We start from the raw sequence: 54,372 nt of genomic DNA, 5'->3' as shown, positions 1-54,372 counted from the left end.
CTGGGAAATAAATAAACAGGTAAATAAAATCCGTGTTAAACTGATATCTGATCTTAAAGTCAGTTTAAGTTTGTTAATATAGACATATCTTCAGAGTCATCAATATTAAGCATAATTCTTTTACTGTAACTGGGTTGCCTGAAAGTCACTAAATTCATGTTATAACACTTTTTAGCAAGACAATTGGCTTGGTATAGGATAAAAGTTTTGAATGAATACTTTAGAAATAATTATGTTTTAGCTTTTCCAGGTTTTAAGAGTTGAGGATTCTACTTGAAATATATAGGTAAAGCTACTAGAAATAATACCAGAAGCATTTTAGTACACAACAGGAAAGTGGGATGTGTGTTTTCAGTAAAGAAGATAGGAGGAATAAAATCACTCTTCAGTAAGAGAAGTGCTCCCTGTTGCTTCTCTTCAACAACTCTTTCCGTAACTTTGAAACATCTTAAAAGATTCACTTAGGTTTAAGGAAGCACATCTCAGAGATAGAGAACTCGCTCAATATGCCCTCTTACCACCTGCTCCCATCACTCCGTCACTCCACGGAACTGCACCTCCAGGGCCAGGGGCAGGTGGACATTCTTGACGGCTTGCTGTGTTGTTTTTTTCAGCAGATCTGAGCCTCCTCAATTCTCTAGGATGTTGTGTCAGGATGTTCACCAATTTGGTCAGAAGCTGGTCCGCAGGCGGCAGCTGGAGCCCAGGGAGGAGTCTGAGGCTGGCAGGACCCACTGTCTGAACACCATGGACCTGACAGCCTTGGGTGTGAGCGGTACCCTGGGAGCCGGCGTGTACATCGTGGTTGGAGAGGTGGCTGTGTACGAAGCGGGACCAGCGATCGTCCTCTGCTTCTTGCTGGCTGGCCTGTCTACTCTTTTGTCCGGGCTCTGCTATGCGGAGTTGGTGGCCCGGGTACCACGCTCCGGTTCTGCCTATCGCTACAGCTACGTCACCGTGGGAGAACTGTGCGCCTTCATCATTGGCTGGAACCTCATCCTTTCCTTTGTTGTCGGTGAGATGGTGGGGTGGGGGAAGGCGTGGGGCTTAAGATCAGGAAATTCAGAGCTGGTATTGGAGTCATCACTGATTCATGACAACTTCGTTAATCCACATTGTGGGGGGACGTGGGTAACTGTGGCCGGAAACCCTATAACTGTATTCTAGTTAGGTCAGTTCTGCTCTCCTTAAATGACTGAACCAAGAACTGAGCAGGAAAAGGAACTGAAAGGAGTGGGTGATAAGGAGGCATGTCCCCCAGCCCCCAGGCCCTTCTCCTCACGATATTGAAGTCTCTGGTCTGCTGTTTCCTTTGTGGGCTTTTTGTTTACAATTCGACTTAAATTTTCACCCTCATCTCCCGGTCCTCTAGGTTCTACTTCCCTGTTACAGTTTTTGGCCTCATATTAATCTCCTCCTAACATATTAAATAGTTGACCTGTTTTGTGAATCTTCTGGGTCTACTCTGAGTGCCAAGTCGCTTGAATAACGTCCAACTCTTTGTGACCCCATGGACTGTAGCCTACCAGGCTCTGTCCATGGGATTCTCCAGGCAAGAACACTGGAGTGGGTTGCCATTTCCTACCACTGAGGATCTTCCCAACCCAGGGATTGAACCTGCATTTCTTATGTCTCCTACATTGGCAGGCGGGTTCTTTACCATTAGCGCTGCTTGGGAAGGGTATACTCTGTCCACTCCATAAAAGGGAACTTCCTAAGATTAGGTATTTTGTCTGTTTTTCCCCCCAGTACATCCCATGGTACATGATAGGGGTTCAATTTCTCTTTGTCAGTGAGTGTTCTCTTGCTGTTGCAGGCACTGCCAGTGAGGCCAGGGCCTGGAGCATTGCCTTTGACAGCCTCATTGGTAACCACATCTCTCAGGCGTTCCAGGGAACTTTCTCTCCGTATATGCCCTACTTCCTGGCCAGGCATCCAGACTTTTTTGCCCTGGTCCTGGTGCTGCTGCTCACAGGTGAGACGGGGTTTAGAGATAGAACGGGAAGAGTTGGGTGTGGAGGGGGAGCTGGGGTGAAGAAGGCTTGGAGTTCCAGAATGATGGGATAATTCAGTTTAGTCGCTCAGTCGTGTCCGACTCTTTGCGACCCCATGAAACGCAGCACGCCAGGCCTCCCTGTTCATCACCAGCTCCCAGAGTTTACCCAAACTCACGTCCATTGAGTCGGTGATGCCATCCAACCATCATCCCCTTCTCCTCCTGCTCTCAATCTTTCCCAGAATCAGGGTCTTTTCAAATGAGTCAGCTCTTTGCATCAGGTAGGACTGGAATGAACTGTCTGAGATAAGAGAGACAAGAAGCCAAGATACAAACCATTGTTTTCCACCCTTGGCACTACTGACATTCTGGGTGGAATCATTATTCGATGTGAGGGAGCTGTCTTATTCATTGTAAATTTTCTTTTCAGTCATTGTCAGCTGTTGATTAGAACCCTTGGTCTTTACTTACTAGATAACAACAATGCCCACCACCCAAATTATGACAATCAGAATGCCTCAAAATATTGCCAAGAGTCTCTTCAGAGACAAAATCATCCCCACCTGATAATCATTTACTTTAGGCCTACAAGTTTCTTCCTTGTACTGAGACTGAAGATATTTGTTTATTTGAGCAGAAATTCACACAAAATAAAATTAAACATTTTACCATATCCCCCCAGATTTTTTGAGATATAATTGAGATTGTTATTGTTGTTCTGTTGCTAAATTATGTCCAACTCTTTGCAACCCCATGAACTGCAGTATGCCAGGCTTCCCTGTCCTTCACTATCTCCCCAAGTTTGCTCAAACTCATGTCCATTGAGTTGATGATGCCATCCAACCATCTTATTCTCTGTCATCCCCTTCTCCTCCTGCCTTCAGTCTTCCCCAGCATTAGCATCTTTTCCAATAAGTTGGTTCTTCATATCAGGTGGCCAAAGTATTGGAGCTTCAGCTTCAAAATCAGTCCTTCCAATGAATATTCAGGGTTGATTTCCTTTAGGATTGACTGGCTTGATCTCGTTGCTGTCCAGGGAGCTCTCAAGAGTCTTCTCAAACACCACAGTTTGAAAGCATCAATTCTTCAGTGCTTAGGCTTCTTTACAGTTCAACTCTCACTTTCATACATAACTACTGGAAAAACCGCAACTTTGACTATAAAGACCTTTGTTGGCAAAGTGATGTCTCTGCTTTTTAAGGTGCTATCTAGATTTGTCATAGCTTGTCTTAATTGATATAAATATTATATAATTTTAAGATGCATAAAGTGATGTTGATCAATGTGTTTATTGTGAGATGATTGCCACAATAAGAAATTAACCGTCTTAAAGTGTACCATTCAGTGGCACTTAGTACATTCACAATGTTGTGCAACCAAACAGCTCCAAACATCTTCATCGCAACAGAAGGAAACCCTGTACCCACTGAGCAGTCACTGTCTGCCTTTCACCCACCTGTAAACCCCAGCCTATGACAACCACCAGTTTTCTTTGTGTGTCTATGGATTTAGTTATTTTGGATGTTTTATATTCCACCTTTCCACAGGACTACTGGTTCTGGGACTTCATGAATCAGTCATGCTTAACAAAGTGTTCGCAGGCTTGAACCTTTCTATTCTCATCTTCATCATCGTCTCTGGCTTCATTAAGGGAGACCTACACAACTGGAACCTCAAAAAACAGGACTACACGTTGAACACATCTGAATCCACTGACACCCCTAGGTTAGGAGAGTACTCTTGGCTGTAGTAATACCTGTGTATGTGATGTGCACAGCTGGGAACATGCTGGGGACCAAAGATATTGGGGCTGATGAATCCAAGGGTGGAGTCATGGAATCCAGGAGTGGTGATATTAACTGAGGATACCAGTAGAGATGGCTGAATTCATCTCACTCATGTTCTTCCTCATTCATTCTCTCATCTCAGCTTGGGTCCTCTGGGTGCTGGAGGGTTTACACCTTTTGGCATTGAAGGGATTCTCCATGGAATAGCAACATGCGTCTATGCCTTTGATGGCTTTGATGTCATTGCTACTACAGGTAACGTGGTCATTGTGTGTCTTATCAAGGGTCTGGGCAGTTTGGGCTGCCTTTGGGCATAGGGGTTGGAAGAAGTTTAGACTGCATTTGGAGATGAAAGGTAATTGGATTTTGTGCTTTCATTCCCGTGTGTTTACTGACCTAATACTCCACCCATCTTGCAGGGGTAGAAGCCAGAAATCCTCAGCGTTCCATCCCCATCAGCATCGTGATCACCATCTTGATCTGCTTTTTGGTGTATGTTGGTGGCTCAGCAGCACTCACCCTCATGGTGCCCTACTACCAGATTCATCCTGAGAGCCTCCTGCCACAGGCTTTCCTCGATGTTGGGTGGGGCCCCCTAAGATACGTCCTAGCTGCTGTCACCATCTGTGCTCTTTCATCCAGGTCAGTGTCAAAGCTTTCTCTCCACCCTCTGTCAGATTATCAGACATCGTAGCCTCGAATTCAGAAACAAAAGAGAATGACAGCTTACCCCATGTAGACTGGGGAGCAGAAACCCCAGTCTCTCCTGCCTCCCCCCTTCCTCCCACGTGTCCACGTTCTCTCCCAGCCTCCTGGGCACCATGTTCCCTATGCCTCGTGTGATCTACACAATGGCAGAGGATGGGCTCCTTTTCAGGAGACTTGCCCAAATCCATGCCCGCACACGAACCTCCATCTGGACCATCTTGGCTTCTGGAAGTCTTGCAGGTGAATAAACAAAACGTCTTTGATCAACTTTCTTAACTTGCATGTTTCCACGGTCTCACTCTCTCCCCCCACTTGGTTTGTGCCCTGACTTTAGCGGTCATGGCGTTACTCTTTGAGCTCACTGATCTTGCGGACCTCATGTCAATTGGAATCCTGCTCGCCTACTCCTTGGTGGCCTTTTCTGTGCTTGTCCTCAGGTGAGACCTCATGACACGTTGACTGGGGGTCTTTGACTGGTGGGGATTGATGCGGAGATGATCCTCTTCTGCCTTCATGCTGCCTTAAAAATGACCAACGATCGTTAATTTGGGAAAGAGGTGGAATCGTCTGGGTGATGTTGGATGAGTAAGGGATACTATGAATACTGCCTTAATATTTCTAATTCAGGTATCAACCAGAGCAGACTTTAAGCCAGAATGAGACAGGAGAAGAGGAAACAGATATTTCTCAGTTGGAAGCAAGACCTTTACAATCTGTACCTGAAGCAGAAAATTCAAGGATTCTGAAGACTCTGTGGTTCCCTACCAGCACCATCCCCACTCGGACATCTGGGTGGATTGTCTATGGCTGTGCCTTCCTGCTTGGTGAGCAGTGGGGTTTCTCTTTGGTTGTATTCTAAATTTGACAGTATGGGGAGGGCACTTTGTTTTGGCCAGTTGAGGAGGAATCGTGGAGATATGATGGCCCTTCCTGAGGGGGGCAGTTTTGAGATGGGTGTGACTCAAGGTCCTGACGTCTTTGTCTTCTGGAGTCCAGCCTGTTCTCCTCCACCTTGACCCATGCAGTTCTCCTGTTGATGGTCCTGAGCCTGATCCTGGCCCTGTTGACCAGCCGTATATTCTCTGGACTCTCAGTGTGTATGACAGTGGTCATGCTGCTGCTGCTGCTCATCACTGGGGTCACGGCCATCATCTGGAGGCAGCCCCAGAACCCCTCTCCTCTTCACTGCAAGGTAGGTGACCTTATGTGTCCACGCTCTCCACCTTGAGGAATGAAGGCTGCCTGCTCTGACATCTAAACGCTGTAGACTGGAACAGGAGTTGCTCCTGGAAGGGAAGTTGCTAAAACCAATTGACCCTTTCCCGATCCACGCTCAGCACTTTACACACACAGTCTCAGTAGACACTGAACACACAGCCTGTGTTGAACTGGAGTCTTCCTGTCCACGTGGAGTGGGGTCTCCCTTTCAGATGTCTGGGGTGTGTTCAGGGATGAACTGACTTTGCCCGCAGGTCCTTTGTTGGCCCATCTTCCCACTGGTGAGCATCTTTGTGAACTTTTACTTGATGATGCAGATGAACACGAGGACCTGGGTGCAGTTTGGCATCTGGATGGGGATTGGTGAGTGACTTTCTTCGAAACTGAGGCCCCTTGAGTGACTGAACTCAAGTGTCTTCCTACTACCTCTCCCCTAAACTGTCAGACGTGACAGTAGGCATAGGACAGCTACTGGGCTTTCGTAAGTGAGGAGAGCTCCTACTTTCCGTTCTCACTGTCTCATCTCCCTACTAGGGTCTGCCGTATACTTTGGATATGGGATCCAACACAGCCTGGGGGAGAACAATGAGCAACAGCCGCCGGCCTCCAACCCCCAAATGCTTGATGGAAACATCCCTGGTGATGAATCGTCTTAACCCCAGGACATAGATGCTGTGTGGAATCCCTCCAGACTCAGAGGTATCTTCCAGTTCAAGTGGCACTTTGAGCCTCTATGGAGCCTGAAGGTGAAATGCATTTACAACCATGTGCTTATTGCCAGCAGATAAAATGACTTCACTGTTGAATAATTTTGAAGTAAGCTTTTCAAAGCAACATATATATACAGAAAAGCACATGCTTCACAAGTGAGCCTCAAGGTGAATTGCCACAAAGAAAGTACAACAAAATAACCATCAACCAGAGAAAGTACTAAAATATTAACGGGTATATAAGAAGCACCTTCTTGTGTCTATTTCCACTGAAAACACAGAGGTTGTGACCTGGGAAGGAAATGTAGGTCAGTATATTTTCTGTCCAGGGTTATACTTTAAACATTAGGACAAAAATAGGTTGGAAGTAAAAGGAAGGGAGCAAACACACTGTACAAACAGTAACACATGCTAGGGCAGCTATCTTATTATAGAACAAAGTAGAGTTGAAGAAAAAGAGAATAACAGATAAAGTGGATCATTGAGTAATGATAAAGGGAAATGCTCATGTTAATCTCTTCCCCCAGCTTATTGAGATGTAGTGTAACATCGTCCAAATGATCATTTCTCTTTACTCTTCTGTGGTAGAACGTTAGAGATACACAACAGAGTTGATGAGAAAAAGTTCTTAATTGCGAAAACAACAACAAGGACACCGGCCTTGCTAGAGGAAGGGGAGTGGGATGGGAGGTAATAATTGGTTGATGAACGCTTACAGTTGGGTGAAGCTAAAAGATGGAAAATGAACCTGGAGAAACAAGATGAAAAGTGGTTGCTGCAGAACAGAATGCTTGAAACTGGGATCCTGGACTTTAATGACGTTGGTGATAATGATATAGAGGGTTGTTTGTGGGAATGAACAACTGAAGTAGAGTAAAAGGGGGATGGAAGTCAAGAAACTAAACAGCAAAATTATCAGATGGATTAAAGAATAAATGGAGGACGATTAACAGAATTAGAGATATCACTATCTTGTGAGTCTAACGAAATTACTGGCTTAGAAATTAATGGGGACTGAAACTGTCAGGTGAAACTTTGATGGAAGAGGCTGACGTCACCTGGTTGCCATTCTTCCCTCACTGATGTGGGACACCCAGGCATTGTGCTGCCCGGTGTGCTGTGATAAGCAGCACAGAACGCTTCCTGGAGCATAGCCTTGATGACAAACTGAATCAGCATATAATCAAGCCTCTAGAGCAACTCCCAGCTCACAGAAGATATAAAGGATAGATTCACATTTCAACTGAAGATGCAATCAGCCCAAACCAGAATGTGGGTAATTCTCCAGGAAAGAAAACGGTGCATTTTCATAACTATTAAATGGAATGGGGAATTCCCTGGTGGTCTAGTCATTAGGACTCCATTTTTCCACTGCAGGGTGTGTGGGTTCTGTCCCAAATGGGGCAACTAAGATCCCACAAGCTGCACAGTGCAACCCATAAAATAAATGATGTGACCCAAATTGGAGATTCATTCATTAATCAAATATGATTACCCATACAGGTATACACTGGAAATATTGCTCGTTGGGTCCAGGTGACCCAGTAAAAAAAATTGGCAATAAAAGGAGTCATACACAAATGTTTTAGTTTCCCCATGCATAGAAAAGTCATGTTTAAAAAAAAGTCATGTTATATTCTACTCAGTGTGCAATAGCATTTTGTTTAAAAAAAAGTACACACCTTGATTTAAAAATATTTTTTCTAAAATATGGTAAACATCAACTGACAACACAGTGGCCACAAATCAATTTGTAAAAAATGCAGTATTTGTAAAATGTAAAGCAAGTGTGTACATGTGAATATATCTGTACATAGTAAGATATGTATATGTCTAATTAAATGCATAAAATATGTATATAAGATATATGTATTAAAATATATTTTTAAATGTTCACAGTCTCTATGAAATTCACTGCATTTAGGTGTCTTGTATTTTTATTTGCTAAATCTCTCCTCCTCTTGGTCTCTTTGTATGCCCTCCGTGTTCTAATCACCTCTTCTTATGAGGATATCAGTCATATTGAGTTAGGGCCAACCCTAATGACCTCATTTAAATTTAATTACCTCTTTTAGGCCCTCTCACCAAATACAGTCACATTCTGTGGTCCTGGGAGTTAGGGTTTCAACAGAGGAATTTGAGAACAGGGAAATGCATTCAACTCACAACACTTTTGACCACCATTTTCTCCCCAGCAGCTGAAACAGTATCTGAAATGCAGAAAATGTTCAATTATATTTGATGAGATATATAATAAAAGAATCACATGTACATGTAATATTTTTTGTGCCCTGAAACAGAGAAAATTTTATTTTGCAGATGATATCAAGGGGAATGAACAGTATTCACTTGAAAAAAAATATTTTGTGAAACTAATTGAAATGGAAAATGAGAGCTTAAAGCTATGTTTAATCTATGAGCTTTGGTTTTTCCGGTAGTCTTGTATGAATGTGAGAGCTGGACCATAAAGAAGGCTGAGCACCAAAGAATTGAACTTTGGTGGTTTTGAACTGTGGTGCTGGAGAAGACTCTTGAGAGTCCCTTGGCCAGCAAGAAATTCAAACCAGTCAATCCTAAAGAAAATAATTCATTGGAATATTCATTGGAAGGGCTGATACTGAAGCTGAAGCTACAATACTTTGGCCACCTGATGCGAAGAACTGACTCATTGGAAAAGACCCTGATGCTGGGAAAGATTGAGGGCAGGAGTAGGAAGAGGTGGCAGAGTATGAAATGGTTAGACAGCATCACCGACTCAGTGGACAGGAGTTTGAGCAAACTCCAGGAGACAGTGAAGGACAGGGAAGCCTGGCATGCTGCAGTCCATGGAGTTGCAAAGAGTTGGATATGACTTCATGGATGAATGTAACAGCAACAAACTCCTAATTGGTGCTGAACTGGGCTTAGGGGTTCCCCACAATTGAGTGTCTCAGGTCACAAGCAGACTGTGCAAGGCCAAGTCGTGTAAATAAAACTGGGAGGGAGGAGGATTGACAGCTGGATCCCTAGTTTTACAGCCCCTCCTTTTCAGGGTTCTTGATGATCAAATGAATCTGTGTCCACAGAGGCAATCAAGAAAGAATCTACCATAGGGATAGAAAAAAATTTAATTTGAACCAAACTGAGGGCTATTGTTGGGAAGGCAACCTCTCAGAGAGCTCTGAGGAACTACTTTACTGAAGCATGGTTTCCAGCATCCTCTTACACCTCATCCAAACAAAGCTCATACATCAACACGACAGGGGGCATTCCTTCAAGGTTTCAAGAGAAACAGGCTTAGTACATAGACAGCGAGATAGCAGGACCCTGGTGTCCAGGAAGGGAACCTTATCTTGGAGGGAGTGTTACCGTGGACACCATGAAAAGGGAGTTACTCATTCTTATCTTCAAAACAGACTCTCTTTACCTCAATGGTTAAAGCAGATGAGCTGTGAGGGCTGGACAGGCTCTCTTAGTTCACACACAGTTCAAGCTGAACCATAAGAAAAAATGACTTTATACCTCAGTATGTGAATATTTCTCCATCACAAGCAGACAAAAATCTATATGATTCAGCCATTCTACTTCTGAAAGAGAAAGTGTTAGTCACTCACTCATGTCTGACTCTTTGCAACCCCATGGACTATAGCCCACCAGGCTCCTATGTCCCTGGAATTCTCCAGGCAAGAATACTAGAGTGGGTAGCCATTCCCTTCTCCAGGGGATCTTCCTGACCCAGGGATCGAACCTGGGTATTCCCACATGGCAGACAGATTCCTTACTGTCTGAGCCACCAGGGAAGCTCACTCTACGTCCAAGGCTATACCAAAAGAATTGAAAGCACACTCGGAAATAGGTATTTGTACACTCATTTTCATAGCAGCATTATTCACAAAACTAAAACATGAAAGCAATCCAAGTGTCCATTGACCAACATATGAATAAGCCAATGTGGTAGCTACATTGTTATTATCATTAAAAAGAGAAGGAATTCCAACACATGCTACAACATGAAAGAACTTGGTGGACATTTTACTAAGCTGAATTAACCTGACAGGAAATGACAAATATTCTGATTCGACTTAAATGAAGTATCTGGAGTGGTCAGATTCATAGCCACAGAGAGGAGGAGGGTAACTGCCAGGAAGTGGGAAAGGAGAAAGGGGGAATTGTTGCTGAATGGGAACCGAGTTGAACTTTTGTGAGATGAAAACAGTCCTGGAGTTTGGTTGCACAAAACGCGAATGTACTTGACACAAAATGCGAATGTATTTAAGATGACTAGACACTTAAAAATGGTTAAAATGGTCAATTTTATGTTATAGGTATTTTGCCACAATAAAAAAATAGCCCTCTCAGAACCTCCTCCTGAGGTAACCACATAAGTGTCAAGGGCTGATAGCAACACTGCTCCCTGCTCGCCCAGCCCCATCTCCACCCCAACAACCCAGGGGTTCAGGACTGTATTCTGTGCTCGGGACTCCCCGCTTCAGTTCTTGGAAATGTCTCAGCTCCAGCCCTGCAGGACTTAACCTCAGCCTTCCTGACTGACCCAGGGCTCCAGGCTCTGCTCCAAGGATCCAGTAAGTCTCGGGTCACCCTCTTCTGTAGGAGACTGGGCGCTGAGCTCACATCCTCCCAGAGAGACCTCTGCAACTCCAGAGTGCAGGGGGTCAGCCTGGCTCCTGACTGAGGGAGGAGAGACCCATTTTCTACACGAAAACAGAAGGAACTGAGAACTCAGTTTCGGTTTGTGTGTGTGAAGAGGTTGTGTGGGGGAGATTGCATTAGTGTCTGGAGTCTCTAGATGTGTTTGTTGAGTGGTGTTCAAACAATAAATATTACACTTACATAGAGTTTATGATATGTGGACCCCTGGATTCAGTCTCCTCTATACTGTGGGATCTCTGTGTTTTCTGGTTCTCCATCTGGGACTTGAACATTTGCAGATTCCTTGGGAAGACTGTGGTGATTTATATTAAATCACCTGGGGTTTATTACACCCAGCAAGTCTGTGAAGCCAGCTCTATTATTTATTATTCGGCAGCAATTTTCTAAAATGGTGGTAAAATACACATAACATAAAATTTGCTATCCAAACCTTGTTTAAGTGTACAGTTCCATACTATTAAGTCTATTGGCTGTCAAAACTGCTTGCCACTCAAAAGTTAACAGTGAATAGTCGAGAGGATAAGTTGGTAGAAAGGAGAGTTTGCTTTATTGTGGCAGCTGACAACTGGAGTAGGGGGACAGGGTGGGGAGAGAGTCCAAAGACTGACTCGCCAACTGATCATCAGTGGGCAAGGGTTTTAAAGGCAAGTAAGGGTGTATACATGGAGGAAGGGGGATACGTACAGAAACAGCACAGTCAGCTCTGACCAACATCCTGCAATTGGTTACGGGGTGGCCCGACCAGCATGTTTTGAGTACAGTTAATCTTTCATCCCGGGGTTGATTCGTTCCCATTTTTTGAGAACAGGTCTCAGAATTTTGGCAGGTTATGTCATGGCTACAGTCTGGTCATCCTGTAGTTAACGTCTCCACCCTGGGCTTTCAGTACCTGTAAGACAGCTCGCAGGATATGGCTCAGAATATTATCTATAGACCTTGAGAAGGAACTAAAGGTCCTTGACTTTGCTTAGTGACTAAACTATTATTATTTTGTCCTCTTTGTTTACTTTCCTTGGTTTCTGCATTTTCTCACTTCTCTGTTATCCTGTGGCTGAAATTGTTCTACAGACAAAAGGCAGGTAGAGGAATAGGGGATGGGGGGGGGGGGGAGAAGGACCATAGGATTCTGATCTATTTTTTTATTTACATTGCTATGCAGCAAATCTCCATAGCTCTTTTCATCTTGTAAAACTGAAACTGTGCCCCTGTTTAACACCCCATTTCCCCCTTCACCCCAGTCCCTGGAGAACCATGATTCAGAACTTTTTATCTCTATAATTTGATAACTCCATGTAATTAATGGAAGTGAAATCATATAATATTTGTATTCTTGTTACTGGCTTGTGTTACTTAGCATAGTGTCCTTAAGGTTCTCCATGTTGCAGCTTGTGTCAGAATTTCTTGATTTTTTAAGGCTGAATACTATTCCACTGTAGTACAGGCTACATTGCATGTATCTATTTCTTCATGAATGGACATTGGGACTGCTTCCATCTTTCAGCTATTGTAAATAACGTTGCTGTGAATGTGGGTATACAAGTTTCTCTCTGAGACCTTAATCTCAGTTCCCTTGGGTGTATACCCATAACTGAAATTAGCTGGATCATATGGTAATTCCACTTTTAATCTTCTGAGGAACCACCATACTTTATCTACAGCAACTGCAGTGTTTTACATTCATACTCACAGCGCACAAGGTTTTAGTAGCAAGCATTTGAACAGAAAGAAACATAGGTCCAGAGAAATATATGATTTGTTCAAAGGCATAAGGGTGATCATGGAGCCAATATTCTGATCAGTTGCCTGGCTCTTTGAATGCTTGCTCTTAACCAAAATGATAAACTTGGACTTCGGAGTCTCAGGGGTGGAAGTCCTGCAGAGCTGTGTAGTGAGGAGACATTTCATGATCCAAAGGAGCAGGAAACAGAGTCCTGTCATTTCTGATTCAGAATGAAGGTTAGTCCCCCCCATCCCTTCCCTGCAGGCATTTGGGAGACCACTCAGGTTTGATGCTTTAACTGAGCTGGGATAGAGTCTGTGCCTCCTACAGATTACATCTCCTTCTGCCCCAGAGCAGAGATCCTATTCCATTTCCCTCTGCAAGTAATGGAACAGAAATCAACCAGGTTTCAGAATCCTTGGTGAAGAAATGTATGGAGTCTGAGCACTCTGATCAGCAAGTTCCTAAAACGGTCACCTCACTCAGATTGAGAAAGGGAGTAAACAATGATAATACTATTCACTGTTTTATACAGGAAAAGAGACAAAGATTGTACATAGTTTGTGCAAAATAAGACAAGCTAATATGTAGTATAGTTGGATTTGAACCAACAGAGCTGGTTGATTTCAATCCAAAGATCAGCCTCTTCATCCACTCAACTCATGCCAATCAAGCAGCTGCTGTGTCAGGTCCTTCGTTGGTGTCGGAGCCAGCCGACGAGTCAACGTAGGCACGGACGGGACGCGGGATTCTTCGGCGCAGAAAGAGACAAACACAGAGACACAGAGAGACACAGACACAGCGGGGCGTTGAGAGGATCACTGCAACCTGTAATGCCAGTGATGCCTGTTTATTTTTACACACAGGATTTTATACCCTTATACCATCATCAAAAATCACCTAAGTAACATGCATCAGAAATCACCTTAGTAACATAAATCCATCAATCAAGATCCCATGATTATCTTATGATTTGTATCTCAAAACTCAGGTAACACCTAGGCAACACAAAGCTATCAATTAAGATCTTATGACTCCGTATCTTAGGACTCAGGTCGTATCTCTGGACTCAGGTCATAAAAGCCATCTGTCCTGCGTCAGATGCGCTCTAGAAGGCTGCAAGAAGTTTCCCTAATAAACAACAAGAGGTGGCGGGACAGAGAACTATGTCTGGACTTGACCCTTGAGTTAACAAAGGCAGCCCCAGCTCTCAGAGCAGAGCCTGCTTGCCAGGTTGCCCTGGAATTAACCCTTGAGTTAACAAGGCAGTTCTTCAAGGCACGTCCTGCTCGCAGGTTGCCCCCCGCAGTTGGAAACTTTTGCTTCTGTGGGGCAGGAAGCTTTTCTTTCCAGGTTCTTTGCCCAGTCTAATAATTAAGTCAGCAAAAGTCAGATGAACAAGTTTAATTTGCTATGTACTGGAGTCCAATAAAAACTCTAAGCCACAGTGACAGTCAGGCAGTTGAGGCTTATACACTCCCTTGAGCTAAGGAGAAGGGAGTAGGGATCTGGGGCTTCAAGGAGAAGAGAACCCACAGGAAAGATGAGAAGAGCAAATGCTTGGTGAACAAAAATTTGCTGTGCCATGCAGACAATAGTCTTTCTGAGATAAAAATTTATCTCTAGTAATAACTCTCCTCCTAAACTACATTATTTTGAGCAGTTAAGGTTCGGGGAGGGGGGCAAGAAGCTTCTGAGTCTGTTGGGTCTTCATTGCCTTCAGCTCAAAACTATCCATCTTCCAAAGGGGCACAATTGCGAGGGAGACATAATCCACTCTACCTCATTTCTCTTTAAACAACCTTTCCAGTAACTTTTTAAAAACTTAATTAATTAATGGCTGCACTGGGTCTTTATTGTGAGCAGGCTTTCTCTACTTGCGGCAAGCAGGGGCTACTCTTTACTTCTGGTGCGTGGGCTTCTCATTGCCGTGGCTCCTCTTGTTGTGGAGCACAGGTTCAGCAGTCATGGTGCCCTGGTTTAGTTGCCCCTCAGCATGTGGAATCTTCCTGGGCCAGGGATTGAACCCGTGTCCCCTGTGTTGGCAGGTAGATTCTTAAACACTGTGCCACCAGGGGAGTACCTTCCAGTAGCTTTGAAACACGTTAAAAGACTTCTTTATGTTTGAAGAAACCAATGGAGAACTTGCCCAAAATGTCCTTTCACCATCTGCCCCCCATCACTCCATTGCTCCATGGAATTGGCCTCCCAGGGCCAAGGGCCAATGGACATTCTTCACGGCTTGGCGTCTTCCTTTCTCAGCAGATCACAGCTCCTCAACTCTATCTAGGATGCGGTGTCAGGATCCCCGCCAGTGTGGTCAGAAGCTGGTCCGCAGGCAGCCACTGAAGCCCAGCGAGGTGTCTGAGAGTCCTGTGGTCCATCATCTGAACATCTTCCACCTGGTGGTCTTGGGTGTGGGGAGCACCCTGGGGGTTGGCGTGTACATCGTGGTTGGAGAAGTGGCCCTGTTCATCGCTGGACCAGCGATCATCATCTCCTTCTTGGTGGTTGCCCTGTCTTCTGTGTTGTCTGGACTCTGCTATGCCGAGATTGGGACACGGATATTGTGGACCGGTTCTGTGTATCGCTACAGCTACATCAGCGTGGGAGAGCTGTGGGCCTTCATCGCTGGCTGGAACCTCATCCTGTCCTATATCGTTGGTGAGATGATGGCTGGAGAGGTGTGGGGCTTGAGACCAGGAATTTGGAGTGGGGATTTGGTCTTCAGTCATTCTTGAGCACTTTGTCATCCACTTAGTGAGGGGAGGAGAGTAACAGTGTCAGGAAAACTCCACAACTTCATTCTACTAAGCTCTCTCTCTCCCTTTCTTCCTCCAGAGGAAAGCAAACTGTGGGGAGTGGGTGAGAAGGAAGCATGCTCCATAGGCTCATCCCCTCACCGTATTGAAGTCTCTGCTCAGCTATTGACTTCATGGAGTTTCCGTTAGCCCTGGATTTAAATTTTTAGTCCTTTATCTCCCAGACCTCTTCTTCCCTCTTCCCTGTTTTCTTGCATAACATTGATGTCTCACTATAATATGAAACTGTTGACATATTTTGGAATCACCTGGGTCTACTCTGCCCACCTCATGAAAAGAAACTCTTTGAGATTTGGTGTTTTGTATTTTTCCTCCCCAAAATAAATGCCATGGTGCACGAAAGGATTCAATTCATGTGACCAATGATTGTTCCTTCTTCTGCTCCTGCAGCCAGCGCAAGTGTGGCCAAGGCCTGGAGCTCCACCTTTGACAGCCTGATTGGGAACCACATCTCTCAGGCATTACAGAAAAGTTTTTTTCAGTACATGCCCGACTACCTGGCCACGTACCCAGACTTTGTCGCCCTGGCCGTGGTGCTGCTGTTCACAGGTGAGGCAGGGGTCAGAGTTAGCATGAGAAGAGTGGGGTGTGGAGGGGGAATTGAGGTGGGAAAGGCTTGGGGTGGCAGAATAATGGGGTATTAGGACTGAGAAGAAGGGTCTCGGGTATGGCTTCCCTGGTGACTCGGTGGTAAAGAAACTGTCTGCCTATACAGGAGTTGCATGTTCAATCCCTAGGTGGGGAAGATCCTCTGGAGGAGGACATGGCAACCCACTCCAGTATTCTTGCCTGGAAAACCCCACGGACAGAGAAGCCTGGTGGTCTATGGTCTATGGTATCACTCAGAGTCAGACACAACTCAGCAACTGAGCACACACACACAATCCATCCTCCAAGAAGGGTCTGGATGTGAGAGAGAGGAAGGCAAGACATAGACTGTGGTTTCCCATCCTTGGCAGTACTGACCTCCTAGGCTGGAATATCCTTTGGTGTTGGGGGCTGTGTTGTCCGTTGTTATTGTTGTTCAGTCGCTAAGTCATGTTCAAGTCTTGGTGACCCCATGGACTGCAATACACCAGGCTCCTCTGTCCTCCACTATCTCCTGGAGTTTTGCTCAAACTCGTGTTCATTGAGTCAGTGATGCTATCTAACCATCTCATCCTCTGCCACCATTTTCTCCCTCTACCTTCAATCTTTCCCAGCATCAGGATCTTTTCCAAAGAGTTGGCTCTTTGAACTGTAGGGTTTTCTTAATTTTTATCATTGTCAAATAAGTAGCATTCCAGGCTTTCCCCACTAGACACCAGTTATGCCTGTCTCCCAAACTGTGACAATCCAATATTTGTCTCCAGACATTGGCAAATGTCCCTTGGGGTGCAAAATCAACCCCAGCTTGGAATCATTTACTTGGACAAGTTCCTTCTGCTGTTTTAAGACTAAAGATGTGATTTTAGTTGGGAGACAGCTCACATAGCATAAAACTAACAATTTTACTATTTTTCCTCAATTTTATTGAGATATAATTGACATACAACACTGTATAAGGTTAAGATGTTCAATGTGTATATTGCAAGATGATGGCCACAATAAGAAATTAACCACCTTAAAGTATACAATTCTGTGACACTTAGTACGTTCGCAACATTGCACAACCATCACCTCCATGTAGCTCCAAACATGTCTATCACAACAAAGGAAACCCTGCACCCACTGAGCAGTCACTTTCCATCCATCTGCCCCCCTCCCACAGCCCCCAGCCCCTGTTAACCACCAGTCTGTGTTCTGTCTCTATAGATTTGGTTATTTTGAATATCTCATATTCCATCTTTCCCACAGGGGCCCTTGCTCTGGGAGCTCATGAGTCACTTCTGGTTACCAGAGTGTTCACAGGCATCAATGTCTTGGTTATCATCTTCATCATCCTCTCTGGCTTCTTTAAGGGAGACCTACACAACTGGAAGCTCACAGAACAGGACTACAAGCTGAACACATCTGGATCTGGGGACATTTCTAGGTTAGGGTGGTACCCTTGACCTTAGTAATGCATGGACTGAAGGGTGCACAGTTGGGACTAAGAGACCAGGGCTGATGGATCCAAATGATGGGGGTCTGGAGCCCAGGACTTGTGATATTAACCAAGGAATCCAGTAGAGATGGCTGAACACACCTCACCCATGTTCTTCCTCATTCCTTCTCTCATCATAGCTTGGGTCCTCTGGGTTTTGGAGGATTTGTGCCATTTGGCCTTGATGGAATTCTCCGCGGAGCAGCGACATGTTTCTATGCACTTGTTGGTTTTGATGTCATTGTCACTAAAGGTAACATGGTCATTGTGTGTCCCATCAGGGGTTTAAGGACAGATTGGGCTGCCCCTTGGGCACAGGGGTGGGTAGAAGGTTAGGCTTATTTTCATGGTACAAGAAGGAGAGGGATTTTGTGCTTTCACCCCAGTGTGCTTTCCTGACATGGTACCTCCATCACTGTTGCAGGGGAAGAAGCCCTAAACCCTCGTCATTCCATCCCCTGGAGCATCTTGATCACGATCTTCATCTGCTTTCTGGCGTACTCTGGTGTCTCAGCAGCACTCACCCTCATGGTGCCCTACTACCTGATTCACCCTGAGAGCCCCTTGCCGCAGGCTTTTCTCTATATTGGGTGGGACGTTGCCAGATATGTCGTGGCTGTTACCACCCTCTGTGCTCTTACGTCCAGGTCGGTATCATGGTTTTCTCCCTGTCTACGGTCAGATGCTCAGGTATCCCAACACTTTGGGGTTGAGAGACAAGAGATAGACACCTTACACCTTGTAGACCAGGGAGCAGATGCTCAGTCTGCCCTCATGTTCCTATTTTCCCTTCCAGACTCCAGAGCATTTTCTTCCCCATACCCACAGTGATCAGGGATATGGCAGGTGATGGGCTCCTTTTCCAGGGACTTGCCAATGTCTTTGCTTGCACAAGAACCCCCATCATGGCCATCATGTCTTCTGGAAATCTTGCAGGTGAATAACAAACCAACTCCTTCTTTGATCAATTTCTTTAGCTTGAGTACTTCCTCTGGTTTCTCACCCCCTCCACCATCTCCCCCTCCACCATTTTGTTTTGCCTTCATCCTAGGGCTCCTGGCATTGCTCTTCAATTTCAGTGACCTTCTGAACCTCATGTCAATTGGGAATCTGCTTGTTTACTCCCTGGTGTCTTTCTCTGTGCTTGTCCTCAGGTGAGACTCCACTTTGGTCTGGGGTCTTGGACTCATGGGGATTGATGGGGCGGTAACCATCTTGTGCCTTCATGCTGCTTTCTCTATGTCCTTCTCTGCTTAAGGTAGGACAGATGTGGAATAGTCTGTGTGATGTTGGATGAGTATGGGCCACTCTTAGCATAATACCTCTAATTCAGGTACCAACCAGAACAAAATTTAAGCAAGAAGGAAGAAATTGATATTTCAGAATGTGAAGCAAGTCTTTTAGAACCTGTACCTGAAGCAGGAACCTCAAACATCCTGAAGACTCTGTGGTATCCTATCAACACCATCCCCACCCAGAAGTCTGGCCAGATTATCTATGGATGCACCTTACTGCTTGGTGAGCATTGGGATTTCTCTTTGGTCATATTCTGATATTGATGGGAAGAGTGGGAGTGTATATATTGTCAGTTGAGGAGTCTTGGAGATACGATGACCCTTCCTGATGGGGGCATCCTGGGGAGGGGTGTGACCCGAGGCCCTGACATCTTTGTCTTCCGGGTCCAGCCTGTTCTTCTCCTCCTTGACCCCTGCAGTTCTCCTGCTGACCATCCTGAGCCTGATCCTGGCCCAGTGGCCCAGCCAGGTGTTCTCTGGAGACCCCGTGCTCACAGCCGTGGCTGTGCTGCTGCTGCTGCTCATTACTGGGGTCATGGTCATCATCTGGAGGCAGCCCCAGGACCCCTCTCCTCTTCACTTCAAGGTAGGTGACCTCATGTGCCCAAAGTGTCCACCTTGAGTGAATGAGGTTTGCATGCTTTGAGATTTAAACTTCCTCTGCTGTCCCAGAGAAGAGGAGAAGTTGCTTAAACAAACAGACCCTTCCCTGATCCACACTCAGTGCTTTACACACACAATCTCAGAAGGCACTGAACACACAGCCTGAAAAGGACTAGAGTCATCTCACCCATGTGGAGCAGGGTCTCCCTCTCAGACGTCTGGGCTGTGTCCAGGGATGAACTGACTCTGCCCACAGGTCCCTGCCCTGCCTGTCCTCCCACTGGTGAGCATCTTTGTGAACGTTTACCTGATGATGCTGATAACCCATAGGACTTGGACCCAGTTTGGTGTCTGGAATGCAATTGGTAAGTGACTTTTTGGGATAAAGAGACCTCTTGAGTGGCTGAACCCAACCATCTTCCTACCATTTCTTCCCTATATTGTGTCAGACACCATAATAGGAGCCCATTTTGCATTTGTAAGTGAGGAGAAGCCCTAATTTTCCTTCTCATTGTCTCATTTCTCTACTAGGATTTGTCATATACTTTGGATATGGGATCCGACACAGCTTGACAGGGAACAATCATCAACAGCCACCAGCCTCCACCCCCCAGACTCTTGACAAAAACATCCCTGGTGTTGAGTCATCTTAACCACAGGAAGTAGATGCTGTGTGGAATCCCTCCAGGCACTGGAGGATCTGCTGGTTTAAGGGGCACTGTGAGCCTCTATCAGAGAAGGCAATGGCACCCCACTCCAGTACTCTTGCCTGGACAATCCCGTGGATGGAGGAGCCTGGTAGGCTGCGGTCCATGGGGTCGCTAAGAGTCGGACACGAGTGAGCGACTTCACTTTCACTTTTCACTTTCATGCTTTGGAGAAGGAAATGGCAACCCACTCCAGTGTTCTTGCCTGGAGAATCCCAGGGACGGGGGAGCCTGGTGGGCTGCCGTCTATGGGGTCGCACAGAGTCGGACACGACTGAAGCGACTTAGCAGCAGCAGCAGCAGTGAGCCTCTATGGACTGTGAAGGTGGATGCACTTAGAGCCCTGTATTTATTGTTCATGGAGAAAGTGACTGTAAAGTTGTATAAATTTTCAATAAACTTTTTAAAGTTTAGAAAAGTGCAGCAAGATGAATTTTCACAAAGAAATTACAATGTAAGCAGCAACCAGAAGAAGAAATAAAATTCTAACCTGCACATAAGAGCTCCTCCTCCTGCCTCTTTCTACTAAAAACACAAGAGATTCTCACATGGGAAGGAAACTCAGGTAACAATATATGTGTCCAGTACTGCACTTGAAATATTAGGACAAAATATATTGGAAGTAAAACGAAAAGAACAGATACACTGTGCAAACAGTAACACGAGAAAGCTAGCATAGCTGCATCAATATCAGACCAAGCTGACCTTAAGGAAAAGAGAGTAATAACAGATAAAGTGGATCCTTTCATAATGACAAAGGGATATGCTCATCCGTGCCTTTCCTCCAGCCTTGATATAGTGTCAGTAGTGAAAATAATCATTTTTCTTGACTTTTCTGTCTCAGACTCTTACAGCTGCACCGTAGAGTTGATTAGGAAAAATTCTTAATTGGGAAAAAAAATCTGCATTGCCAGAGGTGGGTCAAGGGGGTGGGGAGTAAGGGTTTGTTGATAAATGTTGGGGGGAACTGAAAAATAGGGAGTGAAACTGAAAAGACAAGTTTAAGCTGTTGCAGGACAGAATGCTTGAAATGGAGATTGTGAACAATGAAGACAGTGGTTATAACGAAGTAGAGGATTGGTCGTGAGATTGAGCAACTGAAATAGAGTGAAGGAGGGATGAAAGTCAAGAAACTGAGCATCAGGCTTCCCTGGTAGCTCAGTGGTAAAGAATCTGCCTGCCAATGCAGGAGACACAGGTTTGATCCCTGGTCTCACAAGATCCCACATGCCATGGAGCAGTTGAGGCCACAAGCCACAACTACTGAAGCCTGCATGCCCTAGAACCTGAGCTCTGAAGCAAGAGAAACCACTGCAATGAGAAGCCTGTGCACTGCAACTACAGAAAAGCCTACTCATCAACGAAGACCCAGAACAGTCATAAAGAAATAAATTAAATAATTTTTTAAAAAGAAATGGAGTAGAAAACTTATGAGATGAATTAAAACTAGATAGAAGAGGGGACTTTGCCAGTGGTCCAGTGGTTAAGAATCCACCTTCCAATGCAGAGGACAAGGGTTTGATTTCTGGTCAGGGCACTAAGATCCCATATTCCATGGAGCAACTGAGCCTGCCCACCACAACTAGAGAAAAGCCTGCCTACCACAGGAAGACTCTTCACACCACAGTGAAGAATCCCAGGTGCCACAACTGAGACCCGGCACAGCTAAATAAAAAAACAACAAGTATTTTTTTTTTTAAAGTAGGTGGAGGAGGATGAACAGAATTAGGAAAAATCACCAAATTGAGAGCTGTGATGAAATTAGAGGCATAGGACCCAAGTAATGGAGACTGAAACTGTTGGGTAAAACTTTGATGGAAGAGGTTGACATCACCTGATCAACATTCTTCCCTTACTTCTGTGGGCTTCCCGGTAGCTCAACTGATAATCCACCTGCAATGCAGGAGACCCCAGTTCGAGTCCTGGGTTGGGAAGTTCCCCTGAAGAAGGGATAGGCTACTCACTCCAGTATTCTTGGGCTTCCCTTGTGGCTCAGCTGGTAAAGAATCTGCCTGCAGTGCAGAAGACCTGGGTTTGATCCCTGAGTTGGGAAGATCCCCTGGAGAAGGGAAAGGCTACCCACTTCAGCATTCTGACCTAAAGAAGTCCATGGACTCTATAGCCCGTGAATTTGAGAGTTGGACTATAAAGAAAGCTGAGCGCCGAAGAATTGATGCTTTTGAACTGTGGTGTTGGAGAAGACTCTTGAGAGTGCCTCGGACTGCAAGGAGATAAAACCAGTCCATCCTAAAGGAAATCAGTCCTGAATATTCATTGGAAGGACTGATGCTGAAGCTGAAACTCCAATACTCTGGCCACTTGATGCAAAGACCTGAATCCTTGGGAAAGACCCTGATCCTGGGAAAGATTGAAGGCAGGAGGAGAACGGGATGACAGAGGATGAGATGGCTGGATGGCATCACTGACTCGATGGACATGAATTTGAGCAAGCTCCAGGAGATGGTGAAGGACAGACACAACTAAGCATGCATGTAACACATAATGAAAGAATCCCATGTACATAAAAAGCTCTTACAGATCAACATTCCTTCTGGGCAGAAGAAATGATTAGACATTTTTCCAAGGAGGAAATGCAGATAGCCAACAGGCACATGCTCTGTTGAAGCACGGTTTCCAGCACAGCCTTATACCTCATCCAAACAAAGCTCACACATCAACATGACGGGGTGCATTCCTTCAAGGTTTCAGAAGAGAGAGACTTCGTACAGAGACAGCAAGACAGCAGTTCCCTGGTGTCTGGTAAGGGAACCTTATCTCGCAAGGAGTGTTAACATGGAGGCCATGAAAAGGGGGTTATTCATCCTTATCTTCGAAACAGACGTTCTTTACCTCAATGGTTAAAGCAGATGAGCTGTGAGGGCTGGACAGGCGGTCTTAGTTCGCACACAGTTCAGGCCGAACCATGGATGAGCCAAAATAATTTCTCCATTCCTCAATATGTGAACATCTTCTCTATCACAAGCAGATAAAAAACTTAAAACCATATAATCCAGCAATTCCACCTCTGAATCTATACCCAGAAGAAGTTGAAAGCGTACTCTGGAAGAGATATTTTTACACTCATGTTCATAACAGCATTATTCACAATGGTTAAAACATGAAAGCAACCCAAGTGTCCATTGGCCAGTAAATGGATGAGCCAATGTGGTATGTACCCATAATAGAGTGTTATTCAGCACTTAGCTCAGATGGTAAAGAATCCGCCTGCCAATGCAGGAGACCTGGGTTCGATCCCTGGGTTGGGAAGATCTCCCTGGAGAAGGCAATGGCAACCCACTCCAGTATTCTTGCCTGGAGAATCCCATGCACAGACTATAGGCTTGCAAAGAGTCAGACATGACTGAATGACTAACAGACACAGAACTTCCCTAGTGGCACAGTGGACAAGAATCCTCCTGCCAATGCAGGGGACACGGGTCTGATCCCTGGTCCAGGAAAATTCCTCATGCTGTGGGGCAATCTCAGGTCATGAGCGGCAACCACTGAAGCCCGTGCACCACAACAAGAGAAGCCACTGCAGTGAGAAGTCCGTGACGGCAACTAGAGAGTAGACCCACTCGCTGCAACTAGAGAAAGCCCGTGTGCAGCAGCAACCCCCAAAATAAACCAATTATTTTTTTTAAATGGTAAAAATGTACATGGATCTAGTAGACATTGTACTAAATAAAATAACCGTGACAGGAAAGAACAGATATTGACTGCTTCCACTTAGATGAAGCGCCTGTAGTGGTCAGATTCATAGAGACAGAAAGAGGAACGGTGATTGCCAGGAACTGGGAAAGGAGAAAGGGAGAATTGTTTAATGGGAATGGAGTTTCAGTTTTGCCAGACGAAAAGCGCTCTGGAGTTTGGTTGCACAAAATGTGAATGTACTTAATGCAACTGAACTAGACTCTTAAAACAATTAAAATGGTAAATAATATGTTATGAGTACTTTACCACAATTGAAAAAAAAAAAAAACCTCTCAGAACCACATCCTGAGGGTAACCACATAAGTGTCAAGAGCTGATAGCAACACTGTTCCGCACCCACCCAACCCCATCTGCACCCCACATCCCAGGGGTAAAGGCTGTCTTCTGTGCTCAGGACTCCCCGCTTCGGTTCTTGGAGATGTCTCAGCTCCAGCCCCGCACAGCTTAACCTCGGCCTCCCTGACTGACCCAGGGCTCCAGGCTCTGCTCCAAGGATCCAGTAAGTCTCGGGTCACCCTCTTCTGTAGGAGACTGGGCGCTGAGTTCACATCCTCCCAAAGAGACCTCTGCAACCCCAGAGTGCGGGGGGTCAGCCCGGCTCCTGCCTGAGGGTGGAGAGACCCATTTTACAGATGAAAGCTGGGAGCTGTTGTGTTTGTGTGAGAATCGGTTGGGATTTAATCAGTTCCTGGAGATTCTAAGACTTCTTTTTTAAAATTTATTTTTAACTAGAGGATAATTGCTTCATAATGTTGTGTTGGTTTCTGCCATCTAACAACATGAATCAATCATGAGTATACATATGTCTCCTCCCTCCTAAACATCCCTCCCACGTACCCCCATCCCACCCCCTAGGTCATCACAGAGCACCCGGTTGAGCCCCCTGTGCTATAGAGCAGGTTCCCACTAGCTACCCATCTTACACATGGTGGTGTACATACGTCTATACTGTGCTCTCAATTTGTTCCACTTTCTCCTTCCCCTGCTGTGTCCACAAGTCTGTCCTCTATGTCTGTGCCTCTGTTCCTTCCCTGCAAATACGTTCATCAGTACCATTTTTCTATATTCCATATATATGTGTGTTAACATATGACATTTGTTTTCTCTTCCTGACTTACTTCACTCAGTATTAACAGGCTCCAGTTTCATCCACCTCAGTTTAAATGAACTAAGACACTTTTCTGACTGGTGCGCAAACAATATCAAAGATTCCCCTTGTACAGGGTTTATGGTGTGTGGACCACTGATGTCAGCCCCCTGTGAGGTGATGATCACCGTGTCTACAGGTTTCTCCTCTATGGGTGCCCAGGTGGCTGTAAGGGACTTGAGCATCCATGGATTTTGGTATCTGGGAGGAGGGCTGTATGGTGATTTATATTAAGTCACCATTGGATTTGTTAACCCAGCAACTCTGTGAAGCTGGCTCTATTATGTATTATTGGCAGTAATTTTAAAATATGGTGGTAAATTACATATGGTGTAAAATTTGCCATCTTAACCATTTTTAAGTGTAACGTTCAGTAATGGTAAGCATATTTACCTTATCGTGAAATCAGCCCCCAGGACTCTTCTCATCTTATAAAACTGAAACTATTTTATATTCATCGTATTTGAACAAGAGGAAACGGAGGTCCAGAGAAGTAAATGACTTCTCCAAAGACACAGGTGATGGTGAAGCCAAGATTCTCATCAGAGTTTTCTGGCTCTTTGAATGCTTGTTCTTGTAGCCAAAACTCAGCCTCTCTTCACTGATGCCCAACAGACGCTTGGAGACAGAGCTCTGGGTGAGGTAGAAAAGAGACGAGTTTATTGCTTTGCTCGGCAAAGGGAGCCACAGTGGTCTAGCACCCTTAGTACTGTGTCTTGCCCTGGACCGGTCAGTGAGGAGTCATAGTGTTCAAGGAGCTGGCTGTGATCAGCTCATGGGCACTCTTCCGACGGGTTGGTGGTGAGGCAACTGGAAGTCAGCATCATCAGCTTTCTGCTTCCAACCAGTCTGGGGTCTCTGTGCTTGTGGGCAGCATACAGCCAACATCTTCCACCTGCTGAGGGTTTCAGTATCTGCAAAACACCTCGAAGGACATGACTCAGAGTATTACTGTAATTCTTGAGGAAGAGCTTTGACTTTAACAGTGAAAGTGTTATTACTTTGTCTTGCTTGACTATTTTCATTCTGCATTTTCTCACTTCTCTGTTAAATTTATTCTTTGACTGATGTTTTTCTACAGATAAAAGGCAGGTGGAGGACATGGATGGCGGTCTATTCTGGGAAAGCCTCACAGGGTCCTGCTTAGTTACACTCTTAATCCAAAACGCTAAACTTGGACTTTAGAATATCACAGACAGAAGCCTGCAGATGGTAACTCATGGTCACTGGGTCAGCCTCACTCTGCAGAGCCGTGTCGTGAGGAGACATTCCGTGCCCCAAAGGAGAGGACACAGAGTCGTCTCATTTCTTTTTGCTTCTTTCCACTCTGAATAAATATGTGCTTTTATTCAATTGCTCTCAAATATTTCACGTTTCCTGGACATTTCTCTTTCTTTATTATTTTTTTTATCAGAATTTAGTTGATTTACAATGTTGTATGAGTTTCATGTGTACAGAAAGTGATTCAATGATACATATATCCATTCCTTATCAGATTCTTTTCCCATCTAGGTTATCATAGAATATTGAGTAGAGTTCCCTGTGCTATACAGCAGGTCTTTGTTGATTATATATTTTGTATATATACAAGTGTGTATATGTTCAGCCCAATCTCCTAATTTATCCCTCCTCCCTACCTTTCCCCTTTGGTAACCACAAGCTTTTTTCCTATGTTTCTGTTCTGCAAACAAGTTCATTTATATTATTTTTCAAATTCCACATAAAAGTGATATCATATAATATTAGTCTTTCTCCATCTGACTTCACTTAGTATAATCACCTCACATAATATATGTATATAGATGTGTGCACATACATACATATTCATATATGCCTATCACATTTTATTCATCCATTCATCTGTTGATGGATACTTAGGTTGCCTCCATGCCTTGGGTATTATAAATACTGTGACTGTGGACATTCAGTGCCATACAGCCAATGTTTTATAGTGTTGTTATTCAGTCAATAACTCGTGTCTGACTCTTTGCAGCTCCACGGACTGCAGCACACCAGGCTCCCTTGTCCTCCAGTATCTCCCAGAATTTGCTCAAATTCATGTTCATTGAGTTGGTGATGTTATCTAACCATCTCATCCACTGCCACCCCCTTCTCCTTTGGTCTTCAATCTTTCCCAATATTTTATAATAACTATAAATGGCATAAGACCTTTAAAATTTACATCTGAAATTTAAAAATATTGTACATTAACTATACCTCAATTAAAATAAAATTTTACAAAACCTTCGGGGGTGTTCCCTGGTGGCCTTTTGGTTACAATTCCAGGCTTTCACTGCCATGGCCCAGGTTCAAGCCCTGCTCAGGGAACTAAGGTCCTGCAAGCCATGAGCCTGGCAAACAAAAAGAAAGAAAGGGAAAAACTCTCATGATTCTTACCCACCCAAGTCATAACAATTAAGCAGTTACTGTGTGCCAGGCCCAGTGCTGGATGGACATGCTTAATGGTTTGGTGTCTTGTTTTCTCAGCAGATCAGAGATCCACAACTCCATCTAGGATGCGATGTCAGGATCTCCGTCAGTGCGGTCAGAAGCTGGTCCGCAGGCGGCCGCTCAAGCCCAGGGAGGGGTCTGAGGGCCGCATGTCCCGTTGTCTGAACACCCTCGACCTGGTGGCGTTGGGTGTGGGCATCACCCTGGGAGCTGGCGTGTACATCCTGCCTGGAGAAGTGACCAGGAACAAAGCTGGACCAGCGATCGTCCTCTCCTTCCTGGTGGCCGCCCTGTCTTCTGTGCTGTCTGGGCTCTGCTACGCCGAGTTTGCGGCCCGAGCACCTGGGTCCGGTTCTGCGTATCTCTACAGCTACGTCACCGTGGGAGAACTGTGCGCCTTTGTCACTGGCTGGAACCTCTTACTGTCCTACGCCATCAGTGAGATGATGGGGAGGGAAAGGTGTGGGAATTAAGATGAGGAAACTAGGAGGGGGGATTGGGATCCTCAACGCATTCATGAGAACTTCATTATCCACTTGGCGAGGAAGTGGGTAATAGTGGCAGGAAAAAGGCACAACTTCATTGTACCCAGGTCTATTCTTTCCTTCAACGGTGGACTAGGAACCCAGAGTAAAGGGAACTGTAGGGAGTGAGTGGGTGAGAGGGACGCATGACCCACAAGCTCATCCCTTCATCATATTGAAGCCTTTGCTCAGCTGTTGGCTTCGTAGTTTTCTTCACACTGCAGCTTAAAATTTCAATTATTACCTTCCAGCCCTCCTGGTCCCAATTTCCTGTTATCTTTTCTTGCAAAACACTGATCTCCTAACACACTGAGCAGATGACCTGTTTTGTGAATTAGCTGTATCCTCTCTCCCCATCCCGTGAAAAGAAACTCTTTGAGATTAATTACTTTGTCTGCTCCCCTCCAGGACATACATCCCATGGCACATGGTAGGGGTTCAAATAAAGTTTGTTGGTGAATCTTTCTTCTTTTGCACCTGCAGCCATCGCAAGTGTAGCCAGAGCCTGGAGCTCCACCTTCGACAGCCTGATTGGGAACCACATGTCTCAGGCGTTAAGGGGAACTTTCCCACTGCACGCACCCTCTTTCCTGGCCAAGTATCCTGACTTTCTTGCCCTGGGTGTGGTGCTGGTGATGATGGGTGAGATGGGGTCAAAGATGGGATGGGAAGAGAGGAGAGTGGGAGGGGATATGGGGTGGGAAAAGAGTTAGGGTGGCAGAATGGTGAGGGAATTAGTACTGGAAAGCATTTGTGACATGATAGACAGGAAAGCAAGACATAGACCGTAGTTTCCCACCCTTGGCACTACTGACATTCTCGGTAGGAACATTCTTTAGACTGAGGGACTGTCTTGTGCCTTGTAGTTTTTTTTTTAAATCATTGTCCGACGATTGAGTGTCCTTTATTTATGAGACAATTGTGAAGCCCATATCCAAAACTGTAACAACTGGAATGTCTCTAGACATCCCCAAAATTCCCTTGGGAGATAAAATTTCCCCAGCTCAGAATCATTGATTTCAAATGACAACTTTCTTCCTCTACACTGAGATCAAACTTTTTTTTTTCAATTGAGAGGACATTCATCTAGCCTCAAATTAACCATTTCACAATTGTTCCCAGCTTTATTGAGACATAATTGACAGACAACATTGTATAAGTTTAAGGTGGACACTATGGTGATTTGATTGTTGTGTGTGTCATGTGATACTGGCCACAAGAAGAAATTAACTATCTTAAAGTGTATAATTCAGTGGCACTTAGTACATTCACAATGTTGTACAACGATCACTTCCATCTAGTGCCAAACAGGGGCATCACCCCTAAAGGAAACCCTGTACCCACTGATCACTCACTGTCCATCTTGCCCACTCCCACCCTCCACAACCCTCAACCCCCAGCAACCACTGGTCTGCTTTCTGTGTCTATGGATTTGGTTATCTTGAATGTCTCATATTCCGTCTCTCCCACAGGAATACTGGTTCTAGGAGCCCGAGAGTCAGCACTGGTTAACAAATGGCTCACAGGCATTAACGTTTTGGTTCTCAGCTTTATCATCATCTCTGGCTTCATTAAGGGAGACCTGCGCAACTGGCAGCTCACAGAACAGGACTACACGTTGGCTGCAGCTGGATCCAATGACTCCTCTAGGTTAGGAGGGTGCCCTTGTCCACAGTAATGCATGTCAGATGGGATGGAGCTGAGAATAAGGTGGGGATAAAGAGACCTGGGGTGATGGATCTAAGTGATGGGGGTCCTGGAGGCCAGGACTTGTGGTGTGAAGGGAGGAGTCTAGTAGGGATGGATGGACTCACCTCTCCCATGTTCTTCCTCATTCCTTCTCGCATCATAGCTTGGGCCCTCCGGGTTCTGGAGGGTTTGCACCTTTTGGCTTTGATGGGATTTTCCAGGGAGCAGCAACGTGCTTCTTCGGGTTTGCTGGGTTTGATGCCATCGCCGCTACAGGTAACACGGTCATTGTGCTTCCCATCAGGGGTTTGGGCACAGGTTGGGCCGCCCTCAGACATAGGGATTGGGAGAAGATTAGCCTGCTTTTGAACATGGAGGAGGGAATCTGATTTTGTACTTTTACCCTGGCATGTTTACTGACCCAGTACTTCCTCCCATCCTGCAGGGGGAGAAGCCCAGGATCCCCAGCGGTCTATCCCCTTCAGCATCGTGGTCTCACTCTTGATCTGCTTTTTGGTGTATTTTGGTGTCTCAGCGGCACTCACCCTCATGGTGCCCTACTACCAGATTCATCCTGAGAGCCCCTTGCCGCAGGCTCTTCTCCATGTTGGGTGGGGCCCTGCCAGATATGTGGTGGTTGTTGGCACCTTCTGTGCGCTTTTATCCAGGTGAGTGTCAAAGTTTTCTCTCCATCTACCGTTAGATGTTCAGGTATCCCATCCCGTGTTATTTGAGAGACAAGATGAAGAGACATCCTGCTCCACCTCAGGTAGACTAGGGAGGAGAAACTTCGGTCTGTCCTACTTCTCCATGTTCTCACCTGTGCTTCCATCTTCTCTTCCAGCCTCCTGGGTACCATGTTCTCCATGTCTCGAGTGACGTACGCGATGGCAGATGACAGGCTCCTTTTCCAAGGACTTTCCCAGATCCATCCCCGCACACGCACTCCCGTGATGGCCATCTTGGCTTCCGGAACTCTTGCAGGTGAATGAACAAAACTCGTTCCTTCTTTGATCAACATCCTTAACTTGTACTTTTCCAGTGGTTTCTCATTCTCTCCCCATACCTTGTTTGTACCCTCATCCTAGGGGTCACAGCATTACTCTTAGAGTTCAGTAACCTTGTGGACCTCATGGCAATTGGGACCCTGCTTGCTTACTCCTTCGTGGTGATTTCTGTTCTCGTCCTCAGGTGAGACTCTGCTACACCTTGACCTGGTGGGGATTGATGGCGGAGGTGATCATCTTCTATATTCATGCCACTTTCTAAGTGATCCACTAGGCTTAAGGCAGGAAAAAAGTTGGTGGGACCATCTATGTTGGGAGACTACGGGCTGAGGTTTTTAGGTTGGTGCAAACGTAATTACAGTTTCAAATCGTGAATTCTAAATGGAGTTTAAAATTGTCATGGAGAAGGATTGGGCCCTTTCTGTTGACCAAAGCCAGCTGCAGGCATTGCAGTTTTCAGTGCATCTCATTGATTTGCTGAGCACACTTCTCAGATGTAATGGTTTCACCAGGATTCAGAAAGCTGTAGTGGATCACACTGGCAGCAGACCACCAAAGAGTGACCATAATCTTTCTTTTGATGCAAGTGCTTTGGAACTTCTTCTCAGTCCAACCACTGAGCTGGTCATCACCAGCTGTCATATAAAATCCACTTTTCATCACATGTCACAATCCGATCAAGAAATGGTTCATTGTTGTTGTTGCACAGAATAGAGAAGATGAAACTTCAAAATGACAATTAAAAAAAAAATTTCAGTCAGCTCATGAGGCACCCACTTATCAAGCTTTTTCACCTTTTCAATTTTCTTCAAATGCTGAATGACCATAGAATGGTCAGTATTGAGTTCTTCAGCAATGTCTCATGTAGTTGGAATAGTATCAGTTTTGACGATGGCTCTCCACTGGTCGTTGTCAATTTCCAATGGCCGGTCTCAATTGGTCGTTGTCAATTTCCAATGGCCGGCCTCCGAGCCCCTCTTCTTCAGGTCTCTCATCTCCTTTGCAAAATTTCTTGGACCACCACTGCGTTGTACATTCAATAGCAGTTCCTGGGCCAAACGTGTTGTTGATTTTGCAAGTTGTCTCTGCTGCTTTATGACCTATTTTGAACTCAAATAGAAAATCACTCAAATTTGCTTTTTGTCTAACTTCATTTCCATAGTTTAAAATAAATATAAAATAAACAGCAAGTGATGTTATTAGCAAAAAAAACCCCATAATGCTCATTAAAATGTTGTACAATATAGCCACATTTATTTAGAATATATTCCAATGTCAAATGGTAAATTTCAACAATGTAAAAACATGATTACTTTTATTCCAATGTAATAATATAGCTTTAATACCTCTAATTCAGGTACCAACCAGACCAGAATTTAAGCAAGAAGGAGAAAACAGAAAATGAAATTGAGATTTCTGAACGTGAAGCAAGTCCTTTGGAATCTGTACCTGAAGCAAGAATCTCAAGGATTCTAAAGAGTCTGTGTGACCCTGTTAGCACCAACCCCACCCGGAAATCTGGCCAAATTGTCTATGGATGTGCCTTACTGATTGGTGAGCAGTGGGATTTCTCTTCGATCATATTCTGAAATTGGCAAGATAGAGTGGGAGCCTGTGTCTTTGGCTGTTGAGGTGTCTCGTAGATATGATGGACTTTCCTGATATGGGCAGCCTGGGGAGGGGTGTGACCCAAGGTCCTGGCATCTTGGTCTTCTGGAGTCCAGCCTGTTCTCCTCCTTGACCCTTGCAGTTCTCCTGCTGATGATCCTGACCATGATACTGGCTCAGGGGTCCAGATATGTGTTCTCTGGAGACCCCGTGTACACAACAGTGGCTGTGCTGCTGCTGCTGCTCATCATTGGGGTCATGGTCATCATCTGGAGGCAGCCCCAGGACCCCTCTCCTCTTACATTCAGGGTATGTGACCTTATGTGCCCAAAGTGTCCACCTTGAGTGAAGGAGGTCTGTGTGCTTTAGGTCTAAACATCCTTTGCTGGACCAGGGAAGAAGGGGAGTTGCTAAAACCAATGAACCTTTCCCTGATCCACACTTAGTCTTTTATGCACCCAATCTAAGTAGACACTGAGCACACAGCTGGAATTGGACTGGAGTCTTCCCACCCCAGTAGGGTCTCCCTCTCAGATGTCTGGGGTGTGTTCAGGGATGAACTGACTCGGCCCACAGGTCCCTGCTCTGCCTGTCCTCCCACTGGTGAGCATGTTTGTGAATGTTTACTTGATGATGCAGATGACCTCTGGGATCTGGGTCCAACTTGGCATCTGGAATGTGATTGGTGAGTGGTTTTCTGTGAAAAAGAGGGCTCTTTGTTAATGTTTATCTATTTGGTCGCATTGGGTCTTAGCTGCAGCTCGAGGGCTCTTGTTGTGGTCTGTGGGCTTCTCTCTAGTTGTGACACACAGACTCCAGAGCTGTGGGCTCAGTAGTCACAGGTAACTGCTGAGTTTTGACATGTGGTCTCAGTGCAGGCTTAGTTGCTCCAAGGCAGGTGGGATCTTAGTTCCCAGACCAGGAATTGAACTCGAATCCTCTGTACTGGTGGGCAGATTCTTAACCATGGAACCACCAGGGAAGTGCCCTAAAGAGGGCTGTTGAGTGACTGAACCCAATCCTCTTCCTACTGTCCCTCCCCCGACATTGTGTCAGATGCCATAACAGGAAACCCACTGGGCATTTGTAAGTGAGGAGAGAGCCTACTTTCCCTTCTCATTGTCTCATTCCCCTCCTAGGATTTGCCATATACTTTGGATATGGGATCCGACACAGCCTGGAGGAGAACAATGGGCAACAGCCGCCAGCCTCCACCTTTCAGGCTCTTGATGAAAACATCCCTGGTACTGAGTCATCTTAACCAGAGGAAGTAAATGCTGTGTGAAATCCTTCCAGGCACTGGAGGATCTGAAGGTTCAACAGACACTGTGAGCCTCTATGGAATTGAAGCTGATAGGCATTTAAAGCCTGTATTTATTGCCAGCAGACAAAACGACTTTTATGTTGTAAAATTCTTAAGTAAACTTTTCAAAGCATGATATACATACAGAAAAGCACATGCTTCATAAGTGTGCACCAAGATGAATTTTCACAAAGTACAACAATACTTTGTGTACTTCACAAAGTACAGCCACCAGAGGAAGAAATAAAATATTAACCTGGCACATGAGAAACAAGCTCTTGTGCCAGAAGTTTGCCACTTCTGGAAGGAAACATGGGTAGCTGTATATTGTGTTCAGAGTTGCACTTTAAATATTAGGACATAGCTATGTTGGACATAAAAGGAAGGAAACAGATAAATTGTGCAAACAGTAACATAAGAAAGCTAGGAGAGATATGGTAATATCAAAGTAGATTTTGAGAAAAAGTGAAATAGTAACAGATGAAGTGGATCATTTCATAATGGTAAAGAGAAATGATCATTTTAATTCTTTTTTCCAACTTTATTGAGATATCATGTAAGAAGGTATAAATGATTACTTTTCTGTCAAAGACCCTTAGACTTACACAATAGAGCTGATTAGAACAAGCTTTTAATTGAAACAAACAAAACAAAACACCCACATTGCTAGAGGAAGGGCAATAAGATGGGAAGTAATGGTTGATTGATAAATGGTTACAGTTGAGTGGAACTAAAACAAAGTTAAATTGCAGAGACAAGATTAAAAAGTTATTGCATGAGACAGGGTGCTCAGGGCTGGTGCACTGGGATGACCCAGAGGGATGGGATGGGGAGGGAGGTGGGAGGGGGTTTCAGGATGGGGAACACATGTACACCCATGGCTGATTCATGCCAATGGATGGCAAAAACCACTACAATATTGTAAAGTAATTAGCCTCCAATTAAAATAAATAAATTTTAAAAAGTTATTGCTGCAGAACAGAATGATTGAAATGGAGATTTTGGACACTGAAGATGTTGATAATAATGAAGTATTGTTTGTGAGAATTAACAACTGCAGTACAGTGAAGGGGATATGGTGGTCAAGAAAATGTATAGCAAAATTATTAGGTGAATTAAAAAGTAGATGGAGGAGACCTAACAGAACTGGAAAAATCACTATCTTGCAAGTTCTACTAAAATTACCAGCTTAGGAAACAATGGAGACTGAAACTGTCAGGTGAAACTTTGATGGAAGAGGTTGACATCACCTGACTCTTGATCTTCCCTTATTGTGGAACAACCAGATATAATGTGCTTTCCATTGTGCTGTAATGGCAAAACAGACTACCACCCATAGTCTTGATGAAAAGTTGATCAGAATATAATCAATCTCCAGATCAAATGCTAGATCATAGCAAACATGAGGGATAGCTTCCAATTTCAACTGAAAACACAATTAGCCAAACCCAGAATGTGGGCCATTCTCCAGGAAAGAAAAATTGTGCACTTTCTGTAATAATTAAATGATACGACCCTACAGGCAGGCCTCAGAGACATTACTGGTTTGATTTCAGACCACCACAGTAAAGAGAATTGGCATTAAGGAGAGACACACAATTTATTGGTTTCCCAGTGCACGTAAAACTTATGTTCACACTACACTGCAATGTATTCAGTGTGCTATATAGCTGCTTCTGCTGCTATATAGCATTCTGTCCTAAATAAATGTACATACCTTAATTTAAAAGAACTTTATTGCTAAAAAATGTGAATTATCATCTGATAACCCAGGGTTGCCATGAATCTTCAACTGGAAAAAAGTGCAACATCTGTGAAGCACTATAAAAGAACGTATACTTGTACGTGTGTATGTATGTATATATATTTAAATGTGTATGTGTATAATTAATATGCATAAAATATGTACATATGATATATGTATTATAATATGTGTTAAGGTTCATTGTTGATCTAAATACAGTGTATCTAATTGTCTTGTAATTTAATCTAAGATCCTCTTAGTATAAGAAGTATGGGCTTCCCTGATGGCTAAGATGGTAATGTTGGGGCAGTTTGTAATTTCCTCAGTTCTGTCTCGTCGCAACAAAAATTGAAATAACCGACAGACCAGTGTCACAGTCCCATGTAAATTTCAACGGACAGACCAGTGTTACAGCACCACGTAATTTCCTCAGGTGGACCAGTGTTACAGCTCCGTGTTACAGCTCAGTTTCATTTAGAAAGCAAAAGGAAATACATCCTCAAGGTGTGAGGGCAGACTGACCCAAAAGATGTGAAGAGAAGAGAAGCCCCTGGCTCAATTTTGGCTTCTCTTTTTATGCATTTGTCTCATCCCCCTGGGCCTGCCCTATGTAAACTGGGCTAGCCAGGAGTGCTGTTTGTTCTACCTGAGGTTCTCACTCCGGTCCTCGGACCTTTCTTTGTTCTATTTTTGCAGGCTTTTCCCTTCTTTGTCTTTTAGCCACTGCCATTCTGGACTCCTTTTTCTTATTCTAACTACCTAACATTCCCCCCTCAAGAGACAGGAGGCCCAATTCTTTGGGAATAGGGGCATCAAGTTCTTTCTGGCTACTTCCTGCTGAACTGGGATGGCTAGGGGCATTGGGCCTCCCCCTCTTTCTAGTCTCAAGCCTCAGAGTCCTTATAGTGATGTCCATCTATAGGTGAGTGATATTTTCCATGGTTGGCTGTAGTTTTATATATCCTTGTTGAACTGGCACAGCATCTTGTAGCTTGTTGACCCGGGCAGAGACAAAATGGGTTAGACAATTGATAATACATGGAGAAATCATAAGCAGCATGAATATGGTGATAACAGGGATTAGTAGGGGCATTAGCCAACTCCAAATTTCCCATCACCAGGAGGATCCCCCAAAGAGAGTTTGTAACCATGCCGAGAACTCTCCAGCTCATTCTTTGAGATCCTGTAGGGTCTGAATGTTTTTCTTGAGGACTGTGAGACTTTCTTTAACTTAGCTGGAGGTATCTACCCAGAAACAACATGTCTCATTCAAGATGGCTTGAATTGTGTGAGTAAAACATACTGGTTTGCTGAGCCATTATTGGTTCTAAGTCTTAGCTGGAACTGACTTGAAGAAAGACAGAGTTCAAGGTAAATACATAGTTCATTAACATAGCATAAGAAGAACACTTCCATAAGAAAAATGCATTGGTTAGCTCAAGGTTTGAGAAAAGTTAAGTTCAGGTGGAACCAGGTGTTGTCATGGTAACACAGAATTTTAAAAGAAATATCCTTATAAATTTGTACAGAGAAGGGGAAAAAAATCTGACACTTGTAGCTTGTTTCCTCCTGCCACTTAAGAGAGAGGTAAAAAATGTCTGATACTTTCAGCCTATTTCCTCCATTTGGAGACCTCTGGCCTTCCTACCTGCTACCCTCTCACCATCAAATAGAGTCATATTTAAATGTCCTAGGGTTTAGTACTTCAATATATCAATTTGAAAGTGGGGAGATACATTAACTCTCATCACACTTTTGACTACCATTTGCTTTGTAGCACCTAAAACAGTGTCTGGAATACAATAAGCACTCAGTTATATTTCATGAGCTGCATAACAAAAGAATCACACACACATGTAATAATTTACATGACCCAAAATGGGGAACTTTTTATTTACCAAAAGTTATTTAAGGGAAACAGTAGTATTTGATTGGTAAAAATAATATTGTTAAACTACTTGGAGTGGAAAATTAGATTTTAATGCCATATCTATGATTGGGCTTCCCTGGTGGCTCAACAGTAAAGAATCTGCCCATCAATGCAAGAAATGTGGGTTTGACCCCTGGGTTGGGAAGATCCCCTGGAGGGGGAAATGGCAACCCACTCCAATATTATTGCCTGGAGAATCTCATGGACATTGGTGCCTGGTGGGCTACAGTCCACGGGGTCGTGAAAGAATCAGACATGACTTAGCAACTAAGTTACAGCAGTCTATGACTAAAGCACCTGAAGTGATAAGCCCACACAATGCAACTACAGAGTGCAGGACAACCAGAGAATAGCCCCCACTCGCTGCAGCTGGACAAGGACAGTGCACAGCAACAAAGACCTAGTGCAACCAAAAACAAATCAATGACTGGGAGGGAGGAGGGTTGTGAGCTGGGTCCCCTAGTTTTACACTCTTTCTGCCTCGGCGTCCTTGCTGATCAATGCATTCAACTGTCCAGGGAAGTAATCAAGAAACACAATAGAAACGAGAAAGTTTTATTTGACCCAAACTGAGGGCTATAGGTTGGGGGCACCCTCTCAGATAGCTCTGGGGAACTGCTCCATTGAAGCACAATCTTATACCTCATCCAAACAAAGCACACACATCAGCACGACAGGGTGTATGCTCTAAAGTTTCAAAAGAAACAGACTTAGTACATAGACAGTGAGACAGCAGGACCCTGGTATCTGAGAAGGGAACATTATCTTCCAGGGAGTGTTAACATGGATGCCATGAGAAGGGAGATATTCGTTCTTATCTTCAAAACAGATGTTCTTTACCTCAGGGTTAAATAAGACGAGCTGTGAGGGTTGGACAGGCAGTCTTAGTTCACACACAGTGCAGCCTGAACCATGGATGAGCCAAAATGACTTCCCCATTCCTCAAATATGCGAACATCTACTCCATCACAGGATATAAAAATGTTAGAACCTTATGATCCAGCAATTCTACCTTTGAGGATATGTCCAGAATAATTGAAAGCACACTCTGGAAGAGATATTTCTACATCCTTGTTCACAGCAGCATTATTCACAATAACTCAAACATGAAAGCGACCCAAGTACCCAGTGATCAAAGAATCATTAAGTCCATGTGGTATGTGCATATACTAGAATATTACTCAGCATTAAAAAGGAGAGGAATATAACCCATGCTACAGCATAGAGGAATCTAGTACAAATTCTACTAAACAAAATAAGCCTGACAGGAAGGGATAAATAAAGTTTGATTCCACTGAAATGGGGCACCTGGATGTTCAGATTTAGAGAAAGCAGAATAACGATTGCCAGGAACTCAGAAAGGAGAAAGGCAGGATTGTTGTTGAATGGGTACAGAGCTGATATTTCGCAAGGGAAAAAAAGTTCTAGAGATTGGCTGCGAAAAATGCAAATGTATCTAATTCTACTGAAATGGACACTTGAAAGTGAAAGTGAAGTCGCTCAGTCGTGTCCAACTCTTTGTGACCCCATGGACTGCAGCCTACCAGGCTCCTCCGTCCAGGCAAGAGTACTGGAGTGGGCTGCCATTTTCTTCTCCAGGGGATTTTCCCGACCCAGAGATCGAACCTGGGTCTCTCACATTGTAGGCAGACATTTTACCGTCTGAGCCACCAGGGAAGTCCTCTTAGACACTTAAAAATGGTTAAAATGGTCAATTTCATGTTATGAGTAATATCATAAAATTTAAAGAAAAAGAAAAAACCCTCTCAGAACCACTCCCTGAGAGTAACCACAGAAGGATCAAGGCTGATAGCTACATGGCAGATGCTCCCCGCCCACCCAGCCTCATCTCCACCCTAACAACTCTGGGGGTAAGGGCCGTTTTCTGTGCTCAGGACTCCCTGCTTTGGTCCTTAGAGATGTCTCAGCTCCAGTCTTGCATGACTTAACCTCAGCCTCCCTGACTGATCCAGTGCTCCAGGCTCTGCTCCAAGGATCCAGTAAGTCTTGGGTCACCCTCTTCTGTAGGAGACTGGGTGCGAGTTCACATCCTCCCAAAGAGACCTCTGCAATCCCAGAGTGGAGGGGGTCAGCCCGGCTCCTGACTGAGGGTGGAGAGACCCATTTTCCAGATGAAAACAGGAGCTGGGAGTCGTCTGGTTTATGTGGGAATTGGTGATACACAGGCTTGGATCAGACCATGGAGAGTCTAAGACTCTTTTTTTTTTTTGACTGGTATTCAAGCAACATCAAAGATTCCCCTAGAACAGAGTTTATGGTGTGAGGACCACTGATGTCAGTCTCCTGTGTATTGTTGACCCTCTGATTCGGCAGGTTCCTCCTCTGTGGATGCCCCAGTCACTGTAAGGATCTTGAGCATCCATGGATTTTAGTGTCCTCAGAGGAGGGCCGTGTGTTGATTTATATTAAGTCACCATTGGTTTGCTAACCCAGCAACTCTGTGAAGTTGGCTCTATTTCTACTTTTTGGCAGTAATTTTAAAATATGGTGGTAAATTACATATAGCTTAACATTTGCCATCTTAACCATTTTTAAGTATACATTTCAGTGATGTTAGGTATGTTTATATTGTTGTGTGAGCAATCTTAAGAACTCTTTTCACATCTTTTTTCTCTTCTTTCCTAAGAAGAAAACTAAACCTGGGTCTCCGTTTAACAATAACTCCCAGGTTCACCCTTCATCCGAGCCCCTGGCAAACCACCATTCTATTTTGTCTCTAAGAAGTTGACTCCTCTCAGCAATTCATGGACATGGAATCATAGCTTGTTTTTTTGTGACTGGATTATGTCACTTAGCATAATGTCCTCAGTGTTTCTCTACATTATAGCATACGTCAGAATTTCCTGTCTGTTTTAGAGAACAGACTTGTGGCCACAGAGGGGGAAGGAGAAGGTGGGATGAATTGAGAGAGTAGCATTGAAACATATATGCTACCATATGTAAAATAGATCACCAGTAGGAATTTGCTATGTACTGCTGGGAGCTCAACCCGGTGCTCTGTGACAAACTAGAAGGGTGGGATGGAGTAGGGAGATGGGAGGGAGGTTCAAGAGGCAGGGGACATATGCATACCCATGGCTGATTCGTGGTGATGTATGGCAGAAACCAACACAACAGTGCAAAGCAATTATCCTCCAATTAAACATAAATTAAAAATATACATATTTGAGAAAAGAATCACCTATCTGTTTAAGGTTGAATAATATTCACTGTATGTATAGACCACATTGTGTTAATCCATTCCTTCATGGATGGACATCTGGGTTGCTTTCAACTTTCAGCTACTGTGAATAATGCTGCTAAGGAACACAGGTGTACAAATATGTCTTTGAACCCTATTTTCAATTCTTTGGGGTATACTCCCAATGTGGCATTACTGGATCGTGTGGTAAATGTATTCTTCAGACGAGAATTAACCATTGTACTGCATTCATAGCTGCTGCCCCATTTTACATTCCTACTCACAGTGCAGAAGGGCTCAGCAGCAGCATTTGAGCAAGAAGAAAACACAGTCCAGAGAAGTATATGACTTGTTCAAGAGTGCCGGAGTGTTTGCAGAACCCAGCTTCTATTCAGAGTCTCCTGGCTCTTTGAATGCTTGCTCTTCATCAAAATGTTAAACTTGGACTTCGGAGTATGAGGGGTGGAAGCCCCCCTCACAATACCTGGTGGTCACTGGGTCAGCCTAGCCCTGCAGAGCTGTGTAGGCAGGAGACCTTTCATGTCCCAAAGCAGCAGGAAACACAGTCCTGTCATTTCCGATTCAGATTGAAAGTTAGTTCCCCCTCCCTCCAGGCAGTTGGGAGGCCACTGTAATTTGATGCTTTGGCTGAGCTGGGCTAGAGTCTGTGCCTCCCCTCAATTGTCACCTCATTCTGCCCCAGGACAGAGTTACTATGCCGTGTCACTCTGCAAACAATGAAACAAAAAGTGTCCAGGTTTCAGGATCCTTGGTGAAGAAAAGTGCAGAGTCTGAGTGCTGTGCTCAGCAAGCCCCTAAAAGAGTCACTTCACCCCTATCAAAGAGGGGAGGGGATAATGATGATAATTTGCCCTGTTTTGCAGGGGAAAGGAGAAAAAAGATGATGCGTAGTTTCAGCAAAATCAGACAAGCAGGGCTGGTTGATTTTGATTCAAAACTCAGCATTCTTATCCATCCAACTTATACCAGTTAAGCTCCTATGGTGTGCCAGGCTCTGTGTTGGAAGCTTTTGCTTCTGTAGGGGCAGAAGACTTGGCTTTCTAGATTCTTCGGCTAAGCTAACAATTCAGTTGACATAAGACAGATGAACACAGTTAGTTTAAAATGTACAGGAGCTCCATAAAAATTTTTGGGGCTCAAAGACTGTCAGACAGTTGAGGCTTATATGACCCCCTGAGTTAAGGAGAAAGGGGTGGGGATCTGGGGCTTCAAATGGGAGGAAGACCATGCACAGAAGGATGAGAAAAGCAAGTGCCTGGTGAACAAATGTTTGCCCACTCCAAGCAGGTAAGTCTTCCTGAGATTAAAATGTTCGCTCTGGTAATAGCTCTCTTCCTGGCATAGGTCCCCTAATCCGCATTATTTTGAAAAGTTAAGGGAGAGGTGAAGAGCTTCTCCTGAGTCTAATGGGTCTTAATTAACTTTAGCTCAAAACAATTTACCCGTCAAAGGGGCACATTTGGGGAGACTAATCCACTCTGTCTCACTTCTTTTCAAGCAAACCTTCCAGGAACTTTGAGACAAATCAGAAGTCTTCTCTATGATTGTAGAAACCAAATCTCAGAGTCGGCGAACTTGCCCAATGTGTCCTTTTACCCCCTGCTCCCCATCACTTCCATACTCCATAGAATTGGAAGCCCAGTGCCAAGGGTGGATGGACATTCTTCACGGCTTTATGTCTTGTTTTCTCAGCAGACTGGAGCCTCCTCAACTATGTCTAGGATGTTGCGTCAGTTTGTTCACCAATTTGGTCAGAAGCTCACCCGCAAGCAGCTGCTGAAACCCAGAGATGAGTCTGAGAGACCCGTGGTTCATCTGAACATCCTAAACCTGGTGACCTTGGGTGTGGGCAGGATGCTGTTAGTTGGCATGTACGTTCTGGCTGGTGCAGTGGCCAAGTACATAGCTGGACCAGCAACCATCATCTCGTTCCTGGTGGCTGCCCTGTTTTCTATGTTATATGGGTTCTGCTACGCTGAATTTGGGGCCTGGGTACCACGCTCTGGTTCTGCATATCTCTACAGCTATGTCATGATGGGTCAACTCTATGCCTTCATCATTGGCTGGAACAGCATACTTCCCTCAGTCATGGGTGAGACGATGGGCCAGCAAATGGTGTGGGGCTTAAGATTGGGAAACTGTGTTGGAGGATTGGGTACTCAGTCATTCATGAGCACTTTATTCTTGGCCTGGTGGAGGGAAGTTGATAATAGTGTCAGGAAGACCCCACAACTGCATTCACCTTGATTCTATCCTGTGTCCTTAAATGATGGACCGTGAATCCAGAAGGAAAGGGAACTGTAGGGAATGGGTGAGAGGGAGGCATGTCCCACAGGCTCATTCCCTCACCATAGTGAAGTCTTTGCTCAGTTGTTGCTTTCCTGGGATTTTCCTTTACCACTTGATTTCAAATTCCATGCCTTATCCCAGCCCTCCCAGTCCCACTGACGTGTTTTCTTTTCTTGTATAACATTGATCTGCTCCTAACATATTAAAACACCTGACATTTTGGTGAAATATTTGGGTCTACTCTCCCCAACCCATGAAAAGAAACTCTTTGATATTTTGTATTTTGTAGCAGGTATTTGTATATACAGGTATTTTATCTGTGTTTTTAGATCCTATGGCACATTAATTTTTGTTTGTCAATGAAGGCTCCTTCTTCTACCTCTGCAGTTCCTGCCGTCTTGGCCAGGATATCGAGTTACATCTTTGACAGCCTGGTTGGGAATCACATCTCTCAGGCATTACAGGAAACCTTCTCTCTACACATGCCTGACACCCTGGCTACATATGCAGACTTTTTTGCCATGGGCCTGATACTGCTGATGACAGGTGAGGCAGGGCTCAACAACAGGATGGGAAGAGCAGAGTGTGGAGCAGGAGTTGGTATAGGAAAGGCTTTACATGGCAGAATGGTGGGGGATTAGAAATAGAAAGAAGGGTCTTGAGACAGAAGCTAAGACATAGACCACTGTTTTCCACCCTTGGCACTATTGACAATTTGGGCTTATCATTCTTTGGCGTGGGGGGAATGTCTTGCGAATTTTAATTTCTTTTTTCAATCATTATTGAGTGTTGAGTATCATCCTTGGCCTTTGCTCACTAGATACCAGTGACATCCACCCACCCCCAACTGTGGCAATCAGGGAGTCTCCAGACAGTGCCAATGTCCGTTGGGGAATAAAATTACCCCAAGCTGAGAATCATTTACTTAGACCATAAAGTTTTCCTTTGTACCGAGGCCAAAGATTTTCTTTAATTGAGAGGAAGTTCACATAGCATTAAATTAACCACTTTGTAATTTTTCCCAGCTTCAGTGAAATATAACTGACATACAACATTGTGTAAGATTAAGGTATACATCTTGCTTTATTTGACATGTATTCTGAGAAGATTGCCACAATAATTAACCATCTTAAAGTGTACAATTCAATAGCATTAACTACTTCTGTAATGTTGGGTAACCATCACCTCCATCTAGTTCCAAACACATTCAACACCTCTGTACCCACTGGGCAGTCACTGTCTGTTTGTCCACCACCACCAGCTGCCAGCCCCGAGCAACTATCTCTCTGCTTCCTGTTGTTGTTCAGTCACTAAGTCATATCCAACTCTGTGCAACCCCATGGATTATAGTAAGCCGAGCTCCTCTGTCCTCCACTATCTTCTGGGCTTTGCTCAAATTTATGTCCATTGAGTCAGTGATGATATCCAACCATTTCATTATCTGTCACCCTCTTCTCCTCCTGCCCTCAATCTTACCCAGCATCAGAATCGTTTCCAATGAGTCAGTTCTGTCCACCAGGTGGCCAAAGTATTGGAGTTTCATAATCAGTCTTTCCAATGAATATTCAGGGTTGATTTCCTTTAGAATTGATTGGTTTGTTCCCCCTTGCTGTCCAAGGGACTCTCAAGAGTCTTCTCCACACCACAGTTCAAAAGCATCAATTAGTTGGTGCTCAGCCTTCTTATGGTCCAACTCTCACATCCGTACATGACTGTTGGAAAAACCATAGCTTTGACTAGACAGACCTTTGTAGGCAAAGTGATGTCTATGCTTTTTAATATGCTGTCTAGGTTTGCCATAAGTTTCTTTCCAAGAAGCAAGTGTCTTTTAATTTCATGGCTGCAGCCACTGTTTGCAGTGATTTTTGAGCCCAAGAAAAGAAAATCTGTCACTGCTTCCACTTTTTCCTCTTCTATTTGCCAGGAAGTGATGGGACGAGATGGTATGGTCTTAGCTTTATGAATGTTGAGTTTTAAGCCAGCTTTTTCACTCTCCTATTTCACTTTCATCAAGAGGTTCTTTAGTTCCTCTTCATATTCTGCCATTAGCGTGGTATCATCTGCATATCTGAGATTGTTGATATTTCTCCTGGCAATCTTGATTCCAGCTTGTGTTTCTTCCAGCTTGGCATTTTGCATGATGTACTCTGCATATAAGTTAAATAAGCAGGGTGACAATATACAGCCTTGATGTACTCCTTTCCCAATTTGGAACCAGTCCATTATTCTATGTCCAGTTCTAGCTGTTGCTTCTTGACCAGCATAGATCAAGATACAGTTAGAGTGGTCTGGTATTCCTATCTCTTTAAGAATTTTCCACAATTTGTTGTGATCCACACAGTCAAATGCTTTAGTGTAGTTAAATGAAGCAGAAGTATATGATTTACTGGTATTTCCCCCCACTTTCTCTGTGATCCAAAGAAAGATGGCAATTAGATCTCTGATCCTTTGCATTTTCTTAACTCTGTTGTACATCTGAAAGTTCTTGGTTCACATATTGCTGAAGCATAGCTTGAAGGATTTTGAGCATCATCTTGCTAGCGTGTGAAATGAGTACAATTGTACAGTAATTTGAACATTCTTTGGCACTGCCCGTCTTTGGCATTGGAATGAAAACTGATCTAGAAGTCCTGAAGATACTGTTGAGTTTCCCAAGTTTGCTCACATATTGAATACTGCATCATCTTTTAGGATTTGAAATAGCTCAGCTGGAATTCCATCACCTCCACTAGCTTTGTTTGTAGTATTGCTTCCTAAGACCCACTTGACTTCACACTCCAGGATGCCTGGTTCTAGGTGAATGACCACATCATCTTGGTTATCCAGGCCATTGAGACCCTTTTTGGTAGTTCCGGGTATTCTTGCCACCTCTTCTTTATCTCTTCTGCTTCTGTTAGGTCCTTACCATTTCTGTCCTTTATCGTGCCCATCCTTCCATGAAATGTTCCCTTAATATCTCCAATTTCCTTGAAGAGATCTCTAGTCTTTCCTACTCTACTGTTTTCCTCGATTTCTTTGCATTGTTCACTTAAGACGGCTTTCTTGTCTCTCCCTGCTAATCTCTGGAATTCTGCATTCAGTTGGTTATCTTTCCCTTTCTCCTTTGCCTTTCACTTCTCATCTCTCAGCTATTTGTAAAGCCTCCTCAGACAACCATTTTGCCTTTATACATTTCTTTTCCTTGGGGATGGTTTTGTTCACTGCCTCCTGTACAGTGTTAGGAATCTCTGTCCCTAGTTCTTCAGGCAGTCTGCCTACCAGATTTAATTCCTTGAATCTATTTGTCACCTCCACTGTATAATCGTAATGGATTTTATTTAGGTCATACCTGAATTGTCTAGTAGCTTTCCCTACTTTCTTCAATTTAAGCCTGAATTTTGCAATAAGGAGCTGATGCTCTAAGCCACAGTCAGCTCCAGATCTTGCTTTTACTGACTGTATAGAGCTTCTCCATCTTCAGCGACAAAGAATATAATAAATCTGATTTCAGTATTGACCTTCTGGTTTTGTCCAAGTGAGGAGTCATCTCTTGTGTTGTTGAAAAGGGGTGTTTCTATGACCAGTGTATCTATAAATGCATCAATAGTTTGAATGTTTCATATTACATCTTTCCCACAGGACTGCTGGTTCTGGGAGCTCGTGAGTCAATCCTGATTGCCAATATATCCATAGGAATAAACATTTTGGTTATCATTTTCATTATCATCACTGGCTTCGTTAAGGGAGATCTGCATAACTGGAAGCTCACAGAACAGGACTACAAACTGAACACATCTGGATCCAGAGACAGCTATGGCTTAGGAGGGTAATATTGGCCATAATATATGGGTGAAGGGCATGCAGATCTGGTATGGTGTGGACTAAAGATATCTGGGCGAATGGATCCAGAAGAAGCAAGTCCTGGAGCCCAGGACTTGATGTATGAAGGGAGAAGCTTAGTAGAGATGGCTGAACACACCTCACCCGCGTTCTTTCTCTTTCCTTCTCTCACTGTAGCTTGGGCCCTCTGGGTTCTGGAGGATTTGCACCTTTTGGTGTTGAAGGGATTCTCCAGGGAATAGCTATAAGTTTCTTCTATTTTTTTGGTGCTGATGCTGTTGCTACTAAAGGTAACATGGTGACTGTGTGTCCCATCTGGGGTTTGGGAACAGACTGGCTGCCCCTGGCTTAGGGGAAACCTGACTGTGGAGTACAAGAAGGAAGGGGATTTTGCCCAGTGTGTTTTCCTGACCCAATACTTCTTCCCTTTCTGCAGGGATAGAAGCTCTAAATCCTCATCGTTCCATCCCCTGGAGCATCGTGATCACGATCTTCATCTGCTTTTTGGCATATTCTGGTCTCTCAGTGGCACTCACCCTCATGGTGCCCTACTACCTGATTCAGCCTCTGGACCCTTTGCCACAAGCCATTCTCCATAGTTGGTGGCTCCCTGTCAGATACATCGTGAATATTGGCACCCTCTGTGCTTTTATATCCAAGTCAGTGCCATGGTTTTCTCCCTATCTACTGTCAGATGCTCAGATCTCCCAACCTTTAGGATTTGTAGAGAAGACAGAGAGACACCTTACCGCAAGCCAACAAGAGAGCAGAAGCCCCAGTCTGTCCTGCTTCTCCACATCCTTACACATTTCCATCTTCTCTTCCAGACTCCAGAGTACCGTGTTCAGAATGCATCTTTTGATCTACAAGATGGCAGAGGACGGCCTCCTTTTCCGGGTACTTACCTGGATCCATGTCCGCACAGGCACCCCTGACGTGGCCATCTTGTCTGCTGGAAACCTTGCAGGTAAAAAAAAAAAAAAAAAAAATGAAACCCACATCTTAACTTACTTATTTCCAGCTGTTTCTCACTCCCTTCCCCACCTTGTTTGTGCCCTCATTCTAGGGATCATGGCGTTACTCTTCACATACACAAACATTATAGAGCTCACGATAGTCGGGACCCTGCTCGTTTACTCCCTGGTTGCATTTTCTGTTCTTGTCCTCAGGTGAGACCCCACTACACCTTGGTAGGGAGTCTTGGAGATTAGTTGGGAGGTAATCGTCTTCTGCCTTCAGCTATCTTCTAAAAGTCCTGCTCTGCTTAAGACAGGACAGATGTGGAATAGGCTGTGTGATGTTGGATGAGTAGGATCTGCTGTTAATATTGCCTTAAAACCTCTAATTCAGGTACCAGCCAAATCAGAATTTAAGCAAGAATGAGAACACCGCGGAGGAAATTGGGATGCCTGGCCTTGATGAACATCCTTTGGACTCTGAACCTGAAGGAAGAAGCTCAAACATTCTAAAGAGTCTGTGGTTCCCTCTCAGCACCACCCCCACTAGGAAATCTGGCCATATTGTCTATGGATGTGCCTCTCTACTCGGTGAGCAGTGAGATTTCTCTCTGGTCATTTTCTAAAATTGACAGTATGGTGTTGGAGTGTATATTTTGTCAGTTGAAGAGTCTTGATGATATGATGGCCCTCCCTGAGGTGGGCAGCCTGGGGAGAGGTGTGACCCAAGGTCTTGACATCTTCAGCTTCTGAAGTTGAACCTGTTCTCCTCCACCTTGACCCCTGTAGTTCTCCTGATGATAATCTTGAGCCTGATCCTGGTCCAGTGGTCCAGTCAGAAGTTCTCTGGAGCCTCTGGGTACACACCAGTGGCTGTGCTGCTGCTGCTGCTCATCATTGGGGTCACGGTCATCATCTGGAGGCAGCCCCAGAACCCCATACCTCTTTATTTTAAGGTAAGTGACCGTATGTGCCCAAACTGTCCACCTTGAGTGAACTTGCTTCATGGTATAAACATCCAGGGAGTGAGGGGAACTGCTAAAACCAATAGGCTCTTCCCTGATGGGAAAACAGTGGAAACAGTGTCAGACTTCATGTTTTTGGGCTCCAAAATCACTGCTGATGGTGATTGCAGCCATGAAATTAAAAGACGCTTACTCCTTGGAAGGAAGGTTATGGCCAACCTAGATAGCATATTTAAAAGCAGAGACATTACTTTGCCAACAAAAGTCCATCTAGTCAAGGCCATGGTTTTTCCAGTGGTCATGTATGAATGTGAGAGTTGGACTATAAAGAAAGCTGAGTGCCAAAGAATTGATGCTTTTGAACTGTGGTTGGAGAAGACTCTTGAGAGTCCCTTGGACTGCAAGGAGATCCAATCAATCCATCCTAAAGGAGATCAATCCTGGGTGTTCATTGGAAGGACTGATGTTGAAGCTGAAACTCCAATACTTTGGCCACCTCATGTGAAGAGCTGACTCATTGGAAAAGATCCTAATGCTGGGAAGGATTGGGGGCAGGAGGAGAAGGGGACGACAGAGGATGAGATGGTTGGATGGCATCACTGACTCGATGGACATGGGTTTGGGTAGACTCCGGGAGTTGGTGATGGACAGAGAGGCCTGGCGTGCTGCAATTCATGGGGTCGCAAAGAGTCAGACATGACTGAGAGACTGAACTGAACTGAACTGAACTTCCCTGATCCACACTCAGTACTTTACATACACAGTCTGAGTCGGCACTGAATACGCAGTCTGAAGGCTGGTCTTCTTGCCCACGTGGGGTTGGGTCTCCCTTTCAGACGTCTGGGGTGTGTTCAGAAATTAAATGACTCGGCCCACAGGTCCCTGCTCTTCCTGTCCTCCCCCTGGTGAGCATCTTTTTGAACATTTACTTGATGGTGCTGATGACTTCTGGGAGCTGGGCCATATTTGGCATCTGGAATGTGATTGGTAAGTGGCTTTCTGGCATAAAGAGACCTCTTGAGTGACTGATCCCAAACTGAGCTCCCCTAAACTTCTTGGCCACCATAATAGGAGGCCTATTGGATGTTTGTAACCAGGAAGAGTGCTTACTTATCCTTCTCATTTTCGCATTTCCTTACTAGGATTTCTCATATACTTTGGATACGGGATCCGACACAGCTTGGAGGAGAACGATGAGCAACAACCACCAGCCTCCACCTCCCAGACTCTTGACAAAAACACCCCTACTGCTGAGTCATCTTAACCACAGGTCACAGATGCTGTGTAGAATCCCTACACACATAGGAGGTGTCTTCTGCTACATGAACACTTTCAGCCTCTACGGAGTGTGAAGGTGTATGCATCTACAGCCCTGTCTTTATTGCCAGTGGACAAAGTGACTTTAATGTTGTCTAATTTTTAAGTAAGCTTTTTAAAACATGATGTACATACAGAAAAATACATGCTTCTTAAGTGTGCAGCAAGACCAATTTTCACAAAGAAAGTACAACAACACATCAGCGGGAGAAATAAAATGTTAACCTGGCACCTGAGAAACAACTTCTTGTTCCCATCTCCAGCACGAGCACAGAGCTGACCACTTGAGGAGGAAACACAAGTAATCATATATTGTGTAAGAGTTACACTTTAAATATTAGGTCATCAATAAGTTTGAAGTAAAAGGTCAGTTTTCATTCCAATCCCAAGAAGGGTAATGCCAAAGAATGTTCAAACTACCAAACAACTGCAATCATTTCACAGCCTAGCAAGGTAATGCACAAAATCCTAAGCTAGACTTTGGCAGTACATGACCTGAGAACTTCCAGATACAAGCTGGGTTTAGAAAAGGCCGATGAACCAGAGATCAAATTTCCTACGTTTGTTGGATCACAGAGAAAGTAAGATAATTTCAGAAAAACATCAACTTCTGCTTCATTAACCATGACAAACTTATAGTTTTTGACTGTATGGATCACAACAAACTGTGGAAGATCCTTAAAGAGATGGGAATACCAGACCACCTGACCTCCCTACTGAGAAACCTGTATGCATGTCAAGAAGCAACAGTTAGAATCAAACATGGAACAGTGGACTGGTTCAAAACTGGCAAGGGAGTATGTTCAGGCTATATATTGTTCCCCGCTTATTTAACTTACATGCAGAGTACATCAAGCAAAATGTTGGGCTGGGTGAATCACAGGCTGGAATCAAGATGGCCAGGAGAAGTATCAACCTCAGATGATACCATCCTAATGACAGAAAGTGAAGAGGAAATAAAGAGCCTCTTGATGAAGGTGAAAGAGGAGAGTGAAAAGCCTGGCTTAACACTCAACATTCAAAAAAACTAAGATCATAGAATCTGGTCCCATCACTTCCTGGCAAATAGAAGAGGAAAAAGTGGAAGCAGTGACAGATTTTGTTTCCTTTGGCTCCAGAATCACTGCAGACAGTGACTGTAGCTATGAAATTAAAAAACGCTTCTTCCTTGAAAAGAAAGCTATGACAAACCTAGACAGCATATTAAAAAGCAAACAGATTACTTTGCCGACAAAGATCTGTCTAGTCAAAGCTATGGTTTTTCCAGTATTCATGTACGGATGTGAGAGTTCGGCCACAAAGAAGGCTGAACACTGAAGAATTGATGCTTTTGAAAACTGTGGTGCTTGTACTGCAAGGAGATCAAACCAGTCAACCCTAAAGAAAATCAACCCTGAATATTCATTGTAAGGACTGATGCTGACGTTGAAACTCCAATACTTTGGCCACATGATGCTCAGAGCTGACTCGATGGAACAGACCCTGATTCTGGGAAAGACTGAGGGCAGGAGAAGAGGGAACAGATGATGAGATGTTTAGGTAGCATCACTGACTCAATGCACATCTCTAGGAGATAGTGGAGGATAGAGGAGCCTGGTGTGCTACAGTCCACGGGGTCACAAAGACTTGCACACGACTTAGCACCTGAACAACCGCGACATGACACTGAAGGCATGCCTCTGAGATATTCCTGGTTCGATTCCAGACTACCATAGTAAAGAGAACTGGCAATAAAGACAGTCACACAAATTTTTTGGGTTCCCAGTGCATATAAACTTATGTTTGAACTACACTGTACTCTACTCAGTGTGCTATATATTCTGTCTAAAACATGTACATACTTTAACTTTAAAGTATTTTATTGCTGAAAAATGCTAGCTGTCATCTGACAACCCAGAGTTGCCACAAACCCTCAGTTTGCAAAAAGTACAGCATCTGCAAAGCACAATAAAATGACATATGCTTGTACATGCGTATGTATATATTAAAATATGTATAGTTAATGTGCACAAAAGATGTATATGTAATATATGTATTAAAGTATTTGTGTGAAGGTTCGTTGTCGATCTAAACTCAATGTACCTAGTTGTCCGGTAATACTATTTGCTAAACCTGTCACCCCTGGTGTCTGCGCATGCTCTCCGCATTCTAATATCCTCTTGACATACGGGCACACTCAAACTTTGTTAGGGCCCATCCTCATGACCTCACTTAATCTTAATTACCTCTTTAAGGCCCCCCAGAAAATACAGTCACGTTCTGAAGTCCTGGGGGTCAGGAATTCACCATATGAATTTGAAAGAGGGGAGATGCTTTCACCTCTTCACACTTTCGACCACCATTTGCTTCCCAGTGGCTAGAACAGTGTCTGGAATACAGTAAGTCCTCAGTTATATTTGATGAGATATTTAATGAAAGAATCATATGTACATGTAATATTTTACATGACCCAAGGTGGGGAACTTTTTATTTACCTGTAATTACCAACGGGAGCCCACAGTATTTGTTTGGGAAAAATGATATTTTGTTAAACTACTTGGAATGGAAAATGAGACTTTAAGGCCATGTCTAATCTATGACTGGTCTTCCCTGGTGCCTCCGTGTAAAGAATCCACCTGCCAATGCAGGAGACACTTTCAGTCCCTCGATTGGGAAGATGTCCTGGAGGAGGAGATGGCAACTGTTTCCAGTGTTCTTGCCTGGAAAATCCCATGGACAGAGGAGCCTGGTGGGCTACAAGTCCAGGGGATTGAAAAAGAGTCAGACACGACTTAGAGACTAAACCACAACAATGTGTGGTGCTGGCTAGATCATTTCACAGGAGAGAAAAAAATGCAGAGAGAAATTGGGAAGAGGAGAGAGAAGAGAGGGGTGAGGAGAAGGTGGTGAAGGGTTCTGTGAGATGAGAACCTCTTCCCTTGATCTAATCTCACTTTCATATGAAAATCATGAAGTGATTGATGTAGGTGGGCATCTCACAGAAAGAAAGATTTTTAAAATGATTATTCTTGGTGTAGATTGATGGGGGGGGAACAGTTGGCAGCAGAAGGAGAAGGAACACATCATGAATTGTTATTCCATGGATGTGTTATTTAGATGGGTGGTTCCCACAGATTGCAGGAAGTCAGTGAGTGGTTATGAGCAGGGCAGCAAGGTGAGGAAGGGGTTTGGGGAGATGACTGAGGGTCTGCTGTCTTTCCAGGGGCAGGGGTACAACGTGGACACCCTCCAGGCTTCACACATTCCTCTCCCCCCACCCCATGCCTCCCCACTTTACTGGCCACGTGAGCCTGGAAAAGTCACCTAACCTCCCCTCTAAGCTTCTAAAGGCTTGGCAAAGAAGTGAAGAAATAAGACACAGGAGGAGTCCTTACATAACCTATGTAAGATGGGAATTTCAGAGCTGGGGCGTTTGGCTCTGTTGATGGAAAATTAAATAACAATCAGAGTAAGAAAAAAGAAAAGAGAACTTTGGTTATTTCTGTAACATTCAGATTTTTAAGATAATATCCTGAATTGTGACTGATTATTTACCAGAACATATCAGATTTTTAGGAATTTCATATAATTTTTAGAACACATATTAATAACATTTATCTTCCAATATAACCTAAGAAGGTTTATCATCACTTATTTGACAACACGTGTGTGCGCAGTCACTTCAGTCATGTCCAGCTCATTGAGACCCAATGGACTGTAGCCCGACAGGCTCCTCTGTCCATGGGATTCTCCAGGCAAGACTACTGGAGTGGGTTGCCCTGCCCTCCTCCAGGGGATCTGCTGATGGTACCCATGTAATTATATGTGCCAGTGTGCCTAATTGTAATGAGGTCAATATCATTCTTTGAGATGTTTTAGGAGTCTCTGAAAAATCCCTAGAATAGCTAGGGGTCAAAAAATATTTCACTGGGGGCTTCTTTGGTGGCTCAGTGGTAACTCTGCCTGCCAAGGCAGGAGACATGGATTCTGACCCGGGCAGATTCTCATGTGTGAGAGAGAACTTGCAGAAGGTCAGCTTTCCTGCAGGGAGGTTCTGGCAATCCATAAACACCAAGTCTGGTCAAAGCAAAGATGGAGGTGAGAGAAGCTTTCCACGCCCCCACGTAAGGAAACACCCCCCCGCAGAAAAGGGGAGTGAAGAGTGAGTGGTCAGCTACCCTAGTTCAGCAGGACATGGCTGGAGACGCCTATTTCTCGACAGCAGCACCGCAGACCTGAGGCTGAACCTCCACGAGGAGGGAGAGGAAAAATACTTGGCAAGACGCAGATAAACATTTCAAAGGGCGTGAAAAGGATTGCATTTCTCAAGGAGTCCAATCGCAAGCCTCTGGGAGCACCACACTGGGGAATCTCCCTCCTGGGTCCCCGGGCACCCTCAGTGCCCCGAGTGCTGGACCCACACCTC

At 44.5% G+C, this 54,372-nt stretch overlaps 4 protein-coding genes across 4 annotated transcripts; all 4 read left to right on the top strand.

Moving 5' to 3' along the window:
• The first annotated feature begins 642 nt into the window (after positions 1 to 642).
• On the top strand, positions 643 to 6,365 carry LOC145512521 (cationic amino acid transporter 3-like). The gene is made up of 11 exons (XM_081506360.1): positions 643 to 1,015; positions 1,817 to 1,975; positions 3,544 to 3,730; positions 3,926 to 4,038; positions 4,203 to 4,425; positions 4,592 to 4,731; positions 4,826 to 4,928; positions 5,119 to 5,315; positions 5,517 to 5,683; positions 5,964 to 6,072; positions 6,244 to 6,365. The coding sequence occupies exons 1-11, from the start codon at positions 643 to 645 to the stop codon at positions 6,363 to 6,365; spliced, it is 1,893 nt and encodes a 630-aa protein (XP_081362486.1).
• Positions 6,366 to 15,060: 8,695 nt separating this feature from the next.
• On the top strand, positions 15,061 to 20,306 carry LOC145513558 (cationic amino acid transporter 3-like). Its single transcript, XM_081510289.1, has 11 exons — positions 15,061 to 15,453; positions 16,002 to 16,160; positions 17,448 to 17,625; positions 17,817 to 17,929; positions 18,101 to 18,323; positions 18,473 to 18,612; positions 18,728 to 18,830; positions 19,010 to 19,194; positions 19,391 to 19,557; positions 19,831 to 19,939; positions 20,106 to 20,306. The coding sequence occupies exons 1-11, from the start codon at positions 15,081 to 15,083 to the stop codon at positions 20,225 to 20,227; spliced, it is 1,872 nt and encodes a 623-aa protein (XP_081366415.1). The 5' UTR covers positions 15,061 to 15,080; the 3' UTR covers positions 20,228 to 20,306.
• Positions 20,307 to 27,658: 7,352 nt separating this feature from the next.
• On the top strand, positions 27,659 to 33,682 carry LOC145512520 (cationic amino acid transporter 3-like). The gene is made up of 11 exons (XM_081506359.1): positions 27,659 to 28,031; positions 28,601 to 28,759; positions 29,590 to 29,767; positions 29,970 to 30,082; positions 30,252 to 30,474; positions 30,651 to 30,790; positions 30,895 to 30,997; positions 32,171 to 32,367; positions 32,564 to 32,730; positions 32,998 to 33,106; positions 33,561 to 33,682. Exons 1-11 carry the CDS (start codon positions 27,659 to 27,661, stop codon positions 33,680 to 33,682), a joined length of 1,884 nt encoding a protein of 627 aa, XP_081362485.1.
• Positions 33,683 to 41,400: 7,718 nt separating this feature from the next.
• LOC145513561 (cationic amino acid transporter 3-like) lies at positions 41,401 to 51,935 on the top strand. The gene is made up of 12 exons (XM_081510291.1): positions 41,401 to 41,908; positions 42,317 to 42,713; positions 43,298 to 43,456; positions 46,529 to 46,715; positions 46,907 to 47,019; positions 47,166 to 47,388; positions 47,557 to 47,696; positions 47,796 to 47,898; positions 48,080 to 48,276; positions 48,475 to 48,641; positions 49,529 to 49,637; positions 49,793 to 51,935. The coding sequence occupies exons 1-12, from the start codon at positions 41,888 to 41,890 to the stop codon at positions 49,912 to 49,914; spliced, it is 1,938 nt and encodes a 645-aa protein (XP_081366417.1). The 5' UTR covers positions 41,401 to 41,887; the 3' UTR covers positions 49,915 to 51,935.
• The last annotated feature ends 2,437 nt before the right edge of the window (positions 51,936 to 54,372 follow it).

The sequence above is a fragment of the Giraffa tippelskirchi genome, chromosome 7, assembly GCF_054371585.1.
Source record: "Giraffa tippelskirchi isolate mGirTip1 chromosome 7, T2T-mGirTip1v1.2.pri, whole genome shotgun sequence".
NCBI lineage: Eukaryota > Metazoa > Chordata > Mammalia > Artiodactyla > Giraffidae > Giraffa > Giraffa tippelskirchi.
Note: the sequence above shows the minus strand (reverse complement) of the source record. Positions and strands in the feature narration are given on the sequence as shown.

Excerpts from the sequence above, each read along its gene's own strand:
- LOC145513558 (XM_081510289.1), top strand. The coding sequence starts at position 15,081 with ATGCGGTGTCAGGATCCCCGCCAGTGTGGTCAGAAGCTGGTCCGCAGG. Across the intron at positions 17,626-17,816 it reads GGATCTGGGGACATTTCTAG|CTTGGGTCCTCTGGGTTTTG; the intron begins GTTAGGGTGGTA and ends CTCTCATCATAG. Across the intron at positions 18,831-19,009 it reads TTCTCTGTGCTTGTCCTCAG|GTACCAACCAGAACAAAATT; the intron begins GTGAGACTCCAC and ends CCTCTAATTCAG.
- LOC145512520 (XM_081506359.1), top strand. The coding sequence starts at position 27,659 with ATGCGATGTCAGGATCTCCGTCAGTGCGGTCAGAAGCTGGTCCGCAGG. Across the intron at positions 30,083-30,251 it reads TGATGCCATCGCCGCTACAG|GGGGAGAAGCCCAGGATCCC; the intron begins GTAACACGGTCA and ends CCCATCCTGCAG. Across the intron at positions 30,475-30,650 it reads TTCTGTGCGCTTTTATCCAG|CCTCCTGGGTACCATGTTCT; the intron begins GTGAGTGTCAAA and ends CTTCTCTTCCAG.
- LOC145513561 (XM_081510291.1), top strand. The coding sequence starts at position 41,888 with ATGTTTGCCCACTCCAAGCAG. Across the intron at positions 47,020-47,165 it reads TGATGCTGTTGCTACTAAAG|GGATAGAAGCTCTAAATCCT; the intron begins GTAACATGGTGA and ends CCCTTTCTGCAG. Across the intron at positions 49,638-49,792 it reads TGGCATCTGGAATGTGATTG|GATTTCTCATATACTTTGGA; the intron begins GTAAGTGGCTTT and ends TTTCCTTACTAG.
- LOC145512521 (XM_081506360.1), top strand. The coding sequence starts at position 643 with ATGTTGTGTCAGGATGTTCACCAATTTGGTCAGAAGCTGGTCCGCAGG. Across the intron at positions 1,976-3,543 it reads CCTGGTGCTGCTGCTCACAG|GACTACTGGTTCTGGGACTT; the intron begins GTGAGACGGGGT and ends ACCTTTCCACAG. Across the intron at positions 4,426-4,591 it reads ATCTGTGCTCTTTCATCCAG|CCTCCTGGGCACCATGTTCC; the intron begins GTCAGTGTCAAA and ends GTTCTCTCCCAG.